General features: G+C 41.7%; 2 protein-coding genes across 8 annotated transcripts; one reads left to right on the top strand and one right to left on the bottom strand.

The window, feature by feature from the left end:
• Window positions 1–22158: 22158 nt before the first annotated feature.
• On the bottom strand, window positions 22159–33287 carry LOC136649704 (uncharacterized). Of its 5 annotated transcripts, none has more exons than XM_066626525.1 (6): window positions 32986–33287; window positions 29518–29605; window positions 28002–28100; window positions 25675–26262; window positions 25399–25479; window positions 22159–25280 (listed from the first exon to the last, which is right to left on the bottom strand). In XM_066626525.1, exons 4-6 carry the CDS (start codon window positions 26222–26224, stop codon window positions 24835–24837), a joined length of 1077 nt encoding a protein of 358 aa, XP_066482622.1. In that variant the 5' UTR covers window positions 26225–26262; window positions 28002–28100; window positions 29518–29605; window positions 32986–33287; the 3' UTR covers window positions 22159–24834. The 5 variants fall into 5 exon arrangements, with proteins under 5 accessions (XP_066482622.1, XP_066482623.1, XP_066482621.1 ...); XM_066626526.1 differs by lacking the exon at window positions 32986–33287 and adding an exon at window positions 30442–30524 and having other exon boundaries at window positions 29518–29636; XM_066626524.1 differs by lacking the exon at window positions 29518–29605.
• Window positions 33288–33543: 256 nt separating this feature from the next.
• On the top strand, window positions 33544–68205 carry PRP4K (pre-mRNA processing factor kinase PRP4K). 3 transcript variants are annotated; one of them, XM_066625102.1, is made up of 19 exons: window positions 33544–33592; window positions 39824–41020; window positions 45757–45927; window positions 46718–46870; window positions 50201–50282; window positions 51375–51585; window positions 51788–51861; window positions 52432–52522; window positions 54254–54401; window positions 55686–55823; window positions 56438–56591; window positions 59782–59896; window positions 61128–61279; window positions 61786–61872; window positions 63219–63996; window positions 64510–64555; window positions 65068–65152; window positions 66131–66176; window positions 67158–68205. In XM_066625102.1, exons 1-15 carry the CDS (start codon window positions 33549–33551, stop codon window positions 63420–63422), a joined length of 3021 nt encoding a protein of 1006 aa, XP_066481199.1. In that variant the 5' UTR covers window positions 33544–33548; the 3' UTR covers window positions 63423–63996; window positions 64510–64555; window positions 65068–65152; window positions 66131–66176; window positions 67158–68205. The 3 variants fall into 3 exon arrangements, with proteins under 3 accessions (XP_066481199.1, XP_066481198.1, XP_066481197.1); XM_066625101.1 differs by having other exon boundaries at window positions 64510–65152; XM_066625100.1 differs by having other exon boundaries at window positions 63219–65152.
• The last annotated feature ends 3433 nt before the right edge of the window (window positions 68206–71638 follow it).

Below are 71638 nucleotides of genomic sequence, written 5' to 3'. Positions count from 1 at the left end.
CTGCTGCTGCAAGCCATACACACCAGGCCCAGGAAAGCATCCATGACCCTCCTTAACAGTGTCAAATCTGGGAGGAAACTGGCCTGCAACAGTAGTTCCATGGCTTGTGGATCCAATAACCATGAAGGACTGTATACAAGCTCAGGGACCCAGCTGTGGAACTACAGCTGCTGCAGAAGTTCCTTTTGATCCATTCTAGTGTGAGCCTAAATACAATGATGCTAATTTTCTGCAATTGATTTTCTGTATTTCAAAAATTTTAGAGACTTAGGAGTGTGTTTGGTTTTTCATATTACTTTATCTAGCTGCCAATGCCGCATGGTCAGGCAGACCTGGGCTCTACATCAAGAAGCCTAGCAGACCTGAGCTCCAAAGTCTATTGTGGCTGTCAGCACCCCTGCCCTATTTTACCCTGTTTTGCCTGCCCCCCTTGCCCTTTAGGAAGAGGCCCAGAAAAAACTTTGTACCCCCTGCTAAAATTCTTCTCATAGGCCCTGGTCTGGGCAACCACTGGGTGGCAGATCACGGGCCCAGCACAGCTTGTACTGGGCTAGCTCCAGCACTGTGCCCATGGTAAGGGCTTGCAAATGTACCTTATGGCACTTTTGCAATGGTGCGCGCTGGTGGTGAGCCAGTGTGCAGGACTCTGAGTCAGACCTTCAGACTTATTCCGTCTCATTTCTTCATTAGGGAACTTGTCTGTTATGCACTTTTATTTCCTGATCCCCATTTTCTCCCACCTCTACATAACATTTTACCCCACAAGATTTCAGAAGGTGCTTTTTTGTTCTTCCCTACAACTCATTGCCATGATGAGTCAGTATGTTCATGAATATTTCTTGCCAAATGTGTTAGAAAACATCAGTCGCAGTCTTATGGCTTCACTTCTTTGCAATAGTAGAACATGTGGCTGTCAAAAGGTATCAGTTTCACAACAGCTGTTGAATCTCAGCCAGAACACCCTGAAACTACCTGTGAAGGTCACCGTGATCTTGCTACCAGAGCAGACCACAAGTCTTCCTGAAGATGCACCTGCCTCTTCTGATACATTGAATCACCCACCTGTGTGATATCCTGCTATGGTGTTCCATAGGCAGAGGCGGTTACCTCCCAGCAGGGGCAAATGGTTTGCCATGACCAGGCTGTGAAATCTGTTACTTTTTCATTAAAAATGAACCACTCTCAGAACACAAAAGAAGAAGTTGCAGCAGCTTCATAATAGTACTTTAGCAGACCTTGGAGAATGCATATTCCAAAAATCAGTACAGTATGTCGGAGTTGGTAAAATGCTGTCAACAATTGGGACTCATGATGGAAATAGTGTCAGATGAGTACTTTGAATGGCATTTTAGCTGCATGTAAAAACACTTAGGCTGGGTGTAGCTTTCAGTCTCTTCTTTGCCAGTGTACAAATATAGAGATAATGCTAAGTTATTATATAATCATTCAACATCACATAGCATTTTCCTAGCCCAAATCTTTTATTACTAGAAGCCATCAAGGGAGAGAGACGACCTCGTAGCCAATGAGTCATCATCAAAAGTTTGAGCCCATTTCTACTGTGGGTAACAGCTCCTGTAAGATGTGGCAGGTTCATTATTCCAGCACTCATTTCATTTGCCCACCCTTGGTAACAAAGCCTACTGAAACACCAGCCAAGTGTAAAGGAAAAGCAGCAATGGCACAGTCAACATCGGCATAGTCAGCAATGGTGATCACCCTCTGAATTCCTATCCATGGTTCTGGATCCCACCCATGAGACATTGAACTGGTAGATACCACTAATTTAAGGGAAAGGTTACTACTATTCACAGTGTTTACAACTATGTGAATAAATTGTTACTGTTGAGATGGCATTCACCACTTGGAAGCTAGTAAGTTTTTCTAAGAGGCAAATAGAAGATGAAACATGCTTCCTAATTTCTGAAACAACCCAGGTGCCAGTTGCCCGCCCAATTTTTTAGTCACCAGTAGCTGTTGAGCACCTTGGGTGTTAACAAAAAGCCACACAGATGGATTGTAAGGGATGCTGAATTATCAACATTCTTTTCATTTTCTTTTGTTCTTTCTTTTCGTTCTTGCTTTCCTCTTCTGCTTTTCTTTCATTTTTACTGTTTAGTATCAATCTTGGGATTCCCAAAACAGCTTACGACTTCATTAAAACTTCTACATAACAAAACAAATAAGCAAACAAACCAACCAGTCAACCAGTTATAAAAATTATTATAACACAACAGCAGCAGACCAATTAAGCTTCATGGAGCTAAATTCTCACCAAAAGGTCTGGGAAAACCAGTTTTCATCTCTCTCTCTCTCTCTCTCTCTCTCTCTCTCTCTCTCACACACACACACACACACACACACACACACACACCAAAGCTTAGGTGAGCCACCCTGAGAAGAAAACTCCAAAGCTTGGGTACCAGCAGAGAAAAAGCAGAGCTCCACCAGTCCTCCCCCCCTCCCCAAGGAACACTCCCTCCCTGCTCCCCCCCCCTGCCTCGGTATGCCCTGCCTGCCCCCAATCCCCCACTCATCTCTACTGTGACAGCACGTGCCAACGCGCAGAGCTCAGGATTGGGCTTCAAGTGGGGCAACAGAGCCTAGGAATCTGACCTAGAGCTGTTTAAAACAAACCCTGAGTCTTGTTGGAGTAAATCGCTCCCTTGAAGCCATCTGAGATCCTGCAACTCCGACCTGCCTTGTTGTCTTGCCTCCATCATCTGGACATAGCTTATCATACTCCTGCTTGTGGACTAGACAGGCAAATGTTGCCCTTTGTTATTGTACCAGAGGTAGTAAAAACATCCAGGTAAACACATTCTTTGTTATCGAGCAATTCCTTCATCCAGGTTGGTATCTGGAGCGCCTCAGTTGGTCACAGACTAGTAACCAATTCCAGGATTTATATTGAAGGGGTTGGGAAGATTCTGAAATGGAGTGAACAGCAGCCTCTTTGTAGTCATCTGCAGCAAAAAGAACTTCAGCAATAAACGCATTTCATTAAGACAGTTCTGCTTACCAAGACTCATTCCTGAGAGTTCCTGGCACTCTACAACAGTCTCCATCTCCAAAATCAATTAATTCTTTCAAGCATCTCTTTGGGCTGGTCTGCACATTATGGTTATCTTATGGAGGCCACTTTTAAGTGCCCCAATTGGTGGCTATAACCACATGATTAGTGATTCATGTGTTGCAATTCCCATTGGGCCTTTTTCACCACATCAGTGCAAACCTTTTTTGTTTGATTCTATTGCTGTGGTAAAAAGGGCCCAATTCATGGGATGAGCCACTTTACAGTACACCTTCTACAGTTTTAGCCATCATATAGAGCAGGGGTGTCCAAACGTTTTGGCAGGAGGGCCACATCATCTCTCTGACACTGTGGCAGGCCGAGTTAATTTACATTTTAAATTTGAATAAATTTACATAAATATATTAGAGATGGAACTTGTATGTATGTATGTATGTATGTATTTTACAGTCAAAGACCGTATGAATGAATGACGGTCTTGTAAGAGCTCATGGCCAATAAAAGGTCTTGCACAAAGCAAGGTTGGCCTTTCCTTTGCTGCTATTGCTGCATCACAGACGTGAAACAGCAAGCAGTGGAGGGAGCCCTCATCCCACAGCTCACACGAGATGTCAAACAGCTGGCCATCACATTGACAGCAGTTGCGTCAGGCCAGTGCAGGCTCCAGCAAGTCTCCACAGGGCCAGAGCTCATTGGAGACTGGGAGCTCCCAGGAGGCCGGATTGGGAGTCCTCAAGGGCCGCAAATGGCCCCAGGGCCGGGGTTTGGGCATCCCTGTTATAGAGGGATTTAAAGAAGTTAAGACATGATAGACATCCATAATGAGTAAAACAACTTTTACCTATGAGGAAGCTCTGTTTTATACATGGACCATTTAATTGGGGGGGGGGGGGTGCCTAAATATTGTTTTGCATTCTAAAAAGATCTGAATAGTAGTTTGCTTTTTTTTTTTTACCCAATGAACTTCCTGCCAAGACCTTTTTGGTTCTAAATTTCCTGTTACTCATCATGGGGTTCAGATTTGCCAAAGTCAAAGGAATTTTGTTGGCTTAGCAGACTACAACATTTTTCATATGTTGCTGATTTCATTAATTTTCAAATTAGAAAAGGAGATGGAACTTGAACAAGTTTCCAGGCTGCAGAGATTTGGGAGTACTCAGAATTGAATCTGTGGTTGGCATCTCCCAATTTTTAAGACAAATTCTGTTCAATTTTGTTGACTTTCATTTTCCAAATTCTTGCTAGTACAAAGACAACTATTCAGTGGCCCAATCATATTTGGACACTGCAGTGACAGTGCACTGATACCAATGCAATGACTATCATATCCTAAGCCCATCTACACTGCAACCCTGTCACAGCCTATCATTCATACAGCCAGCACCCTGACACTGGCATGTCATCAGTGCAACACTAGCATGTTATTGGTGCATCACTGGTGTGACACCCAAGGAACCAATCATTGCATCCACCCAGCCCCAACAGAGAAGCACCTCTAGAATGAACTGAGGAGGGGTGGAGACAGGTGCAGGGACAATAAGAGATCACTACTGAGGTCACCTCCTCAGCCACGAGGAACAGGCAACACAGCAACAGGCACAATCACCAACCATGGAGTGATTCCCCAACAACACCATACAGAGACACACAAATCCAAGGAATACCTTTTTGAATGGACTGGATCAGAACAAGCAATAGAAAGATAACTTCCCTGAAGGAGGGCAGCCACATGAAACAAATAATATTAATAATAATAATAACTAGGTATTTATATACCACCTTTCTGGTCATCGGATTACTCCTCTGACTTTATTCAAGGCGATTTACATAGGCAAGCGTTTCTAAATCCCTCAGGGGGATTTTTACAATCATAGAGGTTCTCCCTTTCAAGAACCAACAACATTTCAGAATTGATCTTCCTGGTTTGGTCTCACTTCTGGCCTCTAGTTCTCCCACGCAGGCTGACAAGCAGCTCCATCTATCACATGGAGGGCAGCCAAGACGCTTCTTGTTCACACCAAGAGCAGGTGGAGTCACTCAGCTCCGCCTGTCAGCTGCTTCAAGGTCTCACCATTCTCAGCCGTTCAGGGAGCTGCTGGTGTCCTCGAACTGCTGACCTGATGTTATCTTCGTGCTAAAGGAGTCTCTACCCTCTAGACCAGACCTCCTGCCCAAGCAAACACACAAGGCCCTCCATGGCAAGGGTTTGAGTTCAGGTGCCAGTGAGAACTAGCTGCACCAGTTGGTTCACTGTCTGACCGAAGTTTGCAAAGTCTCAAGAGTCTTACTGGAATGAGGAAGTCAGCAACCTCATCAGGCAGCAGTGGGACTTACACTGGTCATACCAGGCAGGCCATAGGCTTTCCTTGGGGTCTGCATAGTGTCTTTGCCTGTGGAGAACAGGAAGACATGCAGAGAGAGCAACTTGACACACAACGACTGGACAGCAATATCAGTCACACCTGTTCTATGGATTGAGATGCATAATTGGAGCTTGTGCAAGGGGGTGGTGCCACCAGAGTGCACTTGCAGTGGTGGGCAAGAGTATGTTGGCGCAAAGCATTACCTTTCTCAGTATAGGGAGAAAGGTGGGAAATAAATAAATAGATAAATAGGGGAAATTGCAGTGGAACTCTGCAGAGGACCATTGTTCAGCCCCCTGTGACAGTCGTAAAAGACAAAAAGGATTCAGATGAGTGTGTGGCCAGCAGTAGCCCCTGGCATTGACCAAGAGAGAGCAGGAGAACTCCTCCTTAAACTCCAACAGTAGTAGCACCTATGCAATTGGTAAGTGCAGCGACCACCTTCCTCCCAATTTAACCAAGTCCCAGCAGGTGAATAAAAAATACAAGAGATTTATTAAAGGCGGAATGAACAAAGCAATAAAAAGAGGGTGTGGATGGAAAGGGATCAAAGGAAGACATGCATCAGAAAAAAACAAACAGGTGTGCTCAGAAGGAAAGGTAGTTGGCAAGCCTGCGAAGATTAAAATGCAAGCAGCAAAACAAATTTCTTGATGTGCCTAACTGAATATTGCCCCTATTCTAGTCAATCACACTTTGCCAGGATTCTGGTCCTTACATTCAAAATGCGGCAAGGTGTGCTGGCAAGCCCCACAGCTGTTCACCAGTGATGGACAGGAACACACACTTAAGCCATTTCTGTCCAACATTGCATAAAAGCAACAGGGACCAAATGTGTACACCTGTGGGCTAGGCAAAAATGGGTTAAGTATCCTTGAACATGACATACCTAGTGACCTGGTCAGTGGACCTGGCTGCCCAATCAGCTGCTGCACTCAAATGTATTAACTTGGTTATATTGTATTAACTTGGGATACTTACTGTGGTTCTATTGTGTGGGAACAGAATGGGGTATTCTTGTTTATACTGGAGAAAATGAAGAAATCACAAGCAATGATGGTTCTCTCTCACTGCTTTCAGCTCATCATCCATCTGCAGTCTAACTGTTAAGTATTTATTGTAGTATAACTCTTTTCTCCTACCAAGACATTTGTCCTGAGTGTAGTTGCCAAACTGGACAGTGTTCATAACTCTGCATTTCATTACAGCTGTTGCAAGAGAGGAAATAATTTTTTCCCCTGCCATTTCCTGTACTCAGTTTCTGTAGGGCGAACAATGTAGGTCAAGGCAAATGGCTGAAAGTTTTATTTTGAGTTCAATAACAAATACTGCTTAGGAAAGTGTTTTAATAGATGGCTTCCCACATTTGATCTTGGCGATGAAGGATGCATAGTCCACGTTGGCACTAAAATGTTGTAAGCTTCCTGTGAAACAATATTTCCTGCACCCACATCATCAATAAGTGCATACATTTTTCTAAAAACACCTTCTTGTCATTAAAAGTGTTGGTGCTTTAGAAAGCATGAATAAAAGGGAATTGCTTTTTTAATGTATAAAATTGGGGTATACAAAGAAGTAATCTTTTCTTCAATCTGTACTTTACCTCCTCCAGTATCTCCATGTGTAGCCAGGCATCTCTTGTATGCCACAGTGCCAAGGGTTTGCATTGTAAAAGGGACAAAAGCATGGTGCACGCCTTCGCAATGTGAAATACTTGAAGGTACAGTAAGCAATGTGAAAGCCTCGCTAGTCTTAAAATAACATTCCAGGCAAGCCCGCAGAAGGAATTAATACTGAAAAAGCTGAGTGCAGCTGACACATAATACTAAAGAGAGGCTTCTCATCACAGTGTGGATGGAAGAAGAAGCATCATTGAAACCCCACCTTCTCATGGCAGACCAGGACGTGTACATCATCACCGGAATAAAGGCAAAGAGGAAAGGGTGACCTCGGCTAGCCACATCTAATAATGCATGGGTTTTCTTTTTCAGACAGCTGGAAATGTTTGCGGAATATGTACAAAATCTGTGCAAGGGAGGCTGTTTTCTGTTGATTCTGCATAAAATCTCGACCACTTGTCCCTTTATTTTTAGCAGCATTTACACTTACCCAAACATACTGTGTTTTGCAGGAGAGCTTGAGTAGTGTCTTCCAACCCACTTGTTCAAAGCTGAGCCAAGGTGGTGCAGGGGATAGAACATTGGACTTGGGAGACCCGAGTTCAAATTCTTCCTCAGCCATGAAACTCGATTACCTGTGCCACTGCCACCACCTCCTTGCTTGCCTGGCTGCTTAGGAAAGCAGCTGGGTGAGTAAGGAGAGCAGTGGCAGAGTACAACAGTGCAGTGATGAAGTGATCCAGGACCCCCGCCCCCCCAACACCTTCCTCATATTGTAATGTCTGCTGCTGTCTCTTCCTCTTTGCTCCTGCTGGACCGGTTGGAACTAACAGATGGACTGAGCATGTTGCAAGTACTCCAAGCATGCTTTGCTCGATCTGTTTGCTTCAACCAGATGAAGTGGGGAGCAATTAGGAATAGACAGCAGTGAACCTCAAAGTAAGAAGAAGAAGGGGGGGGGTCTGCTTCCTTTTCTTTCTTGCCCGTGTAACCTTCTTGCTGGGTGGACAAGAAGAAGAAAGCAGAGTGATCCTGCAGCTCACAGTAGCAGAGGCACAGGAGGAAGTGGCGGGCAGCCACTGCCCTGATCCTCTTCTTGTGCATTTGCTCTCAGTGAGCAAAAAGAAGATTGGAGCAGTAATTTGAAGTGGCTGGCAGGGCAGCAGGCTGTAGAGGGTGGCAGGCAGGTGTGGGGTGCAGGGCACCCCTTGTCAGTTTGCCACTCCCCTCCAGCTTCCCACTCAAAGTGGCCACTTCAATCAGCCTCATGGCTGACCTGACCCTGGGGATGAGTTACAAATGTGATGAATAAGAATGTAGTTTGTCTCCAAACTACAGAAGGGGAAGAGCGGCCCAGTCCTGAGTTTGGAGCCCAGACAAGCAGCAGCACCAAAATGGCTGGCGCTGCATCCAATGGACTCCAGGCAGTGCTGACATTCATTTCTTTTCCCCGGAGGAAGGCCCAGGTCCTGCAATGGGGCCAGAGACGTAGCTAGGTCATTTGACACCCGGGGCTCATAAAATTTTGTCACCCCATGCAACACAATCAATCAATTAATTTAATTAATTAACTATTATATTATATTATTATTAATTAATTCACATTTTTATACCCTCCTCTAAGCAGCTCAGGGTGGTGTACATGGTTCCTCCCCTTATTTTGTCCTCACCACAACCCTATGAGGTAGGTGAGACAGAGATAATAATAGTCATGACATGAAATGAATAATAATAATGGCCGGAAAATAAATGAAGTGAATATTTCCCCACAAGCAATCGATGAAATTCTGCATAAAATGGTATATAACATGATGGTATTATTCCTAAAAGCCACAATTTCCAGAATTCTGGTCACTAGGAAGATTGTGGGGGATCCAGGCTTGGAGGGAGGGGGAGAAAGGGAGATTGTGGGGGGATCCAGGCTTGGAGGTGGGGAGAGTAAGCATGTCACTATCAGGACTCACCCAACTTTGCAAGTCTAAAAACAAGTAAAAATTCACCTTGCAGCTAAAGCCTCTGATTTATTCTTTTTTTGGGGGGGGGGGCTGCCTTCTGGAGCATTTGTTGAGCTCCACTTTCATCAGATCAGGACCATGCAGCTAGCCTTGCACTCTCCTGTGCCCAACTTGACCAGGAACCAAGGCATGTTTGCCTACTGGGGAGTAAACACGACCATGTGGCTTCCTTTCCATAGGGCCTAATACATTCCTCAGCTTGGAGGGAGGGACTTCCTTCTTGGGTGTTTTTTGGGGGCTGCTTTCATTGGACAGGAACCATTCCGATGTCGTTAGATTCTTCTCAGCCTGCCCTTTCTGTTGAACTACTAAGGCAAGTCCACCTACTCATGAGTAAATGCGCAATATGGCTCGGTTTCACTTTCCATAGGGCTCCATGTATTTTTGTAGTTTCCGGATTTTGGGCCATAACTTTTGATGGAAAGGAGATATTTCACTCTGGATTTTTGCATTGCATTCCGCTGGAAATTCTGCATCCAACGGTATATGGCATGATGGGGTTACTCCAAACCATCATGATGTTGGGTCATTTGTGGTATCACCCCCCAACGGTGGTACCTGCAGCGGACCTCCCTCTGCCCCCCACTAGCTACGCCACTGAATGGGGCTACTGAACTCTACACCGGCTATTTAGCCAGTGCAGAATAAAGCAACCCCATGTTGAGCCAGGAGGCCTAATGTGGAGGTCTGGATCCAGTGGAGCTGCTCCGCCAGTCCCACCCCCATCCCGCCTGACTCCGTTACCCTGCCCCTCCCAGCGCAGGCTGGTGCTGAATGAGTGCTGGCACCCACTAGGAGGTAAGTGTCGCAGGCATGCCTTGCAGCATGTTTGTGGTAGTCAGCACTGGTGGAGGGCCAGCACTGGGACTTCAGGATTGGACCCTAAACCCAATCCTAAAGAAATATCCCATGCCAATGCAGGGTTTGATCCAAGTAGCCCCACTGAGGTGGCTGCTGTTCGACATGGGGTAAGGAGAAATAAAACCCCTTACTCCAAGGTGCGCTGGATCCACCTCCTACCCTGCACTAGATACAGTGCAGGCCAGTCAGCCTGCCTGTTCCAGCACAGGATAGGATGGGGCTACCTGCTGTTGACTGTTTAATAAGATAAAAGCAAAAGATTGATCCCTGAATAGTTAAGAACCAGATAACTACACGAGCAATTCTGGTGCAATTTTGTCGTACCATTTAATTACCTTGAAGCAATATTTTTTTAGACTCCCCGTGCGCTACCTCTGTGTGCCGATTGCCATGTTTTCATGTAACCAATGCTAATTAGCTCCCCCGTCGTGTCACCATCACTCTCATCGGCAACCCAATAACATATACTTAGGAGGGCGATTAATAGAAAGAGACTGCTTACCTCATTTTACTTTGATAATTATTCATCCTACTTCACTGCTTTAACATTGTTTGGGTTTGTGAAGAAAAAAAATATATTAAAAGCCTTAAGTGTTTATCACACAGAGCATACTCACAAGTCCAAAGCCAAGATGGACACAAAGGCTACTTGTGTGGAAATTCAAGGATTCAGAAAGTGTGGCCTTTTTTTTTTTGGCATGGAGGGAGGTCTTGTGATAACCATGGCGACGTAACTTCTATATACACAAATGCCTCGGGTGAACAAAAGGAAATCTAAGTACATCACTAAAAAGAGGGATGTTGAGCCTCCTACTGGGGCATTGCACTTTAATGCAACAGCCACAAAAATGAAGAAAAGAACCCCGTTCAAAAACCAAAGGAACATGGGAAATTAATGAAAGTTTTATGCAAACAAAGAAACTGAGGTTGCAGTCTAATACACAGACACTGGGGCGCAAGCCCTATTGTAGCACTTTAGATTGTGCTGAAAATGCATTACTTTTCACCAAAAGCACATTGTTTCCTTTGGGGGGGGGGGAACACTCAGCTAATTCATTCAGATTTGTTTGGTTTTTTGGTTTGGTTCAAGCTGTAATTGATAATCCACTGTCTAAAACAAAGTGCAAGGCTAGATTGGACTGAAGAATCTGCTGCTCTGACGTCATCCAATGACATCAACACAGATGCGGTGGACAAACTTCCCATCAAACTGATGTCACAGAGCAGACCCCATCACTAAAGTATGTAATGATGACATCATCATACTGATGATGAGGCATAATAGTATGGGTGTTCTCCATCTGCTTTTTAAAAAAGTGTGTTTTTGAAAAATGAATCCACAACTTTACAAATGACATTTTTTTTTGAGAGATACTCCAGGTTGGGGGAGGGAAAGAGAGAGGCTGCAATCCTAACCACACTTTCCTGAGAGTAAGCCCATTGAACAAAATAGAACTTACTTCTGAGTAGACCTGGTTAGGATTGTGCCTAGAGACAGAGAAAGAGATGCCTTTAAGAGACTTTAAGCTAGTGAGTGGCGCTGAACCCTGGCAACATTCATTGCTAAATTTAGTTCAGACGATTACAGAAAATAGCCCAGAAGTGAGGGAAGGGGCCAGGATGTGTATATGCTGTAATTGTGCCTGTTCTTAAATGCATTGGGCCAGTTTAAGATGAAAAATATTGTACAAGCCAGTCCAATATGCCTACGACTGCTATGCCACCATGTACAGTGAATAACTTCATAAATTACTGATGGTGCAATCCTATCCTTGGTTGAACCAAAGCGTGCATATTGGGTTATATGCACCCCCAGCCTGCCCTTGGCAAACTCCCAGCTGGCCCTGATCCCTACCCAGAACCTCTGCCGAAACAGCCCAGAATGCCCTTGCCAACTCATCAAGTCCAGCAGGGACTGGGCACTCAACTGGCAGGTGCCTAGGGCTGGCAGTCATTTACGCTGGTGGCCCTGGTGTGCTTGCTGTCACTGCAGCTGCAGTGCCAGTGATCCAGGCCTTCCACTGTTGAAAAACAGTCCATCAGCAGAAGGTCCTGATAGGAGTAGGCCAAAAGTATGAAAAAATGGAGGCTCATACTTATTATTGACTAACTATGACATCTATATTGCAGCGTCACTGGGGAAGCCACCTGCCTTGGTTACCATTGGCTAAGTTGCTCTGGTGTTACAGAGGAATTATAGAATGTTAGAGTTGAAAGAAACCATGGAGGTAATCTAGTCCAGCCCCCTGCTCAGTGCAGGCAACTACTACATTAGGTGGACTGTAATTAAGTTAGATATGATGACCTTCTTCTCCCATTTATTTCAATGGGACTTAAGTGCAATTAACTTCCTCTGAACCAGGGTGGTCCAACATGCGACCTGCTGGCTGCATACAGTCCAAGAGGTCTCTTTTGGTGGTACGCAAGAACCCTGCTGCATCTCTTCCTGCTTCAGTGGCTTCTCAGTTTCCCTGCCATACCAATCTGGCTTCTCCTCTGGAGAAAGAGAAGCTGGAACAGTGTGGCAGAGAGAGTGAAAAGCCCCACAACACACACTACCTTCTCCGCCTGCTTCTCCTGCCACTACCTCCTTCAGTGACTTTGGTTGCTCAGAGCCCAGAAGTAATTGGCAGTGATGTCATCACACTACTGATAATTACTTCTGCATTTGCGCTCTGGGGGCGGGGCCAGGGTACTACAGCCCCTTAGCGGTGAAAGTTGAACTGCCCTGCTCTAAACTGCAGCTATGAAGTTTAACACCCTTGGGCTGCATAGCTACAAAATGCTTGCTAAATTATCTACAACATCTTTTGTGCATAGACAGTTTGGAAACTTGACTAAAATAATGAATTCAGTAAGAACAGAACCTTGAATAAGTAAAAAAAGATTTAAGTAGCATACTTGAAAGTCAACAATACAAGACAGGCTGTATGATGCTGAATTCTTAATACAACCTAATCACTAATGGATATTGGCTTGATGAACCACAAAGCCTTCTTTAATGAAAATAATAATAGATTCTCAAAGCTATCAGGTTTTATTTGAGATGTATACAGGAAAGAATACTGAGTGTAAAGTATAGAGTGAAAATGTAGATGGTGGCTTTTACAATACCTTTCCTGATTCCTGCAGCAACGCCAATACAGTAAATGTTCTAATGAGCACTTGTTCACTGAACAGAAAAGAGACCTTGTCACTGCTCTGACTCCTGCAATTGCAATCAAAAGTCTACTCAATACATTTAAAAAGAAAAAAAGAGAAAAGAAAAACCTACCCATTTCTGATGGATGTCTCAGTAGGCTCATTTGCTTACCGCTGAGTGTACCCCAGAGGGAAATCTTAGCTGCAGAACTTCATGTAGTGTGACAAAAGATTGTGATGGGTATATATATGTAAGCGTTTCCACTGTTCCTTTTAAAAGACAAGCAACTAGACTCCAATATCTGCATGCAACTTTAAGATGTAGTGCTCAAATTAACCCATTCACATGATCTAATATGACAGTCCTCAGTCCCTATTAGTAAGTGTTCTTGGAATACAAAGTTGTAGTTACCCCTGCTAATTGGGCAAGAGGCACTTTTTCAAGTGGGTGCTCCTCTTTTTAGCAGGTGGAGAGTAACTGGCCCACCTCACCTCAGCAGTGTCTTTTCTAGTGGTTGTCTGCTGGTGTTCTTTACAGGGAGCCATTAGTTGTTTGATTTTTCTCTGTAAACCGCTTTGTGAACTTTTAGTTGAAAAGCAGTATATAAATACTGTTAATAATAATAATAATAATAATAGTTCAAGGAAATTCTAGAATGGTCTCCAGAGATCCTTAATTCCACTGTGTAAGACTTGCTGTACTATAGCTAGATAGCCAGCAACCCATCAGTACAGTGTATGGAACACTCATTTCCCCAAATCTTGCACTACATCACTAGAACAGACTTTTTTCTAGTGAAGCAAACTCATATAACATTCTTGAGTAACTTGCTGTGATGGTTTTAACTGTACTGAAGATTATGTAGTGTTCCAGTATCTGCTTTCAATTCCTGAAGAAGTCAAAATGGAGAGGCACTTTTCTCTTTACATTGGTATCTATCAGAGGTGAAGATTCCTGTTTTGAGTTTCCTTTTGCTGAAGAAATATTGAGTTGAAGCTGCTGGGGGGGGGGGGACTTTTCATTTCACTACAGGCCATTATACTTTCAGTTTCTTCAGTGAGATAGAAATTAATGTATTTTTGCCCTGCCCACAGGTGTACACATTTGATCTCTGTTGCACATATGCAATGTTGGGCAGAAATGGCTTAAGGCAGGGGTGCTCAATAGGTGGATCGTGATCTACCGGTAGATCGCGAGGCAAAATGAGTAGATCGCGGAGTGCCGATCCCCCCCCTTCAGGTGCCTCTGGGAGGAAATGCCGGGAGTAAGGCCCATTATACTCAATGGGGCTTACTCCCAGGTAAGTGTGGCTAGGATTGCAGCCTCACAGCCTAATCCTAGGCATGTCTACTCAGGAGTAAGTCCTGTTATACTCAATGGGGCTCAAGGTACACCAACATACATTGTACACATAAATGTTATATGTTATGATGGCGTGAACATTGTAAAAAAAACTCTGGTAGATCTCCGGGCCTTGCTGGGTTTCAAAGTAGCTCTCGAGCCAAAAAAGTGTGAGCACCCCTGGCTTAAGGTATTAGCAGGGATGGGTCGTAACTCAAACTCTAGCTGCGAAAACACATGTTCTTCACGACTTGTATAGACTTGAGTCACATGTGTGAAAAACATGGGCACTGACTCAGGATGTGGGAATTTTACCCTAAAAAGGAAAAGATTTGAATAGACTCAAGTCAAGACTTGCTTATGTGTGTGCAGGTGACTATTTTGTGAATGTGCTAGCTTGCTGTTTTTTTCACCGCTTCTATGACTTGATTTGTTTCTTGAAAAGACTTGAACTGAGGTCAAAATAACTTGAAAAACAACTCTGGAGTTGCCAAGGCTGCGCATTATGACTCATGGGCAACTTGAGTCAAGGGGCAGAGACTTGGGACTCGAGACTCAGCACTGTGACTGCGACACATCCCTGCCTATTAGGAAAACACAGACAATGGAATCTTGGTTGGATCAAGTAATCATTTTGTATTGTTGAAGGATATTCACACTTAATTTCAATTGGTTTGTTGTGGAAATGGTAATCTCCTTATGGACATAGTCATCTTGCTAGTTCCAGATTTTGTTTTATAGTAATGACTTGTTTCCATCATTCAAGGAACTATAGTTCTATAGTTTTCATGGCCTCTTACATAATTTTAGATAAAGATATCCTTGATTTTCCTTGGCATTCTGCAGTCTCCTGACTGAAGATATTCCCTCTGAGGTATAACTGTTGCAAGGAGTTAGTCTTCCGTTTCCAAGGGATCTCTCTCTCTTCCCCCCCCCCAACCCGTCCCCATCAGTCATTTGGTACAAAATAGAAATACCAAACACATCCTAGATTACTTACTGCATGGTCAAAACCAAGACTGCAGAAAGGTCTTTGCCCTTAACATGCATGGGACAAGAAGGAGGACAGAGTGACCTGAACTACAAATTAATCAAACACAAAACCAAATAAAAATCATGCACAAGGAGTTCCCACAGTAAGAAGAACCAAAGTTCTCAATGATAGCAAAGAAAAAACATCAGAGGTAAAACTAGATCAAGTTGGGAAATCAGAAGGCAGGGAGTAATGGCTACTATCTGCCTTCCAATGTATAGTTCCAAACATTTGTACCATTTGGTATAAGAGTAGATGTCAGTGCAGGCTGCTCAGTTGTTTATGATAGCTGAAATAATTTTAAGTGATGGTCACAGGAATAATGCTGAAGTCCTTTAGGAATAAATGATCTTGTTCCTTTGAATGAGAATCCTGCTGCCTCTCTTTGGTAAAGTTTGTGTATGTTGTGGCTTAAGCAGAATTCACCTGCAATCCTATATACACTTGCCTGGGAGAAAGTCCCATTGAACACAGTGGGACATACTTCTGAGTAGACATGCATGGATTGCGCTGCTAGTAACATCTAATGTTTTAAAACATTAAAAAAACTTGGCATTGCATTTAAAGAAAATGAATCTTAAGTACTACTGAAATCAGCAGAGACAACTTAGTTATGGCTATTATTTGATTTTCTCTGTAAACCGCTTTGTGAACTTATTTGTTGAAAAGCAGTATATAAATATTCTTCTAATAATATCTTAAGAGTGCAATCATAATGATGCACTCAGCTAGTATAAGTCCCTGGGCTGGCCTCCATGTACCAGGATCCTGGTCTGGTGGGGGTATGTTCATGCTGGCTGAGGGCAGCCAGCGTGGGGGGGGGGGGAGTTGGAAAGAGTGGCAGGAGAGTGGAACAGGGGTGTTTTGGGGAGGGGGAGGGGCGGTGGGCAGACCACACCCAGGAGGGGGTGGAACCTACCTTGGTGATTTAGGATGGAATCTAACCCCTCCCAGCCAGCCCAGCATTATACCAGGCAATTTCACTGGTGCAGATCACAGTAGCCCCATAGGGCTACTCAACGTAAGGGGATAAATATCCCCTTATTCCAAGTTGCATGGCAGCCACCTTCTACCCTGCAATGGATACAGCGCAGGCCACTTGGCCTGCCAGGGCAGATTAGGATTGGGCTGCCCGTCTCATTAATTCCAGAGGTGCTTACTGAGGATTCCCTTTCTTCTTCGGATGCATCTAGTAATTCAGATCACTGTTTGGAAGTTATTTAGACAGAAAACGTACATGCACAGAAATATGTATGTAACTTTTATAGTCCAGTCTGCAAAAGGCCAGATGATAAACTAAAGATTGTTCAAAAAGAAGAACCACACTGCCTTTTGCTGCCACCTTCTGGAATATGAAAACAATTTTTAGCGAGGATCACCAAAACCCTCCCATGCTTTGCACATCATTAAATACACAAATTACATTATCTTTTGTTTGTGGATGTGGTTTCAACAGGTCCTTTCAAGCAGCAAAACAAAACACTTTTGAACATATTTATCTTCAGAATAATCTGATCGTGTATTTCCTTTTCAGAACCCAAGCTTACATTGCTGCTTCTGAGCTACTTATAGGGCCAACCGTACAACAAAACTGGGGAGCTATCAAATTAATTTGATAGTAGATTTCTGTTTATTTTTGAATAATTGTATGCATTTATACCCTAGCTTTAAAAATATGATTTTCCCAAAGAAGCTTACAGAGCTGATGCAAATAAATTATATAGCTTTTAGCTTTAAAAACAATTAACACAGATCGGTACACGTTATATTATAGAGCTTAGAACAATTTTCATGGGGCTCCCATGCAGTTTCTCTGTCAGATATTGACTAAGCTCTACACAGTGTGGATCTGGGGTATTTGAAAGATTATTTGCTCCCACATGATCCTGTACACCTTCCAAAATGCACTGGGGCGCATCCTTTCTCTATGTCAAGTACCGCTAATGGGCTGCAAAGGCATTACTCTATATACCCATAGTATCCATAATAACCGTCTATAACTTGGAAGAATAAAAAAAAATCTAAACTAGGTACATACAAGAGCTTGATCCAGGTCAGAACTGCAGTGTGGAAAAGGGCATGTTTAACCCTTTACTTCTGTACCATTTCCCCCCCCCCCATCATGCCAGTGTGCTCTTTACCTTCCATCCCCCTTTACTAAACACAAATGCCAGTGTGCTGCTTACCCTCCACTCTTTCTTAACTATCCAGTGCCATTACAGGTATTAAATGCAGCTGACTTGCTCTGGCTCGATACTGTATTATATTCTACATTAAGTAATTGCAAGTATAAACATTCTTTACAGTGGGGGAAGGGCGGAAGGGGGGGAAGGGCGGATTAACTCCAGGCAGGGGGTGGGTTCGGCAGCAGAGGTGGCTGCCGAATCCTACTCCCTTCCCAGACCTAATCCCACAACATGGGTCCAAACGGACCTGCACCAGCAAATTCACTAGCACAGGTCCAAGTAGACCTCTCCATGCTGCAAAGGCTAACCCTCAAGTAAGGGAAGGAGCATTCCCTTACCCAGAGGAGACTTCCGCAACTGCACTTGCACAGGATGCAGTGGTAGCCATTTTGGCATTGCTGCACCGGGGGGGGGGAGAATAGGATTGGGCTGTTAGGCTTTAGTACATAGGACATTAAAATATGGGAACTAATGGCCCAATCCTATCCAACTTTCCAGCACTGGTGCAACTGCAGTGCAGCCCTGAGGTAAGGGAACAAATGTTCCCATACCTTGAGGAGGCCTCTGTGACTGCCTCCCCACCACAGGATGTAGTGCACACCCCATTGGAACAGCTGCACCAGCACTGGAATATTGGATAGGATCGGGCCCTAAGTCTTCATAGAAAAAGTGACTTTTTTGCTTTTAACAATCAGGCATGGAATTATGCTTTCTAATGTAATTGTGCATTTTTTGTTTTGTACAATGTAGTACAATGGTTCCCAAACTTTTTCTACTGGTGGCTCCCTTGACCTACTAGGCCATTGGCCATGGCTCCCCATTAGGACTACAATCCTATACATTGTATAGGGCAGCAGGTTTTTCCACAAGGATTCCACAGCTCTCATGGCTGGTTTCCATGGCTCCTCAGGGAGCCACGGCTCACAATTTGGGAACCACTGAATAGCACATACTAATGCTGCTACATGATTGGGCAGTTTTATGATGTGCAACTGCAAGCTGGCTTCATGCTAAACCAATCTGGACAGAGCTGGATTAGTAAATGTAGTACAAGTTATAAACTAGACACAAGGTGAAACAGTCATGTGACTGCTACACCATGTATCAAATTCTGCATCAATTTACTCACATTGCCAGCATATCAGTTCATTCACACATGAACTAGTACATAAAAAGTCAAAGAGTATTCATTCCATATTTCATGTGGCAATAATTATTCCAAACAGGATTCTAAGAATAATTATTCCAAACAGGCTTTCACACATCACCTAAAAGAACATCTGCTTCCCCTGTTCTTCCAGGTGCTGCAATTGTCCAGGACAACCCTGCTCTGAAGGCGTCAACTAATTTGCTTCTTTATGGGACATGCTCTGCAAAATTCTTTGCTCAGACAGGTCCATCAGGCTAGCCTGACTACAGCTTTCCAGACTTTGTTCAAGGCAAGCTACTGCAGCATAAAATGTTTGCTGGCTTTGTATAAGTTATGGATTGGTTTCATTCTGTTTGCTCACACTGCATCCTCTTAACAGATCTTATTGTGTATTTTAGTGTATGTAAACCACAAGAGCTTGTGTTATGAGTTAGAAAGGATATAAATTGTTTTAGTCAATCAAAACTAATGAATAGCATGACTTTTAATAACCCACTAAACATCAGAGGTGATTTCTCCCATCCTCAGAAGACCGCTGAAAGATGAAACCATCATGATCACTAGCTACAGCTATGAAACAAGATACAAATGATCCGTGCTGCGTATATAGTGTAGTCCCTAAGGAGAAAGGCAATGAGTGGGCTTGATTTCCATGTTCAGGCTCCATGTGATCATAATTCCTTGGAATCGTACACAAGAGAAAAGTGACTGCTTTACTACAGTACAGAGAATATAGATCTAGTCCAACAGGAAAAGAGAAGTTGGCACATAAGAATTTCCCTTAAGATATCATACAAGAACATTTGTATGATCGTTTTTAAGTAATTCATTTAACTTTTAGAATGCTTGCAACCTGGGTACTTAAGATCACACTGAAGCACACCATGTTATTGGTTCTTGTCAAAGAAATGATCCTGCTTCCTTCACTAATCATGACAGATGCCTATTTTTCATCCAAACTTCAACACTCACCAGCAACTTCATATAGTTAAAATCTCTTCCCTCACATGTGTGCCAGTTTCCATTATCATGGAGACTCCAGGAAAAGCAAGAAAAGGAGGCAAAGGCTTAAGTTATGGAAATTTAGTACTTATAGAGTGCAAAGATGCTATAATACCCTTTCTTAACGAAGGGTCACTTGCTGAAATTACAACCCAATACATGTTTGATAACATGTCATCTTCTTTCTGCCCCTGCTCCATTCATTCTTTGCTCCTGGCTGACAAAAGAAAAGAGGCTATATGGATTCTATAAGTCTGGAACAGTGGTTCTCAAACTTTTAGCACCAGGACCCACCAGAAATGATGTCATGACCAGAAGTTACATCATCAAGCAGGAAAATTTTTAACAATCCTAGACTGCAATCCTATTCACACTTACCCAGGAGTATTGTATTGGCAACCTTCAGTCTCGAAAGACTATGGTATCGCGCTCTGAAAGGTGGTTCTGGCACAGCGTCTAGTGTGGCTGAAAAGGCCAATCCGGGAGTGACAATCCCTTCCACACCGGGAGCAAGTGCAGTCTGTCCCTGGTCTGTCTCCCTGGCTATGGGCCTTCCTTCTTTGCCTCTTTGCCTCAGACTGTTGGCAAAGTGTCTCTTCAAACTGGGAAAGGCCATGCTGCACAGCCTGCCTCTAAGCGGGCCGCTCAGAGGCCAGGGTTTCCCACTTGTTGAGGTCCATCCCTAAGGCCTTCAGATCCCTCTTGCAGATGTCCTTGTATCGCAGCTGTGGTCTACCTGTAGGGCGCTTTCCTTGCACGAGTTCTCCATAGAGGAGATCCTTTGGGATCCGGCCATCATCCATTCTCACGACATGACCAAGCCAACGCAGGCGTCTCTGTTTCAGCAGTGAATACATGCTAGGGATTCCAGCACGTTCCAGGACTGTGTTGTTTGGAACTTTGTCCCGCCAGGTGATGCCGAGGATGCGTCGGAGGCAGCGCATGTGGAAAGCGCTCAATTTCCTCTCCTGTTGTGAGAGTACCTACCCAGGAGTACTTACCCAGGAGAGTACTTACCCAGGAGTAAGTTCCATTTATTATCATTGTTAAAAGAATATACAGAGTAGCCTGTTAAAAGTACAGATCTGTAACATTTTCCCAATGCAGTCACATGCCATGGTAGGATCAAGTCTAATAAAGTAAAAATAAAATATTGAAATGAATGGGGACCCACCTGAAATGGGCTTGTGACCCACCTAGTGGGTCCCAACCCACAGTTTGAGAAACACTGGTCTAGAATTCAGAGGGCTCAATCCTATCCAACTTTCCAGCACCAATGCAGTAGCAATGCAGCCCCAAGGCAAGGGAACAAATGCCCCCTTATCTTGAACACCCCATTGACATGGCTGCATCAGCTCTGGAGTTGGACAGGATTGGGCCATCAAACTGATTTCTCTGTCTACCACTCAGTTACCCAAGTTCACTTGTTGTTGAAAAGGGGGGATGAGGGGGTTCCAAGTGCTGTGGTGCCCATTAAAAAAAATCTGGTGCTTATTGAACTAGTGATAGATGTTATTTCAAGGTACACTGCAGAAGTAAGAGTAGAAAAACAGTTTCCATTTCCTCTTATGATAGAAGAGCAATCCAGTATGGCAAATGAAGACTCCCATAGATCTGCTGCATTCTGCCAAATGGATAGTAACACTAACTGTCCTGTTAGGAACAATTGCATCTACTTGCATTGATTTAGGAGTAAATTTCCTGTCAAAGGTTAACTTTCCTGGCAGATTTTTTTCCTGTACCCTGTGTGGTGGACTGCACTACACTAATCTGAGTTTCAGTTTCTTGTACTTCACAGAGCTCCCTCAATATAGAATTCTTGATTTGCTCTAATCCCTCATGACATGATGCAATCAAATTCCTTTCTGGTTCCATTCCGGAGGTTTGTTCAGAAGCCAGAAAGTGTGGAAGTTGAAACTGTCTGCCCAGCACTACCGCGCCCGTTCAAGAACACTACAATGGCTGGACTTCGCCTGTGCTAAAATGTGCTGGACTTTGCAACCACCTCTAACTTGGTGTCCCAATGTATTAAAAAAAACCTGTCTTCCATTGTACAGTCACTTGTCCAAATATATAGTGCATTACATTTTTTTCCTGTTTTCTACAAAGTGCCTAGTCCTCAACCCTGCAACAAAGTCAGTCAGTAGCATCATGAATAAAGCTCAGGTGGTATATCTGGAGCTAGATGGAGCCTTCCCACTCAGCCCAAGATAAGAAAAGGTCAAATGAGGAGGAAGATGGCATATTCTCAATCCCTTTTCCCCCTTTGTCCGTGTCATGACATAGTTTTCCATACTAGCTTGGATAACTGTGAACTAACTCTACTTATGCCACTTCCATCTGGTTAGGATTAATTCCTCTTAAATGAGGCAGGTTGCATATATCAGTTTTCAAAGAAAGAAAGGAACACAGTTGGCTTAAACAAAGATTTTATGAAGCAGAAGTCATACAAGCAAGCAAAAAACCCCGAAGTCTGCTGTTACAAAAGAAAGCTAAAATACAACTCTAAACTAAACTGACCCTCAAACACACATTTCTTAACAGAGTTGTATCCTTGCCTGGCATCTCACTGACACAAAGGATCTTGCACACCTAGTGGTCAAACTCATAGGAGATACTACTGCTATCATTTTTGAGACCAAAATAATGTGCTCCTTATTAACTAAAGCTCTGTGGTATGTCTCACCAAAGCAGCTGAAACCCACTAGTTCATCTGCTACCTTTGATAACTAGTTAAATCTAATTTGACAGCCCTCTCAATTTGGTTACTACTTATTCAAGAGGTTAAAAAAGTAAAAGAGCTGTATATATGCATACATGTATCCAGCCCAATAGTATTTACATTTCTTATACCACTTTGTCTGCTGAGGAAGACCTAAGCATCTACAGCAAGGATTCTGGGACAAACTGTAGGGCTTACACGGGTCAAGCAGGACATTGACCAATGCAGAGAAATTATGTTGTCCTCTCTATAGGATCCAAAAGTGTACCCTAGAACATACCCAACACTTCCCTGTGTCTGAAGATTCCTGAGCAAGATCAATGGCAAAGAGGAAGATTTTTTTTCAGGAAACTCTACCAACCAGTACTGACTTTTTTGAGGCAAAAGAAAATAATTATTCTCATCCATTACAATTTTCATGTTCTAATAAAGTATTCTAATTGGAAACTCCATCTCTAGAAGAATATTCCTTTAGGTTCCTATAATCCCTTTCGAGAAGTGACCTACCAAACCCCTTGCTCCTACTGTTCAGATCATACCAACTCACTCCATAAGACATTGCGCTAGGTCCCTGTTGATCAACTTTAAAAGCTTTTATTTTTTAAATAGTGCTATCCAATTCCCTGCAATTATTCTCTCCCTTCTTTTTAATATTTATCCAAATGCACAGGGGCAGCACAGCATGGAATGCAGCCCACCACCACCACCTCTGCCATGGCACACTGGGGAGAAAAAGCCACTTACCATGCTCCTTGTGCAGTTTTCAAAACCATGGAAGTGCAGAACTCTTTATTTTATTTTAACTCTTTATTTATTTGCAAAAACCATGTAAGGAGCATGGTAAGAAGCTAGATTATCAATTTCCAACTCAATTTGGCAGCACTGCAAATGCAAGCTCATGTGAAATCAGCTTGCATTGTCTCTTAACCCATTTCATTTCCACATCTAATGCATACCAATCCAAATCTAATGCATACCAATCAGACCTGTGGTTCCCAAACTTACAGAGGTTATGGCGCCCTGTCATGGAGGTACTGCACTGTGGAACCACACAAGATCTCACAAGAATCATGCAAAATCTCGCAAGATTTCAGCCCAGACAAGATGGTGGCACCCAGAGATCCAGGAAGAAGAGGCCACCGGGGATATCCCATGATGCTCCTATATTCGCTGCACCCTGGTGCATAGTTTGGGTGCCACTGCTTAGATCTATAATAACCTACCACCACTGATGGAAGTAATTTCTTCTTTCTTCTCCAAACTTCTCACCATTCCATAATACATCTCTGATTCTCCTTCCACACTCATGTCATTTATCTAGCTGAGTGCATTTATCAGTGACTTTAGAATGCATTGATTCTATTCCTGGCCACATCTTAGATGGGGTTAGGCAATGCAAGAGGGGTCATGCATTCTGCATGGCATAAGTTCTGCTTTCAGCTGGTATGGAAAGTAGGATTGTTAGCAGCACAACCCAATACCTGTTTACTCAGAAATAAGTAAACATCTTGTTCAATGGGGCTTCCTCCCTAGTAAGTGTATTCAGGACTGCAGCTTAGGTCTATTAAGCACAAAAGGGACAGAAGTGGGAGAAAAGAGGATAAGGCAGGTAACATTTCCTCTAATTTAGCAGAAAAATACTAAACCTTTGGCTCACAACAAGCTGATATGCAGAGGAACCCCAAATCCACCATGCAGACCACTGGGTAGCAGGGGCTTCAAGGAGGCAGGGAGGAGACATGCCGGGGGAGGGAGCGGGGCAGGGAGGAGGTAGGACTGGTGGAGCTTTACTCCACTGGATCCTGAGCCTCCGTGTTGGGCCACTGGCTCAACACGGAGGCTCTTCATTCTACGCTGACGCTTGAGCTGCTGTAGAATTGAGTAGCCCCATTGTGGGGCTACTCGCCTTACCTGGGGGAGGGGGACGAAAGTCCCTTTCTCCTGAGCAGCCACTGGCGCTGCCCCCTGAGCGCACAGGATGCCGTGTCAGCCATTTTCAGTGCCGCTGCAGCCCTGGGTGCTGGGCAGTTCAGGATTGGGCTGCCCATCACCTTTTTGTCCTATGCTTCAACTAACTAGTACTACTAATTAAATGATCAATATTATTAGCTTATATTGTATTACATTCACGCTATAAACTATACAATTTTATGTATAAATCCATAATGATGCCCATCAACAACGAAAACAGCCTGTTGATCGCAGCTTGTCATCACCACATCATTATACCTCCTCCCAGATCTGAATGTAACATTAAAAAGGAAGTTGTAATCTTGTATATAAGAGCTATAAAGCAATAAAGGTAAGTGAAAATGGAACTGAACTATCAAAACTAGAACATCAGGAATCAAACTGCAATAGCATATTTAAGGGCTGTACTTCTGGGGTCTTCTCCGGTGATTCACTCTTGGCATCAGTGTCCTCCTTGGGACGCCAGAGCGGGAGGGAGGAGAGATTGCAGAACGTGGCCGAACATGCCAAGAGGGTGCAGGAGATATTGGAGTCTGTTCGACAGACTGCATCTGCACGAGAGATTCCAACAGTTCTGTCTGGCGATGCATGATGGCGATAATTTGTGCAGTGTCCGCACGGTCTCTTTCACGATCCTGCAGATCTGCTGTAGCATACCTGTTCAGGGAAGACAGGATCCTGTCAGTTGCTGTCTGAACCCTCCTATCTGCTATTCGTGACAATTCCATGACCAAGTCATTCCTAGTTTTCTTTTGCCGCTTTCGGACTCTAGTTAGGCGCCCTTCAGAAGGAAGAGTTGCACAACTGTGCAGTAGAGCTGGTGAAGGTGGTATGGCCACATCTGGAAATACAGAAAATGCAAACAAAACCACATATTAAGAAGAATACAACATTGCACTATGTTGCAAAGACTCTATGAATGGCAGCTGACAACAAAACAAGTTCAGTACTGTATTTACCTATTCTTGAGCTTTTAGTTGATGAGTTGCCTGGGTTTCTGGGGAACACAGATGATAGAGAGGGAGCTAGATGATCAACTTCTAATATGCACAAAAAGAGATGCACAGATTAAGTACACTTTTAAATGTTAACTAGCAACTTTGTTTTAATGCAACAACTTTGTTTTAATGCAGATGGACTGACAAGCAAAAGTTCAAAAATTTTGCAATTTAAAATTGCAAAATGGTGCAATTCTGCAGCAAGTTCCATTAAAAAACACAAAAGAGAGCTCTTACTTGCTGCTGGCCAAGACATGCTTGCAGGCTTCACAGAGGGTGCTCTCGTCACATAGAACATGGGGCTGGGAGTTGCAGAATCAGAGATTTCGACAGATGCCTGTGTACATGGGGAAAACCGATCCTGGCTCTCACTATAGTCCTCAGCTACTACTGGCATGGCTCCCTCCATCATGGGACAGGGGGAATTGGTATCCCCAGAAGATTCTTCTGGTAGACTGATGTTCTGTACCCTTTTTTGGAGCCGGAAGCTAGAATCACCAGCCAATATTCTATCAAGCTGCTCGTAGAAAGGGCATGTAACACGCCCACCCATAGAGAAGGAGTTGTCCTTGGCTTTTTTGTAATCTCTTCGCATGGTTTTAGTCTTGGTCCGGCACTCCTGGGCAGTCCGCTCATGCCCCCGTTTTGCCATCTCACTTGCAATGACCTGAAAAGTGTCCATATTTCTATAGCTGCTCTGAAGCAGCTTCTGGATTTTCTGTTCACCCCATATATCAAGGAGGTCAATGACTTCAGTGTAGGCCCAGTTGTTGCCACGGCGGCTCATCTTGTTGAAATGTACAGCCTATTGTAATAATGCTTCTGCTGTTAAAAAGAGGAATTACAAACCATGTGACAGTGAATCTAAAACATGTAATTTTTCAAGAGGTTGCTGTAGAAGGGGCCAGCAAAGGAGGACACATCACCCCCTGCTCCCAACAACTGCAGCAACTGCCAGCTCCTCAAGACTTTCAGTTCCACATATTTGGTCCTTTTTCAGACTGGTACATTGTTAACCAAGGCAGCTTCATGACTGTGCTAATTCTTACTTGCCTTTAGGGCAGACAAGGCAGGTCGCATGTACATGACAGATGCCTGATTGACAGGCAAACCACAGGATATACCCCACACCTTATACTTATAGCTTTTGGAAAAGAAAAAAAGCACTACACAGTCTTGGATGTGTTAAAATGCTTCACCCTCAGTTTTGTTACTCTTACTACACTGATAAACTGCCCAATCCTGAACAGACTGTGCCGGCTTACTGTGGACTCTACTGCTAGGCGAGCGCTGGTGCTAGCCCTGAACTGGTTGGCGCTGGGTTAGAACTGCTCAGCGGTTGTGCGGATAGCCAAGCAGCTGTGAGGTAAGTAGGGGCATGGGGAGGTGGGGAGGAGACATTCCAGGGATGGGGGGAGGCAGGAGGACAGTGGGGAAGAGGGCGGGGAGGAGGTGTTATGGGGATGGGGTAGGGGGGGAGAGGGCAGGAAGGGAGCAAGGCGCTCCACCAGATCTAGAGCCTCCATGTCACGCTCACTGCCCAACATGGAGACTCTTGATTCTCCACTGATATTTAGGTTGGCTGAGAATCAAATAGCCCCACTGTGGGGCTACTCGGTTTACCTAGGGAAAGGGGTTGAAAGTCTCCTTCTCCCACCAGCGGCTGCCCAGAGCGCACAGGATGCGGCAGCAACCATTTTCGGCACCGCTGCAGCCCCGCTTCCCAGGCAGCTCAGGATTGGGCTGTAAGGCTCTTTGGTGCTTTATTGACTCCCAAAAGTGGCTTCAGACATTACATAATAAGGCAGTTCAAGAAGAGGCAAACATATTCACCATGTCATTGCAATGTCTGATGTTCAATTTTCCTACTTGTTTCCCTCTGCGCCACACCCAACGTCAGAAGCAGAATATGCTCCCAAAGCCTACACCATGGCTTCCTCACAAGGAATATGCTTGAATCATTCACTAACGAGGCTATGCTGTACTCCCAAAACTAGAGCTAATCAGGCAAAACCAATGCCATTTTTGGATTCAGCACCCCAAAAATATTCTAAATTTGTTCAAACAACCTTGGCAACTAAAAAACAATACATTTTTTTTTTACTGTCTCTGAAATAATGCTGGGGTCTAAATAGTTGCCCCCCATTTTTATTATGACTATGACCAGCTTTGGACATGCCCAATCTTGTATGATTTTGGAAGCTAAGCAGGGTCAGGCCTGGATAGTACTTGGATGGGAGACTGCCTAGGAATACCGGGTGCTGTAGGCTTATACCATAGTCTTTCGAGACTGAAGGTTGCCAACCACCATTTCTTATTATGACTTTATTGTTTTACACATTGTACATTTAAATGTGACATTTGTAAGCCACTTTGGGCATTTGCTTCAGCAAAAGAAAGGTGGGATATAAATCTTTCAAATTAATAATTTTTTGTAGGCCTCTGTGACTTAGGGGTTTTTGAATATTTAAGTGGCTATGAAGTACTTGTGTAATTTAACAACATGGTAACTAAATGAATGGGAAGAAAGGTCTAACACACTGCAAAATAAAAGTACTACTCACCAACTATTTTTCAGTCCACTAGTGGTTCTTTCTTTGATGCAAGTATATGTAGTCTTGCATCATAGGTGAGCAGATGCTTGATAAATTTATGTCAACCTCCTAATAGATTTAAAAACAAACAGATCATTAAAGAAACTTAGTGCAAACAGAAAGATGGTGTGAAAAAGATGGTTTTCTTTGTGCAGCTTATCAACTATTTTCAACCTGTTTCATCTCATGGCACACTGACAAAGGGCTAAAATTGTCAAAGAACACCATTAGTTTTTGAACAATTGACAAGGCACACCATGCTGCCAATGTGGGTTCACATTCCCCAATGATCCTATTAATAAATTATCCTCCCCCAACTCTCACAGCATACCTGTGGACCACTCACGGTACATTGGTTGAAAATCACTGACCTAAGTTATATTTCTTGTATCTCTGCTATCCAAGATACAAATCTCAATTCTAACAGCGAAAGTGCCTTAGAGCCCAATCCTATGCCTCTCTATTCAGAAGTAAGTCCCATTATAGTCAATGGAACCGACTCCCAGGAAAGAGTGGATAGAATGGCAGCCTTAGGGCCCAATCCTATCCAATTTTCCAGTGCCAGTGCAGCCATGGCAATGGGGCATGCACTGCATCCTGTGGTGGAGAAGCAGTCACAGAGGCCTCCTCAAGATATGGGAACACTTGTTCCCTTACCTCAGGGCTGCGTTGTGGTCGCATAGGTGCTGGAAAGTTAGATAGGATTGGGCCCTTAGACTCTGTGTCCCACACCTGAGACACAGTATATATCTGTCCAGGGGGAAAATGATGTAGATCTTTGACAATTTCAGCAAGCAGGAATGTGAAACTGACAAGAGTCTTTCTTCTAGTGTCTAAGGGAGAGGCACAGTGACCAGAAACAGAAAAGTCCTGGAAAACAAACAGGAAAAAAAGTTTGTTTTTTTAAAAGGGGAAAAAACCCACAAAGGCAGAAGAACTACCAAATGAAATGGGGGGAGGGTTCCTTTTCAAGGATTGACCTTTTTTTTGTCAACAGGAATAGAAAAACTTTTCCATACATAGATGTGCAGCAATAAAATACTCAGCCTTTCAAAATGAAAATAAAATACATAAATTGAAATGTACAAAATGCTAGCATGAGAGGTGTTGCCATTTGTGACATCGTGGGCACTGACAGATGTTTGTGGCATTTCTGCTAACAGGCTCTAAACAGGTTCCACAATTGCAATGGAAGTAGTAGTAGGGAAGAAACCTAAATTCTCTTAACTCAGTCACAAAATATTATTACGAAAATAAAAAGAAAATGAGGCTTTGCACAATAACAGATGAGAACATAACATCTGTTCAGGAAAGAGACACTGACCCTCTTCCACAACAGGGTAACTGGTAAGTGTGCACCATTTGTGTTGAAAACCACATCAAGGTTACAGCATTTACAAAGAGAGCATTTACACTAGAAGAGCAATAGACAAAAGAATAGCCAATTGAACACCCAGAGTCATATAAATATTCTGAAGTTACTTACCTCATATAGCATCCAGTAAACACAGTTGAAAATAGTACAAGACAGTCTTATTTCCTTAAAATGTTCCCAATGATTTTTATCCTTTGTGCTGCAAAGGACATCTTGATCAACATTTGCATCTGCATAATTCAACCAAGAACCTTTTCATCAGTCTGCCAAATCTCAAAAGTCCATTATTGCACAGATATGCCTAAATAAATTGTTGTAACTTGAGTAGAGTTTTGTGGGTTGAAGATGCCAGCATTTATTACTAAACACATCTGTTTTTAAAATGCAGAAGCACTAAAGCCTATGAAAGCAACAAGAGTTAAAAGCCTGTCCCAGGGTTTGCTGTGCCAGCATGTTTACAGACTGATATAAGAACAGTTCTGGTTTTCGGGGTTTATTATCAGTCTGCTAAAACCATAGGCTAAAATCTACATCTCTTTTTGGCTCTACAATTTAGAAATACAACTGGGTATACATTTTCAACAATAGAACCAAACTACTGTGCTGACTGCTTGTAGACATACCCAGAAAAACCACAGTTCCAACTACAATACAACTAAATATCTAGAAACAAAAACCTGTGCATAAACAGAAAGATGTTTCTCACTACTATATATTTAAGTGAACCATTTTTTCAAGGTTACAAAAACAATTAAAAAGATAGAACATACTAAAGATGCCAAAGTCACTAACAAATTATTTCTAACATATGCTGCATAAACTCTCATAGACAAGAAAGATACACAGTCCCCTGTTTATTGGAGGCAGAAGCATGAATAAAAATCCAAGAGGAAGAAGCTAGAAGTTTATATCACACACAAGGCTATCAACAGTACAGGCACTCTGTGCTTTTGTTTTTCAAAATGGAACCAGGGGAGGTTGGAAATCTTTTCCTCAGCTTTCTGTGCAAGAGTTCTTATATGGTCAAAGAAATACCTCTGTTTTCCAAGGTTAAAGTTCCGTGGAGAATTTGTCAACTACTATGACTTCTGATCTTCATCCTCTGTAGCCACCCCATGCAACAGAAAGCAGATCCAAGACCTCTGCAAATACTATGCATGCAAGCTTAGCAAAGAAGAGAGGGATAGTCCACTCTGTTCAGCGGGGGAGGCAAATAAGGATGGCTTCTACTGGTTTTCCTCTGCTTCTGTTCCTCCAAACACTTTTACGCTTCTCCTACAACTCTGAAATTCAAGGTAGCCTGCATGTAGTCAGACACCTCCTACTAAAGTAGTAAGGGAGTGTGTACAAATTGTCTCAGTACAGGATTTCAAATGTTCTTTTTGCCGATACTATATACTATAGCAAACACTCTTTATTTCAGAGTACAGTTACTGTATAAATAGTCCTACACTGAAATTTTATTTTTCAGACTTTGATCTAGCAATCATAAACTGTCTTTAAAAGGAATTCAGTGGCAAGGACAAGGCAAAGTGGGTATTCTCCATTCATCACACACACACACCCAAAGAATTGGCCTATAGAATATCAATCTTCAAGGTGATTGAAATCACTACACCTTGAGATATAATCCATGAGTTGTGACTATGGAGGTCAAAATGCAGCATGTACTTGAGAAACAATGCAAGAATTGCCATACCACTTTCTTTCATACATTTTCTCTTATGTAATCATTTCTTGCAAATTTAATGCAGTTCGCATGTATTTCTTCAAGTTCAGATTCATTACAGAACAAATGCATTTTCTAAGTAGTCAGAGCACAAAACATACCTGGGAACATGCAACACCTTTCCTACCTAATGCATTCATTCTCTTTGTAAATATGGACTGAGCATTACTAAAAAGAGAACACCACAACCTTTCAACTAATTGTCCTTAGTTGCTTCAAAAATTGTACCATTCTGTGAAAATTTTATGCAGCTGTTTGCATAAAAGACTGTGTGCTCCTCCATCCACATTTCCATGCATTCACACAGTGTGTCTATGTGCTCTTATGTTCTAGTTAGTACACAGGTAAACTGGAAATACTGTTAAGTTCCACTTTAACAAATACTTCTCCAGAGCAATCATTCTGGTTGAAAACAATATCCATTTTTATTTATCAACACACCTGCTTGCAATATGAAATGCTGTTTTTAAAAAGGAGAGCGGTAACAATAGCAAAGTAATCAGCACCTGCACATATTGTATCCCCGCTATAATGGTGTTGACAGGATACCACAGTTTGCAGCATGTACTGTAAATACATTAGCTTTGGAACCTGGCCCACTGAACTGAGCCTCCTACCACTGTTTGTTGTGTCACATTCCTGGTCTTGCTACCAGGCAGCAAGTGTACAGGGGTCCAGCAAGTACCACCAGACCTCAAGTACCACTGGTGGTACCCATACCACTGGTTGAAAACTTTGCATTAGCTAAAGGACTACTACAGTGGTGCACCACAAGTTCACAACCTACAAAAACAAAGAGGTGACACAGGGCCCAATCCTATCCAATTTTCCAGTGCCAGTGCAGCTGTGCCAGTGGGGCATGTGCTGCATCCTTTGTTGGGGAGGCAGTCACAGATGCCTCCTCAAGGCATGGGAACATTTGTTCCCTTACCTTGGGGCTGCATTGCAGCTGCACTGGTGCTGGAATGTTGGATAGGATTGGGCCCTCAAGCAAAATGCACACACAGCACAATGGCCCAAGAGCACCATGCAAGCAACAACACTGATATCAGGAGCAATCCAGTGATAATAGACAAAGTTATAAAAAGGACCACAAAAGGGCACAGATACAACACGGATAGAAAAGCAGATGTCTGACCATGCAATCCTATGCATGTTCGCGCAGAAGCAAGTCCCATGGTTTTGAATGCAGTTAACTTTCCCAGAATTTCTGACATTAGCAAACACCTTGGGTCCAGGCAGCGCAGCAGGGGGCAGAGCAGTCACTTCACAAAGGATATCTTGCCTACATAGGGATATCTATGCAGCTACACTGGAGTATGAAGGGTGGAAAAAAAAAACGACCCTTGTACTGTGTACACCGTTAAACGTGAAAATGTACGGACCAATTTGGCAGTGTGTATATCTTGAAGCTGCTGTGATGTGCAAACGAACATAAGAAGAGCCCTGCTGGATCAGACCAGAGGCCTATCTAGTCCACCTCCTGTATCTCACAGTGGACCACCAGATGCCTCAGGGAGCACACAAGACAGCAAGAGACCTGCATCCTGGTGCCCTCCCTTGATCTGGCACTCTGAGGTAGCTACTTGTAAAGTCAGGAGCTTGCACCACCCATCATGGTTTGTAACCTGTGATGGGCTTTTCCTCCAGAAATCTGCCCAATCCCCGTTTAAAGGCATCCAGGCCACATCCTGTGGCAAGGAGTTCCACAGACTAATGACACAAAATAAATATTTTCTTTGGCCTAGGCCAGACACCATCACCACGTCCTGTGGCAAGGAGTTCCACAGACTCCTTTCACTTTGCTAACTGCGTGCTTCTTGCCACAAGTCCTTGCACAGTATACTTACATGCTGGGGAATACAGCGGGGTCTCCCCCACTCCTGGATGCTCTTGCTTCTTGCCAACATTCCTGGGAAGACTGATGGGAAAAACGATAAAGTTCTGCGCCTAGACCCGGCTGGGGTCTTTTCACAGACGTTCCCGAAAACAGAACGTTCCATCAGCTCCCCCTCACTGGTTGGAGACCATAAAAGTAGCCACACAAAAGAAACTCCCCACAACCTTCACTTCCGGCTCCCATTCGAACACCGCCATACAGAACGTTAGGCGGAATAGGTCTCTCTGCACCCAACGCTCTATGGTCTCCCGTCATTGTCTCTCTCCTGGCTCTGGGACGCGCGTTCAAACCGGAAGTACCACAGTACATACAGCCCGCTTCTGCAAACCCTGACCCCAAGCGCCGGAAGTTCCGGGCGCGCGGCCTTTACCTCATTTCCGGAGCGAGCTTCACCCTTCTGTCTGCCTCAGTGGGCGCTCCTTGGTGCGCATGCGCCGTAGGCCCCAGTCACCTCTCCACAGCACGCTCAGCGGTGGAGGAGGAGGAGGAGGAGAAGGAGTTCGGGAGTTCAAAATGGCCGCAGCGACGGTGGTGGAGTCGGGGCTGCGGGGGCGAGGGTAAGAGGAGCGAGAACTGAAAAGTTTAGTCCGCGCGAGGGGAGGGGAGAGCGTAAGAGGTTGGGGCGGCTTCTGCGTCTGCCTCGTGAAGCGCGGCTGCGAGGGCCGTTATAACGGTCGCGGGTCACGAGGCGGGCCTGGCGCGTGAGGGGAGGCTCGGGCCGCGTGGGGGAAGGCAGGCAGGCGCGCACGTTCCCTCCCAACCTCCCTCCCTCCGCAGCGCGGAGGCTGCCAGCCCCGCCTTGCCTTTTCCTCCCCCCTCCCGCGGGTCAGGGGAAGCGAAGGCCTCACTTGGAGCTGCTGCCAGTCCCCGCCCCCACCCGCAAAGGGGCGCCCCCTTGAGCCTGTGGCGGAGTCTCTCCCCTCCTCTGGCCTGTTCCAGCGATCCTGGCGATGAAGAGGTTAAGCTCCACCCCGGCTGCTGGCCACTCTCTTTCCCTGGCCCCCCTCCATCTCACACGCGACAGGGTCGTTCTCAGCCATGGCACCCGCCTTGCCCCTCCTTTGTTCTGAATAAAGCAGTGCTTCTCAAGCTTTCTAGCCCAGGACCCACCGCTGGGACCCACTGGAAGTGACATCATTCGCCTGGAAGTGATGTCACGGCCGGAAGTGACATCATCCAGCAGGAAAGATTTGCAGCAGTTCTGTCTGCACTTACCCAGGACTAAGCCCCACTGACTCTCTTTGTTAGAAGCATATACATTGCAGCCTCTCCCAATGCCGTCACATACCATGTTGGCATTAAGTCTAATATACTGGAAATAAAATATTGAAATGAATGGGGACCCACCTAATGAGTGGCCCACCTAAGTGGGCCCCGACCCACTGTTTGAGAAACAGTGGAATAAAGGATAACAGTTTCTCTGATGTCAGGTGTGGACAGTAGGTTCAGTTCAGACCTGAGACAAACCTTAGACCAGCTGTTTTCAACCACTGTGGCATGGCACACTGGTGTTGCACAAGTCGTTCACAGCTGTACCACTGGAATTTGGGGGAATGTCATTTATTAGTAGGGCCAATGGGGATGTGAGCGCCCCACTGGCAGCATGGTGTGCCTTGTCAATTGTAAAAAAACCTGATGGCGTGCCTTAGTGGCCTTGTCAGTGTGCCATTAGATAAAAAAGGTTGACAATCACTGCCTTAGACTGCCCAGAGTGCCTGGCCACCTTCAGGGTGTGCAACACAACCACCCCCACCCCGCTCCCCCCCAAAAAACCATTTGCAACTTCCATGTTCTAGTGTTTCATCCATTGAAACTGATTGGCAGGAGATTTAGGATGGACGAGAGGCGGGACGTCATGCAGTCCATTAGCCTGTGGAATTTGTTGCCACTAGCTTGCCACTAGTTTTGGATGGTTTTAGAAGGGAATTGGACCAATTCAAGGAGCATATTGAAGTCTGTCAGTGACTGCTATTCTTGATGACTGTTCTTCCTTTAGGTTCATTGGCAATATGCAGGGATGTGCCAGAGAACAGCCCCAAGTTGCGAGTCTCCACCCCACTTGACTTAGCTCACTCGCAAATCATAACAGCTGTCTATCGCGACTCATCCAGATCTGTTTTTAGAGTCATTTGAACTTGTGTCTGAGTCTTTTTGAAGAACAAGTAAAGTTGTAAATCAGGCACGGCTCCACCAAAAAAAGTGCTGGTGGGTGGGTATCCGAGTTCCCATTTAACTTTAATCTATGGTGGGTTCCTTCTTTGATGGACAGTAGAATCCACTCCCCCCTCCCATGTCCTGGCTGTTTCTGCCTTTTTCTGGTACCTCCCCCCCCCTTGCCTCCTGGAGCCAACCTACTCTCCCCTCACCACGTCTGTTGTTCACACTGGTTTGTATGCTGACTCCCAAGTCACCCATGAGGTCTTGTGGAATGACACGGCAGTAAAAAAGAAGTAAGCAAGCATACTGTGTTGCAGCCCCAAAATGACATGTTTTTGTGACTTTCATATGACGCGTGGACTCCCAGTCACAGACCTGAGTTGCAAATCAGTGACATGCATGACTTGATTTCCCACAAATCTCAGTAAACAAGAGACAAGTATGCCTTTCTCTCTTGCTTGAGAGCTTTCCAGAGACAACAGGTGGACTAATGTGGGAAGCCAAATACTGGAGTGGCTGGTCCTTTGTCCTGATTCAGCAAGGCTTTTCTTATGTGCATTTGGGAATAAACTCAGTGGGACTTGTTAATACCCATGTGTAGAATCTGGATGTCAGTTTTGACATACTCGGGCCATGTTTCTAGACCCAGAGATGGGTGGTGGGGAGGTCGGTAATCATAAATGCTTAGTTCTGACTTTTTCTTGTATCTATGTTAAGTGATTTTTCATTTTTTTACTCTGTTAAGTTTGTTTATCCAAAGTATTTTAGCTTACATGTATAATTTATGTCCCTTTTATCAGAGGCAGAGATATCCTTCCTATGACTAGTCATTGCTCAATCTGTTTTCTAGGTGTCTTAGTACTTTCAGTCAACTTAAAAGTGAGAGAGAAAGGTATACGTACCTCTCTTCCATGATGTTCTTTATATAACCTCATTGCTCTCGGCAGATTAAGTAGTATTTGTTTTTGAGGCATACTTCCCAATGGGACCTCCATGCAATTGCTATTTTTAAGTGAAAGTACTGTAAACCCTTTACTAGACAATGAGCATTTAACATTTAAAGTTCTAGTTTAGTTCTTAAAATCAAAATGACTGTTGTACACCATACTTTGTGGGGATGAAACTGTAAAGAATTTAAAAAGGAGGTTACAGTTTTGTATGTCTTGAATTTGCAATTGTTGTCTCTAAATATAGTACATTGATGATCTGTACAGTATGCAACTGATAATATATGCAAACAAATACTGTGACACCAGTGGGTTAATTATCTCATGTATTTTGAGTCATGAACATAACTATTTGAATCAGTCTATTCTAAAACTATCTGCATAGAGTGTAGGCTTCTGGGAAGGTCAGGCAGCTCAAAGAGAATGTGAATGCAATCTTAATACAGTACATTCTTACCTGAGAGCAAGCCACATTGAGCTCAGTGGAACGTAATTCCAAGTAAACATGTATAGGATTGTGCTGTGTCTCTCTATGCTCCCTTCTTTCCCACCCCTTGTCTGAAAAGTCAGATGGGGGAAACGGATTTGTAGACCCCTGTGACCTAGACAGTGTTTAAGAGTAGATATTGTGTCTATTAGTTGACCACGATGCCGAAACAAAAAATCTCTATCTTCTCAAATTATGAAGAAAGTAGAACAGTTTGCTAAGCTTCTTCATCCAAGGATAGAAGAAGCAAAAAGTTCAGGTAAGGAAGATAGTTCTAAAAAATTAGTCCTGTTACCAAATTGTTAGATTTGACTTTCATTTAATCAAGAAGTTAGTAGAATTGGATTGGTTTGCAAGAAAGATGGGCCACAATTGTCCACATATAAAATACTGAAAAAAGAACTTTTGTTTTTGGGGAAGTGTCAGTGTTTTCAGATTAGGTTTCAGACTCTAACAGCACAATCCTGTGATTATCTGCTCCAGAGTTACATTATGTTCAGTGGGGCTTACGCCCAGGAAGGTGTGTGTAGGATTGCTGCTAAAGAATCCTGTACACGGTTTCCTGGGCATAAGCCTCTTTGAACATAGTAGAACTTCCTTCCTTCCAAGCAAACAAGCATAGGATTGTGCTGCATACTATGCAGTATTATCTAGCTTGCACTGCATCTTTCAAACTTCACAGCTGGATTCACCTTGCAGACCTTTTTATAACAGGTGCAAGCAACAGTAAGAAACCAACTTCTGTTTTTCTTATTAGAACCTGTTTGTTCTTTTCCGCTGTTTTCTCAAATGATAAGCCTGCAGATAAGAAATGAGACTGCCCACTTATATGTCAGCAGTTTGCTGAATTTTTCTATGAATGCCATTTATAGGAAGCTACTTTTCTTGCTCTTAATGTAAAAAACATAAGAGCCATGCTGGCTCAGCCAAAGGTTCATCTAGTTCATTTTATTTCCTACAATGGCTCACCAAGTTGCCTTTGAGTAACATTCAAATGGGAAACAAAGGCATACTCTTCTCCCAGTGTTGCTTCTCTGCAGCAACACTGCTTCTGAATCTGGAGATAGCATGTAGCCATCCTAAGTAGTAGCCAGTGATAGACGTGTCTTAGGAAAGTGTTCTCTTTGTCTTATATAGCCCAAATGGCAAAACCAACCAGAGAGTGATAGCGTAGTGCTGCGGTTTTCAAACTCGCAGGGAGTTTGAATCCCACAGTAAGTCTTGGTGGGGGGAGGCAGCGGCATGATCCCCAGGATTGTGCCGCTCAGGGGGGCTGCAGGGGCTTGGTGCAATTGCTCAAACCCCCTGCAGCGCCCCGGGGGTGCGGCGAGCCCTGCGCAACCTTCGGCAGGCTCCCCAGGTCAGGGAAGGTGACAGCGGAGCAATCGCGCATTGCTTCCGGTTCTGCTTCCTGTTTTGTGGAGGCGGAGCACGATCGCCCCACTCTCACTTTCACTGACTTGAGGAGCCCTGCAGGCGCTCGCGCCTGGCTCCCTGCAGCCTGGTCAAAAGGGGAAGTGGAGTGATCGTGCACCGCTTCTGGTTTAGCGGAGTGGGGCGCGATCGCTCTGCTGTCACCTTCCCTGACCTGGGGAGCCCTGCCAAAGGTCGCGCAGGGCTCCCCGCACCCTCAGGGTGCTGCAAGGAGCTTGGGCAAGTGCGCCAGGCCCCTGCAGCCCCCCTGAGTGGCACGATCCTGGGGATCGCGCCACTGCCTCCTCCCTGCCTCCTGGCTGCCCCCACCCCTTAAGGGGAAAGGGACCAGGACCCTCAGGCTGGGGCGTCACGATGCCCCAGTTTGAATGCCACTGGCGTAGTGTGTATATATAGCAGTATAAAGTAGCAACAGTACAAAAGTATTCTAAATCACCATAAATCACCATAAATGTTAATTTCTCTCATAGTGTGTGGTTAATGAAATTCTAGAATACTATATCTAAAAAGTTGAAGCTGGTAAACTAAATGGAAAATGAAAACTGTCTAAAGTTTCATGAGAGTCTATCTGTAGAGACTGTCAGAGGCTATCTGTAGAGACAACTGGTAAGATACTGACTGCTTTTAACTCTTGAAATGGTTGATCTTATTACATATGTTAATGTTGGAGATGTTCATAATTATTCTCAGAGGAGTTGTGGGGAATCTTTATTGTTATGACATAGTGTAATGATCTGGGACTTTGTTGTGAGTGTTATGATTAAAATCTTTAACCTTGAAAGATTCTTTGTGTTTATAACAACAACGATGTAATGTATGAACATAATATGTATTAAGTACCGTATAAGGGGTCATCTATCAGGTATTGAGTCATTGTCTGAAGCCTTATATATTAGCAACTCCTGTAAGTTTTAGAGATTTCTGACAATCTTCAGAACAACCAACTATGATGTTTATTCTTTGTGCCGATATTTCCTCTAAAGGGAGGAACAGTGCATTATAACAGTTTTATTATAACAGTGCATTATACAGTCTTAATCTATCCACTAATTTTAATTTTCTGCTCTGCAGCTTAAAAGATTTTGTGTCCAGGCCTTGCCATGATCATGTAGAAGTCCTGTGGTTCATGTGTGCATATATGTTTTCCTGAACTCTGTAGTCATAATTTCATCAGAAAGTTTCCAAGAAATAATGGAAAAATTACATTAAAAAATATGACCATTGGTGTGTTTTTCTAGTTATTTTAAAATATTATGCTTTTCTTAGTGGATCCCATGATGGATACCACTGTTTTGAAAGACTCAGCCCAGAAAACAAGTCTGGAATATCAAGGATAATATGAATCAGTGTATAAATATGCTCCAATCATAGGTGTTTCTACTCAAAGTCCCATTGTGTTCCAATAGGGCTTACTCCTAGAAAAGTGTACTTAAGATGTCAACCAGAGTGTAATTAATTGAAAGATGTTCCAATGGAACATTCTATCTTTTCAGTAATTTAATAAGCCCATTGTTCTAACTGTAGCAGAAGTAAAATGCGGAAACGTTTTAACTTAACCTTTGAATGCAAGTTCAGCATTCTTTAAATGTAATTCAGTGTAATTCTGTTATTATGTTGTTGATTCACAGAGCAATCCTATGAATATTTACTCAAAATTAAGTTCCATTGTATACACTGAACTTATTCCCAGGTCAGTGTGCATGGAATTGCAGTAGTAGAGATTCAGATATTAAATTGACTTATTGTTTTCAATGTATTTATAGAATTGAAGATGCTGATATTTCTGAGAAAAGTGCAAATGAAGAAAATGGGGACATTTCAGAAGGAGACCAACCTCAAAATAAGCACGGCCGACATAAAAAAAAGAAACACAAACATCGAGGCAAACATAAGAAACATAAACATTCTTCAGAAGAAGACAAAGATAAAAAGCATAAACATAGACACAAACATAAGAAACATAAACGAAAGGAGGTTGCTGAGCCTTTTGATAAAGATGGGCCAGCAAAAAGAACTAAAATTGATTTCTTAGCTCCTCTAGAAGACTTAGAGAAACAAAGAGCATTGCTACAAGCTGAACTTGAAAATGAGTTAATGGAAGGAAAAGTTCAGTCTGGGATGGGATTAATATTGCAAGGTTATGAGTCAGGTTCTGAAGAAGAGGGTGAAATCAATGACAAAGTGAGAAATGGGACTAGATCTACAACTAAATCCTCCAGCATTAAGGGGAAACCAGAGACTGTGGACAATAAAACAAGTTCAAAGAAACGAAGTAGGAGCAGATCAAAAGAACGGACTAGACATAGGTCTGATAAAAAGAAAAATAAGTCAGGAGTTGATGGGATAAAAGAGAAAACAATTAGAAGTAAATCAAAAGAGGAGAGACGATCCAAGAGCCCTTCAAAAAAAACCAAATCTCAAGACCAAGTAGGAAAGTCAAAATCTCCAATGCTTAAAAGACGTTCGCAAGAGAAAAATAGGAAATCCAAGTCTCCTCCAGAGGATAGGGTTAAAGCAGAAGAAAAGACTAAGTTGAGAGATCGTAAAAAGTCTCCAGTTATTAATGAAAGTAAAAGCAAAGATCATGGCAAAAAATCCAAATCTCCAGTAGAACAAAGAAGTAAATCCAAAGACAGACGATCGAGGTCCAAAGATCGAAAATCCAGGAGATCAGAGACTGATAAAGAAAAGAAGCCCACTAAATCTCCTTCTAAAGATGCTTCATCAGGGAAAGAAAACAGGTCTCCTAGTAAAAGACCTGGCCGCAGCCCTAAAGGAAGAAGTTTGTCTCCAAAACCACGAGATAAACCAAGACGCAGCAGATCACCTCTGCTTAATGATCGCAGATCTAAGCAGAGTAAATCGCCATCTCGAAATCGGTCTCCTGGTAGGAGAGCAAAGAGCAGGTCAGCAGAGAGAAAAAGAAGAGAATCGGAAAGGAGGCGGTTTTCTTCTCCCAGGTAATTTTAATGAGCAAAATATGAAATTTATGAGCATAATAAAAATAGGGAAATTGTTTTTGAATATATTATGGCTTGTTTATAAACTTTGCTTAGAACAAGCCTCAAGTTGCTAGATTTGGTTCTAGTCAGGGTGGAAACAGGTGGTTGGTCAGGTTGGGCCCTGGCTTTGGTGCCCATCAGAGCGCCTACTGCATTGGACCAACCTTAAACCTCCAGTGTCAGTTAACAGGACCCTCTGATGGTGCATTGGGTACTATTGGGGAGGCAGCGTAGGTCTTTCTTCTAGGGCATCCACAAACTCATGTTTGTGAGGATTGATCACAGCAAATACCAGTTAGTTCTACACCAGAATTGGAAGTTTCAGACTTCCTTCTTCACATGTTAGGGAGGAGTGCCTGAGACTGAGGGTTGTGAACAAAATACTGAATAAACCTGTAATCACATAAAGCAGTGGTTCCCAAACAGGTGGGTTGCGATCCACCAGGGAACCAGAAGCAGGGCATTCCCCCTTAAGAGGGGTGACCCTGCTCCTATGGTAGTGACAGTGCTGCAGAGATTGCAGTGCTGCCACTGCCAAGGGGCTTATTTCTTGCCTTGGGGGCAGAGCTGGCCTTCTGCAGGATCTTGGAGGCTTGCAGTCCCCTCCGATATACTCCAAGGCAGTAAAACAATCCTTATCTCCGATCAGCAGCTACTTCCAATTTTTGCAGGAAAACAGAAGTAGCTGCTTATCAGACATAAGAATTGTTTACAGAAGCCTTGGAGGACATCGGAGAGGGCTGCAGTCCTCCAGGACCTTGCAGAGGAGGCCAGCTCTGCCCCCAAGGTAAGAAATAAGCTCCTTGGCAGCACTGCAATCACTGCTGCACCATTGCTGCCTCCCTCCCCACCCACACAAATACCTAGTTCTCAACTCCCCTGTAGGGGTTTGGGAACCACTGATGTAAACCATGCCTGTAATTTCATTCATTTTGACCCAAATCCTAATCCACTTTCCAGCACTGGCTTGGCTGTGCCAGTGGGACGTGTACTGCATCCTGCAGTTGGGGGTCACTCACAGAGGCCTCCTGAAAGTAAGGGAATGCTTGTTTCCTTACCTAGGAGCTGCATTTTCCTTATGTTGGTGCTGGAAAGTGGGTTAGGATTGCACGCTTTGTCTCTAAATTCAACAAATCATACTTACCTTTAAGCATAAAACACAGTAAGCTGGTTTACATGTAATGCCAAGCAATGGCTTAGCATTGCACTAGTAAACTCTGTGCATTATTTTGTGTTCCACTTAATTTGTTGTTTTCTAGTTTGCAGCAAACCATACTGTACCCACACTATAGTTTGCACTTGCTCTGCAAATCAGGATCAAACTCAGGTTTCTGATCTTGTTTTCTCATAGAGCCAAACTGTGGTTTGGCATTACAGGCATGTGTTGCTTAGCAACCTTCCACCATATGACAGACCACATATAGGATGGTGATCAAAGCACAACAGAAAGGCTCTTAATTAGGCAATCTTGAGTCTCTAGTAGCAAGTGTCTGTTTATACAACAAAGAAGAGGTAGTAGTCTCCAGTAGCCTGCACAATCAGTGTCTGACAAGGAGTGCCTGTTTACACAACAAAGGCACTAGATGGGGCTGAATGTTTACATAATGACCTAATCAAATAACAGTGGGGATCAGAGAACTGTTAAGTGCATCTGTAAATGACAAACACCTGTACTTGTGAACAGGTCCGTTTTCTAGTTTTTGCAGCAGTGCTATTCTGTTGATTTTTGACAGAAGTTATTTTCTGGTTGTCCACCCAGGAAATGAAATTACCCCTTTAACCTTTCCAGTATTCTGGATTTAGTAAATTACCTTAATCCGGTGTGTCATATGCAGACTCATTGTATTGCATATGCAAAGAAACAATCACTACATGCCAGCAGTGTTGTATGTGCAAATGGAGCTGTTTTTCCTTATAAAAGAAAATATGAAGCTCCCATGTTTGATTGGTTGTCAACACCAGTTTTGCATTTTGTTAACCATTGCTGTAAGTCTTCTGTTTTAAAAGTCTTCTGTAGGATGAATTCCGGAAAAAGTGCTATTGGGTGGCAGCTAATCATGATTTTTAGAGGCTGTATACTATTTACCAAATGATAGAGACTAAAGAGAGAGAAAGGGATGAAGAGAAAGACAAATAGAAGCAGTATGCTTTGCTTCTGAACCTGATTGTCACATCAATTTGGCCCCAGTCAGCAAATAAGTTGCTGAGTTAGGTGACCAGCGTTCTGATCTACAGAGGCAGTTCTTGTTGTACTTATAGAATACTGATAATCATTCTGCTGTGCCCGTTCTCATACACCAGAATTTGATCCTGTTTTGTATATTTTTGTCTCTTTTTCCATGTTGCTCCAGAACTGAATAGGGCCCATACTGCTACAAATACGTGTACTAATAGGTACATGTATTTTTTTAAGAATAAGCTGCTGTGGTTTTTGGGAATCTGAATATCGTTAGGGGCCTTATAGTGGTCAGCACAATTATATCAGCTTACGTGTCACTAAATAGCCTCTTACATATTGATCCTAAACACATTGGTTTGATATGAAGCTCATTAATTTCTGTGGAACTTATTTCCTCTTAGTTTTGAACTACACATTATATTAAATGCATAATTTGTCCTTTCTTGTATGTTTCTAACTTTAAATAGTAAAGGTTGGGATAGAGGGGTACTGATCAGGATTGTGAGGAAAGGGATGTTTAATCCCTTATATAATGGTCCAGACAAAGATGTGGAAGTTGCTGTTATCCCGAAGAGGAAAGGTGCCATTGACACTAGTGGAAGCTTCCTTGTTAAGCCCAATAGTAAAGGAGGTAGGGTTTATGTCAGGGCTGCAGCATGAGAGGAAAGGATAAAATACCCTATCCTTCCTGTCCCTGAATATCACAATACCAATCCTGAAATTTATATAAATTTGAATGTCCTTAAAGAACCCACAAGGTGGCTTACAACACATCAGTAAAATCAACAGCTAATTCAAAACTAAGTGGAAAACAGCTGAAATTGGAAGCAGCAATACAAACAATCAGAATTGGATAGCCTGTTTGTTTGTTTGTTACTTTAAAACAGGAGTGCCCAAACCCCGGCCCTGGGGCCACACGCGGCCCTCGAGGTCTCTCAATGTGGCCCTCGGGAAGCCCCCAGTCTCCAATGAGCCTCTGGCCCTCCAGAGATTTGTTGGAGCCTGCACTGGCCCGATGCAACTGCTCGCAGCGTGAGGGTGACTGTTTGACCTCTCGCGTGAGCTGTGGGATGAGGGTTCCCTCCACTTCTTGCTGTTTCACATCTGTGACGCAGTAGTGGCAGAAAAGGAAAGGCCAGCCTTGCTTTGTGCAAGGCCTTTTATAGTCCTTGAGCTACTGCAAGACCGTCATTCATATAAGTTCGTCTTTAGTATATTCATTTATGTAAACTTATGTAAATTTATTCAAATTTTAAATGTAAATTAATTCTTTTTTTTCCCCTGGCCTCAGAGAGATTTATGTGACCCTCCTGCCAAAAACTTTGGACACCCCTGCTTTAAAAGATTTCTATGTCATTTTTCCTATGCCCAAAGTGAAGAACAACAAAAATTAAGATAATCCATTTGATAAAAAACATTTAAATAAAACCATTAAAAATTAAAAGTGATAAGACATCTGAATGATAAGGCTTCTCCTGAGCCAATTAAAAGATTCAACAACAGTAACAACATAAATGCAATAACATAAAAGCTACAACAGTAGTTAAAAGGGGTCCCTAGGAGATTCTGCCCTCTTCAGATGCCTAGTGAAATACGTATATAAGTTTTTAAGTCCCACCAGAAACCATATAAAGAGGGGACTATCCTCTGATTTTCTGGTAGTTGGTTCTGGAGATGCCACAACAGAAAAGGCCTTGCACCTTGCCACCACCCCCTTCGCTTCAAATGGCAGCAGTATCCTAAGCAGGGCCCTGTCTGATGTTTTAAGGGATGTGCAGGATTATGTGGGGGAAGGCTATCCTTGAGTATCCCGGTCTTATACTCTATATGGCTTTCAAGGTCACGCAAGGACCATTTAAGGCTAAAGAAAACCACACATTGAAGGGCAATCTTTGCATTTAAAGTAATTTGATTTGACCCTTCTTGTGTTTAGGATTTGGTGTTTGATGTGAGGGTCAAACTACACATTTTGCCAAATGACTTGTTTGTTTTTAAATTAGGTGTGGGGAGGGCTGATTAGGACCCCAGCAAGCAAGGCATTAAACCCTTGTTCTGTGAGCAAAAATACCCCCCTCCAGAAGCTGCTATTAGCCTTGCAAAGAAAGTGGTCAGTGATGATAAACTAAAACAGGGCTTTACTGAACTCTCACAGTTATGTTGTCCTGACATCCAACATTCACACTAAGCTGTGTAGCTGTGTACCTCAGAGCCTAGCTCCATGAAATTCAGTAACCCCAGAAGTTTGGAAATAATGTGTTATATCAATGATGAGCATCCAGAGATAGCATAGCGACATTGTTGCTGTACAGCAGAAGGGTCTGTGCAGTAGTGTGGACCCTTGCATTGAATATTGCTGTCATCCTGATCCTAGTGATCCAGGCATGTATTTCCAAAAGTGGGAAGTAAAGGCTAGCAACTCTGTAGCATGTTCTACTGTGTAAATCCGTAAGAAGATTTTACTCTGCAGTTAAGTTTCAGCCTTAACTTTTACTGTGTTTCTTCTTCCAACTTCAAGAACACGAACTAGAGATGATATTCTCTCTAGACGTGAGAGATCAAAAGATGGTAGTCCACCTAGGTGGTCCCCATCCAGGAGAAGATCCAGGTCTCCCATTCGACGAAGATCTCGCACACCTCTTCGACGTAGCCGGTCCCCAAGAAGGCGGAGTAGATCTCCTCGGAGGAGGTTTGAATATTGTAGTACTGTATGGCAATTGACAAGTAAAAGTGAATGTTTGTTAAGTAATAGTTTTTGTTTTTTAAGTTCTGCAGTTCTCTCTCCTCTCCCCAGTACATTTGGCCAATTTTACCCTTCATTTCGGATGGTCAAATGTCCGTTTTTACCCTTAAAATTTTGTTAGAGAAAGTATATAAGCTATATGACCTATAACAAGGATTCTTTCTAGTTTGTATGCCAAAGTAACAATCCTGTAGTGTCTCATGTCAGTAGTACAGTAGTTTCCAAACTTTTTAACACCAGGACGCATTTTTTAAAATGACACTCTATTGGGACCCACCTAGCTTTACTAGACTTTACGAGTTTCGTGTTACCGCCACTCAAGTCTCTGTTTTTATCCTTTTTACTATGATTGAAGGGGACTGCCTTCTGGATCACTTGTTGAGCTCCATGTTCATCAAATCATGACCATTCCAGTGGTGTTGCATTCCAATTTGCCTGCCCTTTGAAGTGGACTGAGACACATTCTTCTACTTGCACATACATGTGCTGCTCAATTTCACTTTCCATTGGGCTCAGTACATTTTCCTTGTTAGTTCCATGTCCCAAGAAAATTGGGTCCCAACCCACAGTTTGGGAACTGCTGCAGTAATAGACAACCACCATCATTTGATCTCAGAGCATATAGGAATTTTAAAATAATTTCAGGCAAGCCTAAGCTCAGGAGTTGTTTCTGAAAGATATACAGTATTTTGCTTGACTCCTAGCCTTTTTTCAGTTATTATTTTCTTCTTTTCAGGGATAGGAGTCGAAGGAGTAGATCCCGACTTAGGAGAAGATCCAGGTCACGGGGTGGTCATAGACGGAGGAGTAGGAGCAAAATAGAAGATAAATTTAAAGGAAGCCTTTCTGAGGGGATGAAGGTTGAACAAGAATCTTCATCGGATGAAAAGTAAGAACTAAATGTTATTGGTTTATTTTGTGATTGCCCCATCAAAATATAATCCCACAGCAAATAAATAATGAATTGAAGTATTTTATTCTTGCTTAAAAACCAAGGGTAGGCAGAGTTTTCAATATGGAAATATTGTAATATTTATATCTGCAATCTGTAATATTTATATTAAATATTATAGTGTTATCAATTAATTAAATATTAATTTAATTATTAATTAATATAATTAATTATATTTATTAATATAAATATTGATTGATTGATTAAACCCTAAGGTGGGGCCTCTGTATCCGTGGTGGATCCATTCTCACACCCTCTGCTGGTGCCATAAACCGCGGATAAGGAAATCGGATTTATGCTTAAGTTGCCTCTGGAGGACTCTCTGAACCCCGCAGAGGCAGCACGCATTTGTCTGTGACCTTTGCAGGCTTCAGAATGACCCTGTAGCTAAAAAAATGCTATTTCTGGTTTCCCTTGTTTTTATGCCTTTTAAGGCATTCTGAATACCAGGGAAGCACTCTGGCCACCTCCAGAGGGCTCAGGTTGGATCAAGTGTGGCTCAATATTGGTCTGGGGGACCCATGTTGAGTCAGATCCGTGAATATAAAATCCACAGATGAGTAGGCTCAACCTGTATACAGAGATCCACAATTCTGTGAACCATGGCATGCATTCTGTCGCCCTCTGGTAAGGGTGAGAAGAGCAACCCTAGCTGCCTCCTCTAGTTTGGGGAACATCCTCACCTCTTTTTGCCAGCCCCAGAAGAAGGTTGATATAACGTTTTGGTGCTTGGTGCTACCATGCTGCAAGTAGTTTGCCAGTCTGTTGCCAAAACAAACCTCAATTTTCCTCTCTTGTTCTGGTTGGGAAAGCTGGGGTTGCCTTTTGGCTGCCAAGTCTCGTGGAACATCTTGATGGTTCATTGCCCAAAAGGCAGCTCCTAGCCTTCCCCTCTGGAATTGAGGTGGAAGTTTGGAACCTGCCCCTACAGTTGGGCTGGGTTTGTGAATTTTTAGACGTGTCAGATGGGCTTCTTACTTTATTTCTCTGTGGTTGTTTTTTGGAATGTGAAGCTATGGTACTGTACTAGATACTAGACTGTTGTGGAAAGAATTACACAGGCCTACAAAATTGAGGGTCAGAAAAGTTTTTCCCAAACTTTATGGTGGTTTCATATGAATTTGGGTTGCCGATTCCAAAAATGGCATCCGTTTTCCCCTATCACATCTAGTTTTGAGATATAGTATAGCCTTTTTTTGTAAATGGTTCAAGCAGCTTCCTCACGAGGAAGCCATGGTGTAGGCTTCCTCATGAGGAAGCTGCTTGAACCATTCACTAAACAGGCGATACTACATCTCCAAAACTAGACATAATAGGGCAAAACGGATCCCATTTTTGGAAAAAGCGCCCCAAATATACCCAGGAATTGGTGTAACGTTTAAGGAAGCAAAATGTGTGTTGGCCTATGTTATTAGCATGTGGGTACTGCTGAAACACTTATTAAGCAACTATTCATTTATATATATACTGGACACAATTCAGAAAAAGATGGATAAAGCCAATGTGACTGTGAGCAAGCAGCTAAACCAGCCATTTTCAACCACTGTGCCATGGCACACTAATGTGCCGTGAGTGGTCCACAGGTGTGCCACAGGAATTTGGGGGAAAGGTCATATGTTAGTAGGGCCAATGGGAGATGTAAGCCCCCCACTGGCAGCATGATGTGCCTTGTTAATTGTCAACCTGATAGCGTGCCTTGACAATTTTAGTTTCTTGTCTGTGTGTCATAAGATGAAAAAGGTTGAAAATTGCTGAGTTAAACCAATGAGTTGTGTTGAGATTTAAATGAACTTTGCTTCCTCACAGTTGTGCTCAAAGTCTATTTTTGCATAGTAAAAATTTTGTAGAATTCTGTCAGTGTCACTGAATGCTTAATGTTGGGTTGAATGATGTAATGCAGTAATTATAATCCAGCAGACACTGGCTGGAAGAGCTACTCATGTTCACACAGGGGCACTAGCATTGGAAATTGAAGTTTGGAGGTCAGGAACTTGAACAGTAGACTTCCATGCTGTTTTGTGAACTACTTTTGAAACTCCTCTCAGTTTTGAAAAAAAGATTACCATATGGCATGGGTTGAAAGGGCTGCTTTTTGAGAAAAATGTCTAAAACCCCCTAGGCTAACAGAACTAATTTTCACAGTTCTTTAGTTCCTGGCCTTTGTTGGCTCTCTCTTTTGAAGCTAGGAAGCTTTGGCTGTAATCCTAAACACTCAGACTTGGAATTTAATTCCACTGAAATCTCTGGACTTATTTCTAATGTGCTCAGAATTGTTAGTCACAAGCTTCGCAACACTTTCTCATCACTGAATGTGCCTCTTCAACTCTTCCTTTTGTGCTGTGTTGTTTTCAGAAAACATTTCAGCCATGTTAGAGATGTACAACAAGCTGTTCTTGCTAGCTAATCTTTGCAGTCTGCTGTTGAACTTGTCCTGACCCTTTACTTTGGTTAACCCAGATCATCCAGTTGGTGAAATGAACTTCAAAATCATTATTTAGAAACATACTTTTCTTCTGTGTGCTTTTTTTGACTTTTAACCTTTAGCAAACATAATTGTCATATTTCACCATTTAGGGGTCAGGGATGGCCCAACCATTCCGCTGCATGATGCTGCCCTTGACTCACTACTGCCACCTTGCATGCATGCACCCCTCCTCAAAAAAAAGCTCCTTCCTCCCTCTCTCTGCTCCCTTTAAATACTGCACATGGCTGGAGCTAGGAGAGCAGGCAGTGAAGCAATCCTTCAATGTATGGTATTTAAAGCAATGTGTTCCCTTTAAACTCTGTACAAGGATGGGTCGCAAGAAGGAAAGCGGAGGATATGGTTCCTGTTCACTTTTAGCTTGTGCAGTATGGAACAATGCAGCTTATGTCCAAGGAAAATGCTGGTGACAGCAGTGGACTTGGGGCAAAAGGCATCCCAAATCCTCCACCATCTGCCCTTCGCTATCTGTCACTGACACAAGCTTCTTCATCTAGCTTTGTGAGTAGACCAGCTGTAGGTACTCTTTTAAAGGGACATTGGTTTTTGGAATTCTGTATATACTACAGGGTGGATTCAGGGGCTACATTTTTACATAAGTAAACTCCGGTTTTTAGAGACAAAAAACAAAAACTAGAAGGCATACATTTGGGAAGGAAGAATGTCATAGTGAGACTCAGAAAATTAAAGAAAAATTCAGTAATCTTTACAGTTAAGTAAGCTGAATGGTCAGATGGTTTAGATGTGGCTTTTGGGATACGTCAGTTATTATCATTTTTTAATAGCCTTGAAGACTTTGATGTTGAAGAAGAAGATGAGGAAGCTCTGATAGAGCAGAGAAGATTACAAAGACAAGCAATTGTGCAGGTATGTGATAGTTTTATTCATCCACATAAACCAATGGTTCCCAAACTGTGAGCCTTGGTTCCCCAAGGAGCTGTGGAAGCCAGCCGGAGGAACCGTGGCATCCTCGCAAAAAACCCACAGCCCTATAAAATGCATAGGATTGTAGCCCTGTTGGGGATCTGTGGCCAATGGCCCCGTCAGTCAGGGGAGCCACCAGTCACAAAAGTTTAGGAACCACTGACTGATGGTTTTTAATATATTTGCTGGGGAATAAGTCTAAGATATGCTGTCAAAATTTGTAACACTTATTTTGTAAAAATATTGCAACATTTTGCTTAAAATTGTTGCATTTTCAGTTAATAATGCTCAATTGGTTGTAATGAAGTTATGTTTCCTATAATCATTACATTAATGAAATTTGAATGCTTAAGTATTATAGTAGATGACAAATAATCATAACTTTTTTCTTACGCCTCTGCCTTACTGATTCTGAAAATGCTACTTTTGTGGGCTGAAACTGCACACTGGAAATTCGGGTAGCTATAACTAAAAGATTGTGGTGCTTGGGGGAGAAAAGCAATTAAGCTTATGTAGTTGCTCTGTACAAGACCCTGCATCAGTCAGTTGTGATGGATAAGAACTGTGTTGAAGATATGACAGAGGTTTTGCTAAACACAATCCTATCTATATTAATGGGAGCAGTTCAGCTTGCATCCCATCACCATGTAATGTTACAACAAGAGAACTGAAGTGTCAAAGTCCATACTACAGATAGCTCCCACAGAGTATGACTCAAGAATCCATGCAGTTTCCAATACTGTCCATTCAACATTCTGGCATAGTTGCCACCACAATCCCCCACATATTCAAAGACTGCAAAGGGAAAGGGACAGAGCAGGAACATTTAGAGCAAATGCAAGACCATCTCATTTCATTGAAATGTAGTGTTGGGAATATAGTGCTAATCCTCTTCAGGTATCCATAAGTTTGGGTTGTAGACAGCAGTTTGGCATGTTTGTTTTCTTTGTCTTGGCAATTCATTGTGATTTATATCATAACCAATTTAATTTGGATACTTCTAGTGGCTTACTTGATAAACATTTATATTTGCAGAAATATAAGTACTTGGCTGAAGACAGCAATATATCTATGCCATCTGAACCAAGCAGCCCTCAAAGCAGTACACGCAGTCGTTCAAACTCACCTGATGACATTCTAGAGCGGGTAGCTGCTGATGTTAAGGAATATGAACGGGAAAATGTGGATACTTTTGAGGCCTCAGTGAAGGCCAAGCACAATCTCATGGCAGTTGAGCAAAACAATGGTAAGAATCAGCAGTGTTTCTAGCATAATGTGTTTTTGCGCATGCCCCAAATCATCTGAAGCAATAAAAGCTTACGCATGCACAGGCATGGGTTGTATGCAACCAGAATTGGACAATGTGTTATAGAAGATGATATTGACTACCTTACATTCTCATTTCATTGTCTCTCAATTCAACATTAAGAATGTACATTTTTTTAAAGGTTCATCTCAGAAGAAAATCACAGCTCCTGACATGTTTACAGAGTCAGATGATATGTTTGCTGCATATTTTGATGTAGGTAATTTTACAGAAATATTTTCCCACAGTTCTTGAAGTGCTGTTCTGTTGTTTGTTTTTAAAAAATTTGGTAGAGAAAATTTTTACAAATTTCTTCAACACTACTTTTAACCAAAGTTAAAACATTAACTTTAGAAAGTACTTCTTTGATCGTTTTCATTTCTGTAATCCTATCAGAGATTATGCCCCTACTAATGAATAGTATTTTTGCCTTCTTGACTATATGGTTGTGCCTTGTCATCCGCTGGGGTTCCATTCCTATTACCCTTGCAGATGCAGAAACCCACGAATAATCAAATCCACAAATGTTGATACCCAGTCCTCTGAATATGACTGTAGCTGTGCTCCAGTCATGCCAGAGGGTGTTCTGAGGGCAGCCCGCAAATGCCTTCTGAGGGCCAAAAATTGTAACTTACAATTTTGTTTTAATTATATTGTTTTAATATAATTTGTTTTAATTATATTGATTCTTTGTAGTTCTGTAGTTTCCAGGCAAGTGCTTAGCTATTCAGTTTCTCTGGTATGTAAAATGTGAAGAGAGGCTAAATGAGGTTTACTTTCTTTCAGAGTGCTCGCCTAAGGGCTGCTGGCATTGGGAAAGACTTCAAAGAAAACCCCAATCTCAGGGATAACTGGACAGATGCTGAGGGGTATTACCGTAAGTCTGTTTGCTGTGTTTCTTGTAAACAACCCACTGAAATGCATTTGCTAAGCTTCAAAGAAGCTGGTTAAGACCAGTAGAATATTAGTCTTCAAAAGTTAGTGTGTCAAAGAAAAATAGGTGATTGAATGTTTTTATCTTATTTTTTGGAATTTGCACCCAGTCGGATGACTGTAGAGCTTCAAGGTAGCCTACAGTACATCATAAAAATAACGATAACTTCCTGTTAAATATAGCTATTGGTTAATGAATTGATGTGCAATCATAAAAGTTAAAAAAAAATTTGCAACTGAGAGAAGAGTGAAATGATACCATTTTCTGCCAAACTGTGGTGACTCTTACTCCAGGGTGGCCTTCACTCCATAAATCTTCCACCAGAACATCAGTATGCTTCATACTGCTAAAACCTGAAAAGTTTTGCACAGTCAGTGCTTTATTTGCTAACCAACTCTTTAAATGGAAATACAGGTCCAGCCTATTTATATACAGATTTTTTTTATACACAGATTTGACTCAACACGAATGGCCACTGCAAATGAGAAGGAATGTGCTGATCCCTGGAGAAGGGGAAAAATGCATCCCTTTAAAATCAGTTTAAAAAACTGAACAGTTCTTTACAATAACCTCTAATGAGGGGGGGGGCAGCTGGCTGACAGTCCATCAATCCTTCTCTCCCCAGGGGACCCCTCCCTTCCCCCTGAGCACATGAAAGAAAAGTGATCACTTTGCATTAGTGAAGGCAGGGACTGAGTGAAGCACCTTTCTAAGGCTTGGAGGAGGATTGATTGATGGATTGTCTTCCTAATGACTCTTATCTTGCATTGCAAAGGTCAGCAAGGCAGTTTTTAAATCACCTGAGCAAAGAATCTTTGTTTTTTAAATTGATTTGCTGTAGTGGGTTTTTTACTATCCATGTAAGTGCTTGGTAGGGAAGGAATTTTGTGTAGAATAACAAGGCTCAACCTGTACTTCACTGAATATGCTGAAATCCAGTTAATGGCTTCTCTTTGTGTGTGGAGCCTTCCTAACTCAAAGAAAAATGACTGAAAATGAAGATCTTGATTTGGTGCCAACATATCAAAGAAAAATTGAGGGGTCAGAGCAACTGAATCCTGTCCTGTGGTGCAAGAAGTGCCAGAAAGCCTTTGTTCTTGCCTGGTATCTAAAAACAATGATCATTTGGTTCTTGCACAGTCATCTGCTTTTATTGGTCAGGAAAGGTAGGTCATGATTTTTGCTGTGATGAAGAGAAGCTGGAATAGTTTGGAGACAACTCCCTTCTTGCATTTTCCTTGGTTTGGCACAAGACTTCTTTAAAGAAAAATAGCTGCCTGCATGCTTATGGTATTTTTCTCATTTTTCTTTTTAAAGTTCCTCTGTCCTTTTAAGCTAAAGCTTAGTTTTCAGATATGGCATATGTGAAGTGATCTAAAAGTGGTCAGAGAGAAGCTTATGTATTCCAACCCTCATCTTGTGCAACCATAGAGGGAAGTTACTTGCATCCTTCCAGGAAGAAATCAGGTCTGAGTTTTGAACTCTTGGCGTCCTTTCGTTGTGTGTAGAAAGTAACAGACTTCAGGTGGTTGTGCTTTATACAGCTACTTGTTTGCAGAGAACTTCTCCTTTATTGATTGATCTGCTGGGTTTTGAACTTTGTGTGCATTAGTCATTATGAGTGTGCATACTGCAGCTGTCTTGCATAGTAATTGTTTTTTTTTCCCCCTTCAGGTGTTAACATAGGTGAAGTTCTAGATAAACGTTATAATGTGTATGGTTATACTGGCCAAGGAGTTTTCAGCAATGTGGTGAGGGCCAGAGATATGGCAAGAGCAAACCAAGAAGTGGCTGTCAAAATCATTAGAAATAATGATCTTATGTAAGTAAGAGGGTGTTTTCACCCCAATTGGTAAATTATAATGAGCTAACTATATTGGGCTAGTAGTAAGGCAGGCATTATCTGCAGACATTGAAGAAATCTTTGAGCAGTAGCAGCTCACGGTGTTCCAGAAGAATTTTGCATCGTGTTGTAGAAATATAGTGAAGCTTATTAAATCAGTAATTGATTAGATATAATCAATAGCTAGTTGTTTCAGTTGTGCATAATCTGACAAGTTTTTCCAAGTGTTTATAATTTAAAATAAGTCTATGCTAAAAAGATGTACACGCTGTTTTCTGAAACACTTAGCATCACCATGGTTCTGTCTTTCTGTTAACTAGTATTTACACTAGGACTATGGGAAAATAAATGTCTCTTCTGCTTTTCTTCTTTGGAAGGAAGCTGCTTAATACTAAGTTATTGGTCCATCTAGCTCAGTATTTACTACACTGACAGTGTGATTCTCTAGATTTTCAGGCCAGCGTCTTTCTCTGCCCTTCCGGAGATAGCAGAGATTGAATGAACCTTCTGTTCACAAGGCATGTGCACCTCCCCGAGCTACAGCTCCAATATCACTATGGAGATGTCCCTGCTACCCCACATTCTCATCCCCTACTAAGAGCTAGAGTACTGTGAGATGCCCCACTGAATAACTTGTAACATTTTTGCTTTCTGTAAGATTGAAGGCCTGTATAATTGATGTTTTTAATGACACTGAAGGAAGCACCTCAAAAATTCTGAAAGGAATGAGAGACAAAATAAGAAAGGAGAGACCAGAGCCAACCTCTGCTATGTGTAGAAACTGCTGCACTTGCCGTTCTCCGTTGTCCTTACTCTCACCTTTTGGGTTGTCAGCTAGGGTTTTCATTTTTGAGTTCCACACAGTCTTACCTTCCTAGGGCAAGACATATTTACTTTTTCCTACCCTTGATGTCCTTAACATCGTACTATAGGTTCCCGTATTCTTCAGAACTTTGCAGTTACTGGTCCTTTTGGCACTGTCACTCACTTGTAAGCCAGAAATTCCTTATATTGAGTTGGAGCAGACAACTTCTCTGCTCCGTATTCATACCTATCTCGTCTCAGCTGTCATTTTTTGTCTCCTGCCTCACAGGCTGCCCAATTCCCACATGTTCACTGTCCTTTGGTACTGGCAGCTGTAATTTATTCCTTAACAGTTGCTACTTTTTCCACAAACATCATGTTCTTTAGACCCTTAGTTTTATGCTTTTTATGTATTAGTTCTCTTGTGCTGTGTATTGTAATAATTTAATCTCTTTTCAGGCAAAAAACAGGTTTAAAAGAATTGGAATTCTTGAAAAAGCTCAATGATGCAGATCCTGATGACAAGTTTCATTGTCTGCGATTGTTCCGGCATTTTTATCACAAACAGCACCTCTGTCTGGTATTTGAACCACTCAGGTGAGATTCAAATTGTCCCTGTACGCATTCTTTAAAATGTGCTCTTAACAGTCTTGGTTAGTCTAGTGCCCTTTTTATCTTCCAAAGTTAATGGAACATTGTTGAAATGTTTCCTCCCCAGTATTTATTGAGCACATTTGATGATGAGTAGCCTTCATTTTGTGCTTTGAAATGGGAGCAAGAAGAATAAGCAAAATTATCTGATTTCTCAAATTGCATATTCCATTGGATAGCATTTCTCAAACTGTGGGTCGGGACCCACTAGGTGGGTCACAAGCCAATGTCAGATGGGTCCCCATTCATTTCAATGTATATTTTATTTTTTCATAGATTTGATACTACCATGGTATGGAACTACATTTGGGGAAATGTTACAGATCAGTACTTTTAGACTACTATGTATCTGCTTTTAACAATGTTAGTCAGTGGGTCTTATTCCCAGGGCTGGCAGCCTTTAGGATGTTTGGGTAACTTTTTTAAACAGATCAGCAATTACTTGGGAGGTTTAGGAAGATTTTTCTTATTTTTTAAACTTATTGTAAACTTTTGATTTACTTGATTTGATTTGATTTTGTTGTATGGCGGTGTTAAAATATCTCAAATTTTCACTGTAGTATGAATTTACGAGAGGTATTGAAGAAGTATGGAAAGGACGTTGGTCTCCACATAAAGGCTGTACGGTCCTACAGCCAGCAGCTATTTCTAGCATTAAAACTTCTTAAAAGATGCAACATCTTGCATGCTGATATCAAACCAGACAATATTTTGGTAAGTTTATTTAGGTTTGTAACTAAATGTTACAGGTTGAGTATCCCTTATCTGAAAAGCTTGGGACCAGAAGTGTTTTGGATTTCAGATTTTTTTAGGTTTTGGAATATTTGCGTATACATTATGAGATTTTGGGGAAGGGACTCAAATCGAAACAGTAAATTCATTTGTTTCATATACTTCTTATATGTGGATAAGCATCAGGGTGCAGCGTTTGCTGCCTAAAAGAAGTGACTCTGTCTTCTGCTAATGGTTGCGGATCTTGCTGCAGATTGCCATTTCCAGTCCCAGACCAAAGCCTCCAGTCCCCCCTCACCCTGTGCCTCCCCTCAACTGGGAGTAAATGGAACCTTCAGCATGATGACGGCTAAGGGGAGAAGGCAAAATAAGAACTGCGTGCCTAGGCCTTTGCCTTCAGAAGGCCTAGAGAGACAAAAAGAGCTCTGGGAGGTCGTCATGGATGCTGGAACTGTGACAAAGGGCATCAGGATGTGAATTTCCTTTCGTTTTGAAATTCATGTTCTGTTCCTGTCCTTTTCACAGAAGCTAGACTCCTCTGTCCATGTAAGCACCTCCTCACCTTCATTTATGTGCATCAAGCTGCTGTTTAAAGGTGCAGGAACATAGCATGAGCAAAACAAGGTAACACCAACCACTCACGTCCATTAAACTCGAAGTTTCGGATTTTGGAACATTTCATATAAGGGATACTCAAAATCTGTTACAATTGGTGTTTTTTTGGGGGGGGGGAGCTTATGGTAATGGATATTAATGTCTCAATTTCTAAATTACATTTGGTAAGTATATATAGCAGCAGTTTTCAAACTTTTTCATCTCAGGGCACACTGAGAAGATGCTAAAATTGTCAAGTTATACCATCAGTTTTGGATAATTGATAAGGCACACTGTCCCTGCTGGTTGGGGGCTCAAATCCCGCAATGACCCTATTAATAACCCTCCCCAAATTCCCACTGCACACCTGCAAACCATTTGCAGCACACTGGTTGAAAATGGCTGTTATTTAGGGTTGCAGGTTGTTACAGGTTGAGTATCACTTACTTGAAATGCTTGGGACCAGAAGTGTTTTGGATTTCAGATTTTTTTGGATTTTGGAATATTTGCATATACATAATGAGTTCTTGCAGAAGGGAACATGAAAAGTTATGTAAATGCTATCCAGAGATGTCCTGATACTTTGGAAAATATTAATGTACATTAGAACAATCAAATAGCATATGCTTGTGTAATGAATGAGAAAACACTGCAGTCAGGCTTTCAACATTCCAAAGTAAGATGTGCCCTAACCAAGAGTTGTTCAACACATTATGAGCATTAGAAGTCACTTGAAACATGTTCTACTTGGTAATTGCTCTAGGATCAACTGTAATGTGTACTGAATTTCTCCCATTATATTTCTTCCATTATATTCCATGCCACAACCTCTGGCTGGTTTCAGGTGGCCTCCACAGAACACCCTCACTGCACCTGAGAGACATAATTTCAGTAGTTTTCTGGTATTGTTGAATTCCATCTCTCTGTCAGTGTGACTGTTAATATGCAACGTTTTTATGTGTAATCTGGGGTGGTCTGTGTGTGCACCTGTGTTTCACCCAGTGGTTGTCTCCGTGTGGAGCCCAGATGATAGATTCAAACACTACAGAAAATGCAACAGTAGCATGTATGTTTTTGCTTGTTCCATCTGACACACACATCCCCTTCCTGACAGTTTTGGCAATCCATGTGCATAGCTAGTATCTGGGTTCAAATTCTGGTTCATCCCTAGATGATCTTGGTGTCCTTAGGCATGTTTTTTATCAACATCAGCTTACTCAGCAATAAAGCAAGAGCATATAACTGTATGAGGATGAATAAGATAGATGTATTATTATTATAATTGTTATTATTAATACTAATAACAACAACAACAGTATTTATATACCGCTTTTCAACTTAAAGTTCACAAAGCAGTTTACAGAGAAAAATCAAATAACTAATGGCTCCCTGTCCCAAAAAGGCTCACAATCGAAAAAGATTCAAAAGAACACCAGCAGACAGCCACTAGAAAAGATACTGCCTGGGTGAGGTGGGCTAGTTACTCTCCCCCTGCTAAAAAGAGGAGCACCCACTTGAAAGAGTGCCTCTTAGCAGGGGTTAATGTTGTACAGTATATTAAAGCAATAATTTTTTGCATCTAGGGTTTCTATAGATTATTTAGTAGTGCTTAGTAGTAGCGCTTTATGATTTAAAGCTGGCTGCATTCTAAAAGGAATTCACTTTAGTTCTTTCTGCACAAACAGATCACATGATGAAAGTGTTCCTGTATTAAACTAGCAAAAATGGCAGATGGAACATTGCAAGATTGAATGAATGGTTCACTCTATGAAAAACTCCCTCCACATAGAAAACTTGTTATCAGGGAGAGAAGTTCAAACCTGGCTATATCATCTTTTGGAGCTATTTATTTTATATGTGTACAGGCGCGCCCCGGTATCTGCAGGGGTTCCGTTCTAGACCACCCCACCCCCGCAGTTAACTGAAATCACAGATACCATGGAACGCCTTCTCCTCCACACCCTCCGGAAATGAGCGTCTTCTGAGTCCAGCAAAAGCCTTGTGCAGAATGACTTGTATAACAAAAAAAAGTGACTTCCAGTGTTAAGAAAAAACAGGAAATTTTACTTGAAAAACAGAAGTCACTTTTTTTGCTATATAAGTCATTATGAGCCCGGCAGAGGCCATGGGTGGCCATGCTTTGCTGTTTGTTTTCCAAGCATACATTATTCAGCTGTACATAGCTTTTGTGTGTACTGTGTTTTGTGGCTGTTTAAAAAACATAGTAAAGATTAATTTTTTTTACAGTCAATCCCAACTTTTCTCTTTGGCAGCAGTTTTCATTATTAGGTGAAATATTGTTAAGGCAAACAACAGTAAATTACATCAGCACTTTAAAACAAGATGAATCAAAATGGTCAACTGAGCTCAGAAAGTATGCAAAAAGCCAGGTCTTCAACTTCTGGCAAAACACTGTTGGGGAGAGAGGTGCAGTAATATGTGCTTATACTTTCAAATATGCTAAATGTATTTGAGAAAATCAACACAATTCTTAGTGTTGATTACTCGTGTGCTTGCTATCATAGTACCACCTGTCCTGTTTGTGATTGTAAATACAATCTGTTTTGCCCTTTTTTAGGTGAATGAATCTAAAACCATATTGAAGCTTTGTGATTTTGGATCAGCTTCGCATGTTGCTGATAATGACATCACACCGTATCTTGTCAGTAGATTTTATCGTGCTCCTGAAATTAGTAAGTTAATCTGACATAGCATGTTTATACTTGAATTATAAAATGTTATGTTATTACACATTTATGAAGAAAGGATATGTTTGACTGCAAAAAATGGAATTGTATACCGCAGTGGTTCTCACATATTTAGCACCGGGACCCACTTTTTAGAATGAGAATCTGTCAGAGCCCACCGGAAGTGATGCCATGACCGGAAGTGACATCGGCAAGGAAGAAAATTTTTAACGATCCTAGGCTGCAGTCCTACCCACACTTACCCAGGAGTAAATCCCATTGACTATCATTGTTAAAAGTATATACATAGTAGCCTGTTAAAAGTTCAGATCTGCAACATTTCCCTAATGCATACCATGGGAGCATCAAGTCTAATAGATTAAAAATAAAATATTGAAATGAATAGGGATCCACCTGAAATTGGCTCACGACCCACCCTATGGGTCCTGACCACAATTTGAGAAATACTGGTATACCGGGTAACATTTTTTGGTGAGTAATCAACTAGTGTGAGACTCTTACCATTGGTTGAATTGCTTCCAGAAATGTGAACATAAAAACAGACTACTGTTTTGTGGGAGAACAAGTGCCATCCACAGTTTGTCACAGTTTCCACTTCCTTTTTCTAGGTTCCCCAGATGATTCAGACCCTTCTTTCCTTCTCTTGATCCTTTCTTCCTTCACACGTCCTTACCATTGCCACCTGGTTCATGTTTCCCTCCACACCTTGTCCATTGCCTTCTTAACTGAAGCCCCTGCAGCAGTTGCATCATTTGCTTTTTCATATGCCTTCCAAATGATGTGGTTGTCTTTGCAGTCGCTGAAAGTACAAATACAATGTGGCTAGGGGCAAACTCACTCTGACCCTACTGTCTCTCATAATTGAAGGAAACTTAAGAGATGGCTGCTTGAAGTGTAATCAGTGTGTGGTGCCATATGACCTAGATGCATTTGTGCCATAAACATCTGTCCCTCCTAACTTTGAATTCATTCAGTCAATTTCCTAAGCATCATCTGATACTGCTGATGTAACAAGAAAGGGTGTGTTGTAAGAAAAACTATGGTTAAGTATTACACCCACCACTTTTGAGTTGGGTGGTACAGGGGAAATATCTTGGATACTATTCATTCAGTCTCTTTTTATGTCTGGCTGACCCTAGAAAAGTGAGTAACCTAGTTTCAATATCTGGTATGTTGTACCATTAATGATTCTAACTGTGAAACTGTTTTCCTTCAGTTATAGGCAAAACCTATGACTACGGTATAGATATGTGGTCTGTAGGCTGTACACTGTATGAACTTTACACAGGAAAAATATTATTTGCTGGGAAAACCAATAACCATATGTTAAAACTTGCTATGGACCTGAAAGGAAAGATGCCAAACAAGGTAAAAAAAATAAAGCTTTTAAAAATGAGCAGTTTTAAAAAACTTTTCCCTCTCCTTGTAGGAATGAGACATAAATCTGTATCTGTGGAATTTTCCAGTAACTCTTGTATCTTTAAAACATAACACGCTCGCGCGTGCACAGCTCATTTAAAAAAAATATAGTAGAATTTCTTTGCTGCCTCAGGACACTGTAGAACATAATGCTCCTGGATTTCGGGAACAAATGCGTGGCTTTTAAATTTAGGGTTGATTTAGTATTTGGGAGTTTATAGAAGGCTATTTTAGTAGAGTGCCTCTTATCAGCTGTGAATGTCATATATCCTGAATTTTTAAGGTTAGAACAAGAAGCAGATCTAAATACATAGAAGCAATTGTGCTTTACTGTTTCAGTTTACTTACATCATGGGTGTTGCATTGGAATAAATTTCTTCGGGGGTTTACTGCTTTCATGTTTTACATATATAAAGCCTGTAAGATTTTTAATATGTTGCTGACGTTATTTCCAGATGATCCGAAAAGGGGTGTTCAAAGATCAACACTTCGATCAAAATCTCAACTTTATGTACATAGAGGTAGATAAAGTAACTGAAAGGGTAAGTTTGAACTTCAGTAAAATAGATTCCCAACATTGTCCCGTGTGTTTGTGATTCTGTTTTTAAAAAGTAGAATAATAATATTAAGTTTAAATTTTTCTTTCTTTTTCTCAGTTCAAAAAATGTGGACTTCATATTATGATGTGCAAGTTTTGGAACATGCACTTCCTTAAAACATTGACACACCCACAATTGAGATCAATAACCAGATGAAGTATCCCAGTTTAATCATCTAAATTCAAAAATGTTAATAGGCCAACTCAGTCATGAGCCTCATATGTGCTTTTTACTCTCCAGTGTGTGAAAGGAGGAGACTGAATATTTCTGAACTAATCATAATTCCCTGTTATGTCTGAACTTGGGGAATTGTTGTTTGTTCAAACTATGGTTAGTTGAAATAAACCAGCATAGTTTGGTATTATGGTTTGAAGAAATCATAGTTTTCCTAAGCTCAGGCATAGTAGGATATCCATAGTAGAGCTGTGGATAGTTCACTGTTAAAAGTAGAAACTTTCCATCTCTTCTTGTCTGTGAAGGTGATGGCTAGGAATGCGCAGACTCAAAACTCTTGCAGTCTTGTTCTCATAACAATAAACCACATTTTATTATTTCATGTGAACAAGGGCAGCACGATGGTTTTCTTAGAATTTGGTGTAGGTGGTGGAATAGATGGAATATATTACTGTTTATTGTGAAAGTTAAATAGATTTACTTTTATTTAGTCTAGAGAATGCAATTTGTGTGGCTTGGTAATTGAGATAGCAAAAAGCAACTATTTGGAGGATCACTGGTTTATATTGACAGGATTGCAGTTAGCTCCTGGGAGCTCCTGTTTTAAGAATCCTCCCTCCTGTGAGTGCCCATTCTCTTCTGGAGGGAGAGAGAGAAAGATGGAGACTACCCTAAACATAATATGCAAAAGAATGCAGCCTTTTGTTAAATTGTGATAAATTATGAAGAGTACAGTGGGGGATCTGTTCCCAGACCTCCTATGGATACTGATTTCCATGGATAACTAAATTCATGGAAAAACCCTCAAAAGGATTTCCCAATGCAACTGAAAGGATCTTCCGCTTATGTGTGGGAAGTTCTTGAGGCCCCTCAGATGTGGGATAGGCACCTGTGTTGTGTCAAATCCAGTGCTCACAGCGCTTCCAGTTCTCTGTAGTGTGTTTGTAAAATAAAGAATAAAAATGTCATGAGTTTCTGGAATGCCATCTATCCCATTTAAGTAAATAAGAGGTACTACTATTAAGTGGTTTTAGTATTCCTATATATTAATTTAATGTTTTAGTAGCTTTATTGTTTTCTTGGAAACTAAGTGCTGGTTGTACTTGCCTTTCTAGGAAAAAGTAACTGTCATGAGTACCATTAATCCAACAAAGGATCTGTTAGCAGATTTAATTGGGTGCCAACGTCTCCCCGAAGACCAGCGCAAAAAGGTTCACCAGCTGAAGGACTTGTTGGACCAGATCCTCATGTTAGATCCAGCTAAACGGATTAGTATCAACCAGGCTCTACAGCATGCCTTCATCCAGGAGAAAATTTAAATCCAGTGAAGAAGTTCAAAGGGTTTGAATAGTTAATATACAAAGACTGATGAAATTTCACAGCAGTTTATAAATGTACATAGAACATATAAATAATTTCCCTGCAAAGTTGAGGAAGAATGATATATTGAATTAACATCAAGGCTGATATTTCTTTTAGAAATGTTAGAGTAAATCTGTTTGTCTCTTATGTGAAGATTTTTTCACTGTAGAACTGTTTTAATTGCCAAGACTGCACAGACGTACAATGCTAATGTATATGGTTGCAGTTCCTATATATATATATATATAAATACATACACACAAACACACACATAAAAAACAGAGCATAAAAGCTCAGTAAGACTGGGTGGTTGATTTTGGTTTTTAGCAGATTTGGCTTCATTTTTGTCTCTGAAAAATGGCCAGCATAAATGCTGTTTATATTACATTTTCCTAGGTGTGTGCGTGCAGGCCACAGCAGCATGCCCTTGGTGTAGTCAGTGCCGAAGGGGGTCTGTTCCTTCTTGAGCCTGCCCGCAGGGATGATCTCCTCTTTTAAAGCAGGTTGTGTACAACTTTCAGTACACTGAAGGTAAGCTAAACCATCAGCATCACTGGTGTTTAAGATGTTAACTGTATTGGAAAAACTGACAAATGAGAGTCAATAGCTTTGTAGCAGAATTCCCTGCATGTTTTATAAATGATCTTGTTTTTGTTTTATGGCATTACAACTGTGGCATAGTTCCAACTTATGTTTGATCATCACATTCAAAAAAAATAATTGAGGGAGTGTGCACTTGATGGAGAGAGCGCCTTCAGTGTACTGTTTATTACTTTTATTTTTTAACAAAATCAACTTGCTATATAGACTTTATACATTTTGTTAAATACAGTTCACTGTGGCATAGAACCAGTACATCGAGAAAAGTTTTCATTTCCTAATGTTAAGCTTCGACTCCAAAAGTCCTTATGGCCAGATAGAGAACACCATAATGAGATTTTTAGCTATTTGTATGTCATTTGAAAGTGTACTGCTTTATGCTAAAGGTGTTTTTCATTTGTTCATTGTTTTCATTATTTGTGATCATGTTGTCTTTCAATACAGGCATAAACCTTCCACTCTTGAACAAAGCAGCTGCTTTTTAAAAGCGGTAATTGCTTCTTTACCTTTTATTTCTTTTGTAAATGACGCTTTCTTTAAGAAATGTGACTTTAAAGTGTTGTCTCTTGCATAAAACAGTTGACATTCACTTATTGTAAAGTGAAGATTGTTCTGCTGCATGTAAAGTGGACCATGCAGATTTCTGTATGTTTTCAGTATGCATCATTAGATAATAAAGTCTTTTGTGAACAAGGCATTGGTAGCCATTTTTAAAATATTTTTGTCTCCGGTGTTGCCGACTCAGGTAATCCATAAGAACAAATCTTAGTCCATTACTTAAAGCTATTACTAAAAGATGTGATTCTTTGATATTAGATTCTTAATTATCGACATTGCAGTATCGATACTGCTCTCCCAGCCCCCTTCCCTAAAGCGTCCTCCTCATGCTATCTGCTTTCATTGTAATGAAATTTATTCCTGTAGGTTATGGGATTGGATGCAGGTTTTAACTAATGTTTGTGCTGTTTTTCTTACTTTTCCTTTTTGATGGTGCTGAGAGAGACAAAGGAAGGCAAGTCACAGGCCACTCAACGCCTACTCCAGGGGGTCTGGTTTGCTGAGACACCAACTTCACCTTCCTAACAAGGTTATTTCTGACAGCATGTGTAGATAAACATTTAGCAACAACCTAAAAAATAGTTTGTTTTTCATCATGAGGATGTTGTTCATCATGAGGATACCCAAATCAGTCAATTAATGTTCCCAAGCCAACTCTTCTGTTTAAATCAATCCACGTAACATATTTTTTTAGATTTCATATATACTACACAGATGTACAAAAAACCCTAAAGTTGAATTTTTATAATATTACAATTAACTTTGTCATAATTTTTAAAAACCCATCTAGGCACATTGTATCCAATGTATACATTTAATACAGTTAGGGCACAATCCTAACCCCTTATGTCAGTGTTTTCCAGCACTGGCATAGCGGTGCCAGTGGGACATGTGCTGCATCCTACAGTTGGGTGTCACTCATGGAGGCCTCCTCAAAGTAAGGGAATGTTTGTTCCCTTAGAGCTGCATTGCCCTTATGTCAGTGCTAGAAAGCACTGACATAAGGGGTTAGTATTGTGCCCTTTGTCATACTGCTGGTTGGTAGGGTGCTCCCCATGAGGTGCCCCCCACAACAGCAAAATAGTGAACTATGAAGGAGGCAGGTAATGATGTCTACCTATTGTGAACTTCTACCCTGTCTCTTCTACAGTTTAATGTTCTTTAAAAGTATTTCTCTGTCAACTTATTTAAAATGTTTCTTGTTCGTGCAGGAGACAGAATGCAACTTTCACTGAAACGAAGAAGTAAATTGATAGTTATTTCACACACAGTAGTGTGACGCACTGCTTTGGCGACACCTCCAACCTATCTTGCACATCTGGTGGCAGTCTGACACAGATGTCATAAAATTCTCTTGCCTCCACCCTTGTTTCATATCCCTGCTTACAAATCAAAAGAGTTGGTCATGTCAACTCGAGTAGCAGCAACGCACCTTATGGCTACAGAATTTGTTAAACTTCTCACAAGAAAAACAAAGTTGCTTGTTTACTTGTTCTTTGTGTTGTAGATGCTGCTCAAATGAAGATGATGGCAACCAGAAGACATGAACACAGGTTTCTGTTCTATAAAAGATATGAAAAACATTCTTCATTTAGTTATGTTAAGTTTTTCTGTGCAGAATGCGGTACAGGTTCCATTTACATGTTTGCCATGTTGGCAGTTCTTAGCATAGTGTTGTGGTTTTTCTTTGTAAAATGTGTCTGTCATTCCTGGGTGATGTGATTTTCTTGTGATATATATGTTTTTCAAAATTATAATGCTTTATCCCCTAGGCAGGAGAATATGGACATTGGTTGTAAATGCACTGATAGGATCATGAATGCATTTTTAAAAATGTTGTAGGTACAGCATTTACAGTAAGAGGGCACAATTCTAACCTGGTCTACTCAGAAGTAACTGTTATTTTGTTCAATGGGGCTTACTCTCAGGAAAGTGTGGTTAGGATTGCAGCCACAGTAATATAACTTTGGAGCATGCATTGTGTATGCTTTGGCTGCAAAATTAATAATTGTTCTAGGTGGATTGAGATGTAAAGAACTGGGCCTAGATGATGTAGGCAGACCATTTGTGCTATTTTGTCAATACAGAATGGCTATGTGATTGTTTACCTGAGGAGCCAGCAGAGATTCTGGAGAGATGTGGATCTGTGTATTCCAGTCCAAATACATGATGTATTGGGGAGAGGGCTGGACTGGTAATCTGCTTTCCCTTTTTATACCTTACACTGAGTGGTTCGCAGCTGAAAAAAAGCATTGATGTTCATAGTGTCAGCTCTGCTGAGTTTAACCCAAAAGTGAGAGTTTCTTCAGAACAGGTCTATCAAATAAGAATTAAATATCTTGCTCTTAGTCGTATATCCACTTAGGTGATCCATTTTAAGAGTTTCTTTCTGTCTCTTGTTGTTATTTTGTACTGCAGTTTAGGTTAAAATGACACACAAAGTTTTTGTTTGTTTTTGAGGGAGAAGGTAATTTTGATAAATCTGCTCTGGAAATTTACATCTTTGCTAATGTTGTGTTTCCTCTCCTGTATAGGGTAAGTGGCAGAAAACTTCTAAGAAACTTTTGTGTGGATTGATGTACTCAAGAGGTAGATAAGTCTCCAAAAATACAGAAGGCTGATATCTTTGACTTGGTGTGAGTTCGACAAGCTGTAATGAATGTAAATTATGCATCAAGTTATGAAGTAGCAATTTGCTTCAAGATAATAAATAACTGTTTTACAATTTATTTTTAACTCTGACTCATTCTTCTATTTTTTTTAATTTGTTTATCCTGGATTCTATTCAATTTTCGTAAACATACAGTGCCCATTGCCTCTTCCTAAGATGCTTTTCCAGCAGCATAGTGGTCAGTACTGGTTTACTAGGTGATTTACTTACCATTTCCCCCTACTGGAAAAAAAGAAGAAAACACCCTTACCCTTCAGATGTGACAGCAACCAAGCAACAAAATAACATCTGTCCAACGCAGGAACTGAGTCAATGAGCAGCTGCTGCAAGTTTTACACATGCCTAAGGAAAAATGTTTTGCTGTCTGGGAATCATCAGATTTTAAATGTATTTCAGAATACTTGTAGTCATGATTTTAGTATTTTCTAAATTTTAACACATAGTATGAATAAGTTCATGTTTCTTTAACAATAATGCATTTTATATTACAGAACAAAGCATGGTACCATCTGTAATTATCACAAAATTATCCTTCCACTTGTGCCCCCCCTTTCTCTCAGCTATCAAGTAATTGTCCTTTATAAAAGCATTTATGCATTTGGTGGAATTACTAATAAATTATTCATTTTATTTAAAAAATATATAGTAGAACTCAGTATTGTTACCTAAAGACAGGGCATTTTCCTCAGTTCTCCTGGTAAATTTATTGCAAATATACAAATATTGTAAATCTCTTTAGAACTTTAATTAACAGAATGTAGTTCAAAACATAATGTCATTTTTATCCTGTATCCTGTGGATGTGTGTGTTTGTATAAGTATCTACCAGCTGGGAATAACTTTTTGCATCTGATGAAGTGGTCTCTAGTCTATGAAGGTTTGTTCCACAATAAATCTGTTAGTCTGCCTCAAGTTTTTTTTGCTGTGTTTCTTCTGGTATGCAACTGATTAGTGAAAACATATTGTGGATAGGTAGAACTGACTGATTTTAAGTCTTTTGTAGTCTGTATTAGAAACTTCCTAGGATGAATGTGAAAAGGAGAATATATATGAACTTTATTAGGGAGGTTTAGAGGCATGAGAGCTTAAAATGATGGTTTATTTGCTACTTGCCTGAGTTTCACCTAATTTCTCTTGGGTTAGTCAAACACAAACTTTTGAAGGAGAGGTTGAGTCTCATTATTCCAGAGGGTTCCCAGATGTGGATGGCAAAAAACACATTAAAGCAAATCAATTAAAAAAACAAAGTCCCTTGGCTCCTGTGATTTAAAAACGGCTTTGCTGACTCACGCAGAGACAATCACCCTCCAGGTGCTTAGGCTTCACTAGGCGGCAGCAATCCCTCCCTTTACCAGGAGCCTCAGTGAGGGGGAATGAGAGAAGGTGATAATCACTGCCATTTTAGCCTTCTTTCACGTGCTAAGGGGAGAGAATAATTAATGGATTGTCAGCTGGCTGCCCTCTCTTCCATTAATGAGGCTATTGTTAAAGCACTGTTTTCCTTTAATTTAAAGAGTTTTTCTCATCACATCTCTTGTGATAGAAAAATCTGTGGATAATAAGGTTATACCTGTAATCACTTGCATGACTGTCTCTCTACAACAGTAAAAAGCAGTTTTTTAAACTGATTTTAAAGGGATGCATTTCTCCAGGGATCAGCACATTCCTTCTTATCTGCAATGGCCATTTGTGTTGCGTCAAATCCATGTATAACAAGGTTGGACCTGTATATAACTCAGCAGACAGAAGAGAGCAAACTTGTAGTAAGTGTTCAATAAGTGGGCAGGACTGGGTAATAAGTGGGCAGGAGGTCTGGCTGAATGATAGAGCTGCTTCCTATAAAGTCCAAAGAACAGCTGGGAACTGTCCAAGAGCTGCACAAAGTGCTGATGAGATGAGGCATCCCAGCTGGTGAGAGAAGTAAAGGATGATTCTCCCCACCCAGCCACCCCCCCAGCGAGAGTGGAGTGTCATCAGCTATGCCGAGGAGGCAAATGCAGCCAGAAGGAGACCAGACTGTGAAGGACTCCACTTGGAAAGGTGTTCTTGGAAGATAAAACTTGTTGTTGTAAAAATCCCTACAGGGTTTAGTAAGCCAGTTGTTGGTTGTGCCGTCATCGAGAGTGATGAAGGGGATGGCGGCCAGAAATGGCCTTTTCGGTGGTAGCACCTGCACTGGAATTCTCTCCCCTTTGAATTGAGAATAGCTTCCTTGTTATTGATGTTGCGACGGGGCCTGAAGACTTTTTTTATTTAGGAAAGCCTTTGAGGCCCTATAGGGGAGAAAGGCAGAATACAAATCCAATAAATAAGTAAATAAGTCTGCCTAGGTAAACCGTGTTGAATAAAGTCAGAGGAGAAATCCAATGACAAGAAAAGTGGTATACAGGTCCAGCCTATTTATACACAGATTTTTTTATATGCAGATTTGACTCAACACGAATGGCCCCTGCAAATGAGAAGGAATGTGCTGATCCCTGGAGAAGGGGAAAAATGCATCCCTTTAAAATCAGTTTAAAAAACTGCTTTTTACTGTTGCAGAGAGACAGTCATACAAGTGATTACAGATATAACCTAAGTAGCCACAGATTTTTCTATCTCAAATAAATACTGATACTGTTATTCAACACAAACACCTTCTGCTGTTATTTTGAATGAAATCAGTTCACCATCACCCTGCCATCAAACTATCTTAGGTCATATTTAAGTGAACAATAGTAAAAAAGGATTTGTAATAAGTTCCAAAGCAAATTTCCAAGCATAATAGGCTTTGGATAATGGAGGGCGTTTATTGAGTAAAAAGTCCTCCATTTTTACAAGCCTATTATACTTTGTAATTTGCTTTGGGAGTTGTTACACATCTTTTTCCTTCTCCTGGTAAAATACCATGAACCCCTTGCAATTTATCTGCCCCTAGAAACCTTCAACTAGGATCAACTTTTAAGTATTTTGATTCTGAAAGAGAAACCTTTCATGCGTTTTCCAAGACGCCTTTGTGTGGCTTTCAGAAACTTTAGGTGCTACGTAAATATTGAGCTGCATTTCTTCAAAATACATGTTTTAATTTCCTTCAGCCATGCTGATCCAGTGTAGAGGACAGTTGTTTCACAGTGGCTTCTGTTTGGGGACAGGTGTGAACTTGGAAGTGGGAAATTGCTGCAGCTACTGGCAATGTTCATACCATAAGCCAAAGTTTACCCACTTAGCATGCTAAATAACCATGATAGAGAATAGGCATGAGGTCTTTTTCTCACCTGGGGAAAGGAGATATACAATTTGCAAATAAAAATTGAAACTAGTAGACTGAGTGCTTTCTACTGTAAGACTTCCACAGCAAAATAGTTGGTGCTAACAGTGACACCTGTTAACAGGGTGGTAAAGGCAATGTTTAGCATTTGTGAGGGTGCCCCCAAAATGAATGGCACTGTCAGAAGTGACTGCCCTTCCAACTGTTCAGTCACTAGAACCATGTGTACTAGCTGGGTAGTGTACATGAGGCTTGTTTTTTTAACCATGCAGTAGTCTGCTGCATTGCATGGTTTGGATCCTAAGTTGCTCTTGCATGAATGGAGGCTACCTGTCATTACTGGGGGGGCAGCATTTTTGCCCACTGCTACTTCATGCATGTCAGACTGCTCAGGAGGACTCTATCCTCAAAATCATGCTAACTGAACTCCATTGTGAGCTGAATGAGTAGTAGGATTCAAGCCCAAATGCAGGTAGCTTGTAGAAGCATGTTTCACATGCAGATCACTTTGTTAAACCAAGACCTGAAGATAGTTCTCAGCACAAAGCTCACAATCGAAAAGGCCACATGACTAAGTCCACATCTGCAGTACAGTTTTGGGCCATTGTGCCTGCCAACTTATGTGACAATCTTCTGAAATTCATGAGAACCTTAAACAGTTTGATACAATAGTCAGGCTTATTTAGAATAGGTTGCTTTAAATGCTTATATGATACTGTTGCGAAGGATAAACAGCAATCATTTCCTATCTATTTCAGGACACACTTCAAAGCATAAAGTGATTACAAGAACAAAGGAATTGCTGTGCTGAATCAAATCAAAGATCTATCCATCAAGTCTAGTATTCAATTTCTAACAACAATCAGTCAGATAGTGCTGGGAAGATTTCAAGTAGGGCATAATGATTATAGTCATCCCATGTTGTTCCCCCCAAAGCATATGACAATCACATCCTCTAGACATGAAGGTTCTTTTTTTAACTCTTCAGAGAGAATATCAACATCCCCCACTCAACACACAAACCTAGAATAACTCTTCTGAAGCCAATACTCCACCAAAATTAGATAGCATCCAGAGCAGCACTTGTAAACTATGTGC

The sequence above is a fragment of the Tiliqua scincoides genome, chromosome 4 (genome assembly GCF_035046505.1).
Source record: "Tiliqua scincoides isolate rTilSci1 chromosome 4, rTilSci1.hap2, whole genome shotgun sequence".
Taxonomy (NCBI): domain Eukaryota; kingdom Metazoa; phylum Chordata; class Lepidosauria; order Squamata; family Scincidae; genus Tiliqua; species Tiliqua scincoides.
This window is presented reverse-complemented; position numbering and strand designations above follow the sequence as displayed.

Bases quoted from the DNA above. Each gene is read 5' to 3' on its own strand.
- PRP4K (XM_066625102.1), top strand. From the start codon at position 33,549: ATGGCCGCAGCGACGGTGGTGGAGTCGGGGCTGCGGGGGCGAGG. The intron at 45,928-46,717 runs GTTTGAATATTG...TCTTCTTTTCAG, and splicing joins AGTAGATCTCCTCGGAGGAG to GGATAGGAGTCGAAGGAGTA. The intron at 51,586-51,787 runs GTAAGAATCAGC...ATTTTTTTAAAG, and splicing joins GGCAGTTGAGCAAAACAATG to GTTCATCTCAGAAGAAAATC.
- LOC136649704 (XM_066626525.1), bottom strand. From the start codon at position 26,224: ATGAGCCGCCGTGGCAACAACTGGGCCTACACTGAAGTCATTGACCTC. The intron at 25,480-25,674 runs GTAAGAGCTCTC...TGTGCATATTAG, and splicing joins CATGTCTTGGCCAGCAGCAA to AAGTTGATCATCTAGCTCCC. The intron at 25,281-25,398 runs GTAAATACAGTA...CTGTATTTCCAG, and splicing joins AACTAAAAGCTCAAGAATAG to ATGTGGCCATACCACCTTCA.